Source organism: Anomaloglossus baeobatrachus, chromosome 4 (assembly GCF_048569485.1).
Source record: "Anomaloglossus baeobatrachus isolate aAnoBae1 chromosome 4, aAnoBae1.hap1, whole genome shotgun sequence".
In the NCBI taxonomy this organism is placed as follows: domain Eukaryota; kingdom Metazoa; phylum Chordata; class Amphibia; order Anura; family Aromobatidae; genus Anomaloglossus; species Anomaloglossus baeobatrachus.
In genome coordinates, this window is record NC_134356.1 from 668,266,403 (window position 1) to 668,338,491 (window position 72,089).

At 47.4% G+C, this 72,089-nt stretch overlaps 1 protein-coding gene across 1 annotated transcript; it reads right to left on the bottom strand.

Annotated features, from left to right (window-relative positions):
* Positions 1-16,153: 16,153 nt before the first annotated feature.
* On the bottom strand, positions 16,154-37,332 carry LOC142304355 (phospholipid phosphatase 3-like). Its single transcript, XM_075346659.1, has 7 exons — positions 37,119-37,332; positions 34,466-34,623; positions 31,991-32,265; positions 27,355-27,412; positions 23,462-23,638; positions 17,499-19,689; positions 16,154-17,456 (listed from the first exon to the last, which is right to left on the bottom strand). Exons 1-6 carry the CDS (start codon positions 37,276-37,278, stop codon positions 19,594-19,596), a joined length of 924 nt encoding a protein of 307 aa, XP_075202774.1. The 5' UTR covers positions 37,279-37,332; the 3' UTR covers positions 16,154-17,456; positions 17,499-19,593.
* Between the last annotated feature and the right edge of the window lie 34,757 nt (positions 37,333-72,089).

The window sequence follows — 72,089 nt, forward strand, 5'->3', positions numbered from 1 at the left end:
GGCTCCTGAAGCCAGGAGAGCAGCCACCAGCAGCACCTGGAGAGGGGGTAAGATGAATTCTGCGACTGCCCCACCTGCCCCTAGACTGCAGGGGGTGTCCCCCTCAACTCCCCTCTCCAGGCCCGTGGCAGAACCAAGACGGTGCCACCAGTGCAACCTACCTGGACACTTCAAGGCCATGTGCCCTCAGCGTCCCAAGGCCCCGGCTCCGTCCCCGTCCCAAGGGCCGCCCAAGGTGTATTGTGTGGGTGGGGGTGGTGGTAGGTCCCTGGACAGCTTCCAACCTGTCACCGTCGGCCGGTCTGTGACCATAGGACTGCGAGACAGCGCCTCGGAGGTGACTCTGGTGCGGCCTGAGATGGTGTCCCCCCAAGACTTGATCCCTGGAAAAACCCTCGCTGTCTCCGGGATTGGAGGCATTGACCCGGCGCTGCCTGTTGCTGACATTTATGTGGACTGGGGCGCAGGGCGAGGGGTGAGGGAGGTGGGGGTAACTGATCGGATCCCCGCAAACGTGCTACTTGGGACAGATTTGGGGCAGATAACCTCCCAGTTTGGGCCCCAACCAAGGGCTGAACCTTCAGCCAGTACTGACATGCCTCCGGACAATGTTAATGTGTTATCTATGAATGATGTAAGGGAGGAGGGAGTGAACTCTGATATTTCTGCTTGCATAGACACCATAGACACACACACAGCTGCAGCTGTGACAGGGGAGGGGGTCAGAGAAAGGTGTGACAATGCCTCTACAAGTAATCAGCCTGTGAGCTGGGATCTGTTGCCCTCTGCAGGGATAAGCAGAGAGCAGGGTGCTGCAGGGGGAGGACCAGTGTGTGGGGTGGGGGCTACCACAGCAAATGTGGGGTCCCCAGAGATTTCACAGCGGGGTTCTGTTGCTGCAGGAGGGGAACAGGCAGGTGAGATTGGGGCCGGTCCAGGAGCGGAAGTGCTCCCAGGTAAGATCTCGGTGCATGGTTCCCCCACAACCGGGGTGTCAGGAAGCCAGGTAGGTCTGCCTGAACCGGCGACTGGGTCAGGGACGGAGGAGGAGCAGGCACGACCCACGGTCGCAGCGGCTGTGGCCGCTGTCACCCGCAGTGGGAGTGCTGGAAGCCAAGGGGCCTCCCAGAGGTCCGATAGCTCTTCCCCTTCTGACCCAGTGGCAGCCGAGTCAGGTGGAGGCCAGGACACAGGTCCCGGGGTACTGACCGAAGATGTGACAGTCTCGTCGATTCTGGCCACATCTAGTCAGGGGTTTCAGGCAGCGTTAGAAGCTGACGACAGCCTGAAAGCTCTTAAGGAGCAGGCGGCACAGCCTCCCTCGGACTCTGACCCGGAGCGAGTGGTCTGGGACCAAGGACGGCTGTACCGGGCCACGGTCCAGCAGGGTTCACCGGAGGCGTGGCCCAGGGACCGACAGTTGGTGGTACCCTATCCGTTCCGGACGGAGTTGTTGCGGATCGCACATGAGATTCCGATGGCCGGACACCTAGGGATCGCTAAGACCAAGGCCAGGTTAAACCAGCATTTCTACTGGCCAAAAATGGGGGCCGATGTGGCTGCCTACTGCCGTTCGTGTGAAACCTGTCAGAGAGTGGGGAAGGCGGGGCCACACCCCAAAGCCCCACTGGTATCTCTGCCAATCATCGATGAGCCTTTCAGGAGGGTGGCTGTGGATCTGGTCGGCCCGCTGGCCATCCCCAGCAGCTCCGGGAAACGCTTCATACTGACGGTAGTGGACTATGCCACCCGGTACCCAGAAGCAGTGGCCTTGTCGTCCATTCGGGCTGACAAGGTGGCCACCGCATTGCTGGAGATTTTCTCCCGAGTGGGTTTTCCCCAGGAAATGCTCACTGACCGGGGGACCCAATTCATGTCCCAGCTGATGGAGGCCCTCTGTAAGCAAGTCCAGGTGCGACATCTGGTGGCCAGCCCGTACCATCCACAGACTAATGGCCTGTGCGAGCGGTTTAATGGCACCTTAAAGCAGATGCTTAAGATGTTGGTCGACTCCCATGGGCGTGACTGGGAGCGGTATCTCCCACACCTGTTATTTGCTTACCGGGAGGTTCCACAGGCCTCAACAGGATTCTCACCGTTTGAGCTCCTGTACGGGCGACGTGTGCGGGGCCCCCTGGCTCTGGTGAAAGAGGCTTGGGAAGGGGATTTGGCCACCCCTGGAGTGTCGGTTATCGAGTATGTCATGCGCTTCCGGGACAAAATGCAGGCCTTGACGCAACTGGTACACGACAATATGGCTCAAGCCCAGGCCGATCAGAAGCGTTGGTACGACCAGAACGCTTGTGAGAGGACCTACCAAGTGGGTCAAAAGGTGTGGGTACTGGTCCCCGTACCACAGGACAAGCTTCAGGCAGCCTGGGAAGGCCCATACCTCGTGTACCAGCAGCTCAACCCTGTGACGTACCTGGTCACCCTGGACCCTGCCCGTGGAAGGCGGAAGCCCTTCCATGTGAACATGATGAAGGCACATCATGAGCGGGAGGCATGTGCGCTCCCCGTGTGCAACCTGCCCGAGGAGGGAGAAGCGGAAACCCTCTTGGATATGCTAGCCCAGGTTAGGGCAGGCGGATCCATTGAGGATGTGGAGGTTGGCCACCAGCTCTTGGAGGACCAACGGTCCCAGCTGTGGGCCACCCTACACCCCTTCCGGGGGTTGTTTACCAACCAGCCCGGAAGGACTGACTTGGCTGTCCATCACGTGGACACTGGGGATCATCCCCCGATCCGGCGTTCAGCATAACGGGTCTCCCTGGAGGTGCAGCAACACATGCGCCAGGAGATTGACGAGATGCTGAAGCTGGGGGTGATCCAGGCATCCAACAGCGCTTGGGCCTCGCCTGTAGTCCTCGTCCCTAAGAAGGACCGAACCACTCGGTTCTGCGTGGACTACAGGGGGCTCAATGCTGTCACGGTCGCCGATGCGTACCCAATGCCACGCATCGATGACCTGCTCGATCAGTTGGCCGGGGCTCAGTACCTGACCATCATGGACCTGAGCCGGGGATATTGGCAGATCCCCCTGACTCGCAAGGCCAGGGAACGCTCTGCCTTTATTACCCCATTTGGACTGTACGAGTCCACGGTGATGCCATTCGGGATGAGGAATGCCCCTGCCACTTTCCAGCGGATGGTCAACACCCTGCTCAAGGGACTTGAAGGGTACGCGGCCGCGTACCTGGATGACATTGCCGTCTTCAGTCCCACCTGGGAGGACCACCTAGAGCATCTAGCACAGGTGCTCAGGCGGATCCACCAGGCAGGTTTGACCATCAAGCCGGGAAAGTGTCAGCTGGCCATGAGCGAGGTCCAGTATCTCGGTCACCGGGTAGGCGGGAGAACACTGAAGCCCGAGCCTGAGAAAGTGGAGGCCATCGCATCCTGGCCCACCCCCAGGACCAAGAAGCAGGTGATGTCCTTCTTAGGGACCGCCGGGTACTATAGGAGGTTTGTTCCATGCTATAGTAGCCTGGCAAAGCCCTTGACGGACCTCACCAAGAAGAAGCTGCCCTCTGCAGTCGATTGGACAGTGGACTGCGAGACAGCCTTCCGGGCCCTAAAGGACGCCCTGTCCAGCCCGCCCGTGCTACAGGCAGCCGACTTCACGCGGCCGTTTGTAGTACAGACCGACGCCAGTGACTTCGGCCTCGGTGCGGTACTCAGCCAGGTGGACTCTGCGAGCCAAGAGCACCCAGTCTTGTACCTGAGCAGGAAGCTGTTACCAAGGGAAGTGGCCTATTCCACGATGGAGAAGGAGTGCCTGGCCATAGTGTGGGCCCTGCAGCGTCTGCAACCCTATCTATACGGGCGCCACTTCATCGTGGAGACGGACCACAATCCCCTCAGCTGGTTGCACACCGTCTCTGGGACGAATGGGCGATTGTTGCGATGGAGCCTTGCGCTCCAGCAATACAACTTCACCATTCGCCACAAAAGGGGCCGTGACCACGGTAACGCAGACGGGCTGTCCCGACAAGGAGAGGTCGCGGACGGGCGCACGGGGGAACACCGGAGTGTGCTGCCCCCTAGCGCCCTCAAAAGGGGGGAGGTGTGAGGCAAATCCCGGGATATGAAGATGAATTATGACTTCCAGTCATAATCGCTCATCACTCCCTGGCAGTGCCCCCCTCCCTTCTTGTCCTCAATGTCCAGCATCTGTGAAGGTGTCACATCCCATGGCCATCTCCTATGATATGGAAATTAGGTGATGTGGGAACAATGGACACAGGATGACTCCCTGCCGTGACCCTGTGTTAGGAGCTGCTATCTAATTAGCAAGCTTGGAAGTATCCAGACAGAACGGCTCCAGTAAAAAATGGTTCATATCTCGCAAGCCATATTTCCGATAAATATGGCAACCATAAAAATGGTGTCTCCGCATGCGGACGATGCTGGCACACCCTTTTTATGGGAGCGGGAGCTTGGGAAATACCCCAGGCGTGATATCAGCCAATGTGGAACTAGTAGACGAGTCATGAGTCCTCTCATTCTGTAGCTAAATTCATAACTGTCACAATGAGAGCATTGGCGTCCGCCTACGACGCTCCCAGGCAAAGTTATGGCCCATATTCCATGTTGTGGATTGTCCATAACTCCAGCCAGGGGTGGAGCAGTGCTCCCTCTGAGGTCACTAAGGTAGGAGGGGACCTGGATTTGCCCAGGTTGATAACCCTACTTCGGCCATTTTCCAGCGTTCTTTCGCTGGGGGTCACGTGTAGGAAACATCTGTGGGAGTTCCTGGAAACCTGGCCTACAGCGCCCCCCTGTGGCCAGACGCACAAGGTAACTGATTGAATTGCATACCTGTTTGTAAACCATGCTTTATCTGTAACTGTACTCTGACCTATGTATATTCTGTAGATTCCCTATTGTATATATTGTAGTTTCTAGTGTGGCTTTAGGCTGATTAAATTATATAATTAATCTTGGGCTGTTCTGTTATCTCGATCTTGAATCCCACGTCTGTGTGTTCGGCTAATAGTTACCGTGAAGCGGTTGGTGGCAGCGAGTTGTGCCAAGGATTATTGTGGGGAGGCCAGTGAGATCCGGGGAGGTTTTATATATTCCGCCCGCGGAGGTCGGGGGAATATATACCCTACTCTCACTGGGGACCCTTCAATAATCGGCATAAGTAGTATAGCGGCCTCCTTGCTTATTGTCGGGCAATTCCATAATTGGCCTGACTATAAGAGGGGCGCTAGAGAGCGCGTCACGTGCTCTGTCTGTCGGTCGGGAGGTATAAAGGAGGGGTGACCCCCACTTGTTACCCCCCGATTGTGACGTACTGGTAGCCAGCGCGGGGGATTTCTGAGTGACCCCCCCGGTGGTTTGTGACAAGGTCTACTTCAGAATTGATGTTCGTATGATTCCAAAGGTGATTTGAAGTCTGGACTGCATGAAGCCTCTTTAGTTCCTCCATGAAAAGCCCATTACATCATGCCTTTATGGAGGGTTTTTGTGTCTCGCTGAAACAGCAAAGGGTGTTCTCCAAGCTGAAGTAAGAGATGATCAAATAATAAAGAAAAGTGTTTCCAACCCCTCAAATCTCCCACCACTAAAGCAAATCCACACTAGTGGTCCCAGTGGTCCAGTGATTAAATGGATGGAGCTTCATCACTGTCAGTCTCAGGCTGTCACAGGCTACAGACAGTCCTGTGGTGTCCGGCTGTAGAAGGTCACAGCATTTGGCTGTGCAAACTGCTTCCTAACCTTCTATTATATCTGCTTGTTTTTTATCACTTTCAGTTCAAGACCCAGTGGAGTTTCTCAGCCTGTTCATCAGTACTTCCCTTGTCTTTATATACCTTCACTTACTATTACTCGGTGCTGGTGATACTTCATATGCCTTTATCAAATCTTCAGTGCAAGCAGGCGGCTTGCATACATCAGAAGAATCTTGGTGGTTGTTGCAATTTCTCTCCCTGAATCATCTGGAGACAAGTTGTTTGTTGGTTTCCCTCTGTTTCTTATCCCTGTGTGTCCTTTAGCGCCTAGTGGGGTTGACAGATAGCTCATCCCATCCGCTCCCTACCTTGGCCCAGATTAGGATCAGCCAGAGTCAGGTATCCGACTCGACGCATACTGTAAGTGCAGAACCTATTTAGGGTGGTAAGGGAACCTAGGGCCCAGCAGTAGTGATGAGCGAGTACTAAAAAGCTCGGGTGCTCGAAGCTCGGGCCGAGCCTCCCAAGATACTCGTGTACTCGGCCCGAGCAACGAGCCCAATGTTATCCTATGGGAGACCCGAGTATTTTTGTGAAATGACCTCCCGGCAGCATGGAGAAACCCTAAAAATGTCACAAAAGTCTCAGAAGAGTGCTCAAATGACATGGCAACAGCATGGTGAAGACCCCTTGAAGCATTTATCACTCAAAAGTCACAGCTGTGAACAATTTTGTCCGCGTTTTACGCCATTTTTACGGACTCACCAGAAAACCTTCCAAAATGACCCCAAAATGATTTTTCATGGCGGAAATGTTAAGGGCACATACCCAATAGTGAGATAGAGCTGGTGTATGTTACTTTTTGAGATCAATACATGAAAGATTTTACGTGAAAACATTGTGTGGCACTCCGATGTCCCTGAGAAGAGACGTACATGAAGGCCTCTTGAGTCTAATGTGCCCATTTTGAGGAAGTGAGTCTTTGTAGTATTTTCCTTTGCCAGGGCAGTCCTAAATTGTGAGGTTCACCAATGCCCCTGCATACAGACGTGCATGAGGGCCTCAAAACATTAAGTGTCCATTGTCAGGAAGTGGGTGTATTATAGTATAGCCCTTAGGCAGGGCAGCCAAAAATTGGGAGGCTCCACATTGTCCCTGGGTAGAGACGTGCATGAGGGCCTCAAAACATTAAGTGTCCATTTTAAGGAAGTGGGTGTATTTCAGTATAGCCCTTAGGCAGGGCAGCCAAAAATTGGGAGGCTCCACATTGTCCCTGGGTAGAGACGTGCATGATGGCCTTTAAACCTGAAGTGCCCATTGTAAGGAAGTGGGTCTATTTCAGTATAGCCCTTTGCCAGGGCAGCCAAAAATTGGGAGGCTCCACATTGTCCCTGGGTAGAGACGTGCATGAGGGCCTCAAAACATTAAGTGTCCATTGTCAGGAAGTGGGTGTATTATAGTATAGCCCTTAGGCAGGGCAGCCAAAAATTGGGAGGCTCCACATTGTCCCTGGGTAGAGACGTGCATGATGGCCTTTAAACCTGAAGTGCCCATTGTAAGGAAGTGGGTCTATTTCAGTATAGCCCTTTGCCAGGGCAGCCAAAAATTGGGAGGCTCCACATTGTCCCTGGGTAGAGACGTGCATGATGGCCTTTAAACCTGAAGTGCCCATTGTAAGGAAGTGGGTCTATTTCAGTATAGCCCTTAGGCAGGGCAGCCAAAAATTGGGAGGCTCCACATTGTCCCTGGGTAGAGACGTGCATGAGGGCCTCAAAACATTAAGTGTCCATTTTAAGGAAGTGGGTGTATTTCAGTATAGCCCTTAGGCAGGGCAGCCAAAAATTGGGAGGCTACACATTGTCCCTGGGTAGAGACGTGCATGATGGCCTTTAAACCTGAAGTGCCCATTGTAAGGAAGTGGGTCTATTTCAGTATAGCCCTTTGCCAGGGCAGCCAAAAATTGGGAGGCTCCACATTGTCCCTGGGTAGAGACGTGCATGAGGGCCTCAAAACATTAAGTGTCCATTTTAAGGAAGTGGGTGTATTTCAGTATAGCCCTTAGGCAGGGCAGCCAAAAATTGGGAGGCTACACGTTGTCCCTGGGTAGAGACGTGCATGAGGGCCTCAAAACATTGTTCCCATTGCAAAGGAGCGGGTCTCCTGTCGTTGTAATGTCCATTCTGCAAAGAATGGGCGAAAAAATTTACCACTGGGGGTATACCTGAAACAAAGACCTAACTATTGTAACGGTCATCATGATGGCGCATGAGGAGAAGGAGGAGCAGTCCAGCGATTATCCAAAGTCGAGAAGTGTACCCATGGGTGAGTGGAGGTACATGGCAAACTTTAAATTCCGCTCTCATTTGCTGGTGGTGTGGTGAAGTCTGGCCCAATCCAACCCTTGTTCATCTTTATCAGAGTCAGCCTGTCAGCATTTTCAGTTGACAGGCGGGTGCGTTTATCTGTAATGATTCCACCTGCGGCACTAAAAACACGCTCTGACAAAACGCTAGCAGCAGGGCAGGCCAGGACTTCCAAGGCGTAGAGAGCCAATTCATGCCACGTGTCCAGCTTGGATACCCAATAATTGTAAGGCACAGAGGAATGTCGGAGTACAGTTGTTCGATCTGCAAGGTACTCCTTCAGCATCTGGGCAAACTTAGGATTTCTTGTGGCACTACCCCGCACCTCAGGGGCTGTGGTACGTGAGGGGCTGAGAAAACTGTCCCACATCTTAAAGACTGTTCCCCTACCTCTGGCGGATTGGACTTGTGCCTCTCTCGGCTGTACGCCTCGGTTGTCCACTGATTCCTGACCTATGCCGCTAGCGTTTTGTGAGGGGAATGCTTTGCCTACTTCCGTGAGTATGGCCTTCCGAAACTGCTGCATTTTGGTTGACCTCTCATCCACGGGAATAAGAGACAAAAAGTTCTCCTTGTAGCGTGGGTCTAACAGTGTTACCAACCAGTAATGATTGTCGGCCAAGATGTTCTTAACGCGAGGGTCACGAGACAGGCAGCTTACCATAAAGTCAGCCATGTGCGCCAGACTCTTAACAGCCAGGACTTCAGTAGCCTGACCAACAAGATGACTGAACATGCTGTCCTCCTCCTCCTCCTCCTCCTCCTCCTCCTCATCTACCCTGTCCTCTGGCCAGCCACGCTGAATCGAGGATATGACTGGTGTGCATGTCATATCCTCAATTTGGCCGGAGAGTTGCTCCATGTCTTCATCCTCCTCCTCGTCATAGTCCTCCACTGCACGTTGTGATGAGACGAGGCTGGGCTGTGTGTTATCACCCACACCCACTACTGTTTCTTGCTGCAACTCATCGCGCTCCGCCTGCAATGCATCATGTTTGTTTTTCAAAAGGGACCGTTTTAGAAGGCAGAGTAGCGGTATGGTGACGCTAATAATGGCGTCATCACCACTCACCATCTTGGTGGAGTCCTCAAAGTTTTGGAGGATGGTACATAGGTCTGACATCCATCTCCACTCCTCAGGTGTTATGTGTGGAGTTTGACCCATTTCCCGACGGCTTAGGTGATGCAGGTACTCAACAACTGCCCTCTTCTGCTCACATATCCTGACCAACATGTGCAGAGTTGAATTCCAACGCGTGGGGACATCACACACCAGTCTGTGAGCCGGAAGATGCAAACGGCGCTGAAAGCCGGCAAGGCCGGCTGAAGCAGTAGGTGACTTTCGAAAATGTGCAGACAGGCGGCGAACTTTTACCAGCAGATCAGACAGCTCTGGGTATGACTTTATAAACCGCTGAACCACGAGGTTGAGCACATGGGCCACGCATGGAACATGTGTCAGCTGGCCTCGCCTCAAAGCCGCCACCAGGTTCCGGCCATTGTCACAAACGACCTTTCCTGGCTTTAGGTTCAGAGGTGTGAGCCAGTGATCTGCCTGCTGTTTCAGAGCTGTCCACAGCTCTTCTGCATTGTGGGGTTTGTCACCTATGCAGATTAGCTTCAGCACAGCCTGTTGCCGCTTCGCCGAGGCAGTGCTGCAGTGCTTCCAGCTTGTGACTGGTGTGGAGGGCACAGTGGATGAGGATGCGCAGGAGGAGGAGGAGGCTGAAGAGCATGACATTCCGGAGCTGTAGAGTGTGGGTGAAACACTGACTGAGGTAGGGCCTGCAAACCTTGGTGTGGGAAGGACGTGTTCCGTCCCTCGCTCAGACTGGGTCCCAGCTTCCACAATATTAACCCAGTGTGCCGTCAACGAGATGTAGCGGCCTTGCCCACAAGCACTTGTCCACGTGTCTGTGGTTAGGTGGACTTTGGGTGAAACAGCGTTGTTCAGGGCACGTGTGATGTTTTGTGACACGTGGTTATGCAACGCGGGGACGGCACACCGGGAGAAATAGTGGCGGCTGGGGACCGAGTAACGTGGGACAGCTGCCGCCATCAGGTCACGGAATGCTTCTGTCTCCACCAGCCTAAAAGGCAACATTTCCAGCGCAAGCAGTCGCGAAATGTTAGCATTTAGAACTGTGGCATGTGGGGTGTTGGCAGTGTATTTGCGCCTGCGTTCAAAGGTTTGCTGAATGGATAACTGAACGCTGCGCTGGGACAAGGACGTGCTTGATGATGGTGTTCTTTCTGCGTAGGCAACTGCAGGTGCAGGAGTGGAGGAGGCTTGTTCGCAGGCAGCATGGACAGAGGATTGGCTCGCATGCACAACCAGCGAAGACGTAGCAGTGACATCAGCAAGCACTGCTCCTCGACTCTGTTGTACTTCCCACAAAGTCGGGTGCTTGGCTGACATGTGCCTGATCATGCTGGTGGTGGTCAGGCTGCTAGTTTTGGTACCCCTGCTGATGCTGGCACGGCAGGTGTTGCAAATGGCCTTTTTTGAATCATCTGGATCCAACTTAAAAAACTGCCAGACTCGTGAAGACCTAACATTTGTACAGGCACCTTGTGTCGTCGTGTTGTTACGGGGAACGGTTGCCTGACTTCTGCCTGGGACCACCACCCTGCTTCTTACTGCCTGTTGTGATGCTACGCCTCCCTCCCCCTGTGCACTGCTGTCCTCGCTCTGCATATCCTCCTGCCAGGTTGGGTCAGTTACTGGATCATCCACCACGTCGTCTTCCTCTTCCGCACCCTGCTCCTCCTCCTGACTTGCTGACAATTGTGTCTCATCATCGTCCACCACTTGTTGAGACACGTTGCCAACTTCGTGAGAACGTGGCTGCTCAAATATTTGGCTATCTGTACAGACGATCTCCTCATGACCCACTTCAATATGAGCTGGCGAGAGGCCAGAATGTGTGAATGGAAACGTGAACAGCTCTTCCGAGTGTCCAAGTGTGGGATCATTAATGTCCGAGGAGGACGTGTACTCAGCCTGGTGGTAGGAAGGAGGATCAGGTTCAGAAATGTGCGGTGCAGTATCACGGCTACTGACACTTGACCGTGTGGAAGACAGAGTGTTTGTGGTGGTGCCAATCTGACTGGAAGCATTATCCGCTATCCAACTAACAACCTGTTGACACTGGTCTTGGTTCAAGAGCGGTGTACTGCTGCGGTCCCCAAGAATTTGGGACAGGACGTGCGAGCGACTAGATGTGGCCCTTTGTTGTGGCGAAATTAGAGCTTGCCCACGACCTCGGCCTCTGCCTGCACCACCATCACGTCCACTTCCTTGTTCCTTGCCAATGCCCTTGCGCATTTTGCAATGCTGTGCACTGCTGACGTGTATATTCACTACTTGTGCGTTATATCAAAGTTTCTGGAAATTGCACACCAGTGCACCTGTACGCTGCCACCAACAGGCACACACGTGCGGTTTTAAAAACCAAGCACGGACGCAATAATAACCTAACACAGGTTTTAGGAGCAAAAATTAAGAACTCTGACACTATCAGCCACTGCTGACTGACGTGTATTATACACTACACTTGTGCGTTATATAATAGTTTGGTAAACGCACACCAGTGCACCTGTACGCTGCCACCAACAGGCACACACGTGCGGTTTTAAAAACCAAGCACGGACGCAATAATAACCTAACACAGGTTTTAGGAGCAAAAATTAAGAACTCTGACACTATCAGCCACTGCTGACTGACGTGTATATTCACTACTTGTGCGTTATATCAAAGTTTCTGGAAATTGCACACCAGTGCACCTGTACGCTGCCACCAACAGGCACACACGTGCGGTTTTAAAAACCAAGCACGGACGCAATAATAACCTACTAACAGGTTTTTTTGGGGAGCGACAATTACAGTACAGACAAGTCAGACACTATCTGGACTGTTTTACACTGTGTACACCAGCCCCAGATATGAAGGCTGGTATACGGTCACCACTACCCTGCCTGCCTGCCTGCCTGTATACTGCTACAATAGTCCTGACAAGGACTCTTTTGGTCACTAGCCTGTATTCAGACCTGGCTATACCCTGCCTGTATATAGCAACAATAGTCCTGAGAAGGACTCTGCTACTGTACTCCGACCTGGCTATACCCTGCCTGCCTGTATACAACTAGAATAGTCCTGAGAAGGACTTTTGGTCACACTGTTTGCAGCCCTGCAACTGAAAAAGCTATAAAGGGCCGCAAAGCTTTCCCTGAATCAGCGACACTCTCCCTACACTCACTGTCAGAATAGCTGTGAGCAGAGCACAGCGCGCCGGCCGATATAAAGGCTCGGTGACGCTGTGCAGGCCGGCCAATCACTGCAATTCCACAACTAACAGGGCTGTGGCATTGCAGTGGTCTGCCAGCCAATCCCTGCATGAGGGCTGGCTCTCAAAAGAGCGCCAACATGCAGAAATGAAGACCACGAGTAAAGCACGAGTATCGCGAGATTACTCGGTCCCCGCCGAGCAGCCCGAGTACAGTGATACTCGTGCGAGTACCGAGTAGTGACAAGCATGCTCGCTCATCACTACCCAGCAGTAGACTTGATCAGGTGTCACCATCTCCCTCTTCCTTAAACACATGGTTTCCCTTCCCTTTCGCCATTCGCTTGGTACTTCTGCGTACCTAGCGTTACATTGGTAGAGACAACAAGACCACCACCTCTTTCTCCATATATTCGAATTTACTCCCCTCAAACAAGATTTGGTGAAGCAGTGAATCTCCCTTAAAGAGTACCCTTCAATGAAAATAATGGATGATAATGTGCCCCATACCTGGTTCCCCTTTTGAGCGCTCATATGTTCTCAATGAGAGAGCCGCTGCCTCCCGAATAAGGAGAGAAGGATCAGTCATTGAAAGTCATCAGTCCAGATCCTTCTTCCCCCCAACATCATCTGCCGGTGGAGAGTCAGGATGCCATCTACACATTAGACATTAGATGGTCAATAAATTCTGCCAAAATTGATGGGTTCAGCCAATTTTTGTCTCCGGAGTATGATGGCCTTTACAGCTATACAGTTTTGAAAAATTAGGTAGCTAAGTAAGTAGGTGAAATGCAGTAGAAAAAAAAGGAAGAAAAGTCTCAGCGAGGTACAACGAGCCATGCCGCTTACAAATGGCTTTGGATATCCCTGGTTTTATCACATGGAATAAAGCTAATTTTTTGTTCGCAGAAGGGCTGATCCTTCATATACGTATGTTTTTCTTATGTAACCAGGTGACTTGCCTCAATGTAATATTCTTGCTTGTCCACAGACGTTTTAATCTGCCCTACCTTTTTTTTCTAATATTGGCCCCCACCTTTTTTTTATTTTGACCATTAACCCTTTAACCTTTCCATGCCCTGTCACAGAATAGCTTGTGCCTACTTGCTTAGTAACAGGTTTCAGAAGGGTCTTACTGTGCAGAACCTCATAAATTGTGGAGGTTTATAAATACACATAGGCGCACATCCCGCACCTGTCTACGGACGGCTGCACGGACAGCTGATGGTCTCCTCTCAGGAAGGAGGGAGTGGAGTGGGCTCATATTCCTTATCCGTACTTACCCTGTAATGAACAGTAGAAGCTCACTTGGCCGATGGAGTATTATAATAAAGGAATATCGATATTGGTGCCATAAAATGTAACAGGGACTGTCCAGGAAAATATGTTGATGGATGGTCCATCGATGAATGATAAGAGGAAACAAACTCCAGAATTTCCATTAATCATCAGAACTCTCGATCTCTAGTACCAGGCACATTTTGGAGAAAGGTTTTAGAAAGGTTTTGTCAGCTCACTAATTGGTACTTTACACACTGCGACATCGCTAGCATCGATAGTACCCGCCCCCATCGCACATGCGATATGTGGTGATTGCTGCCGTAGCGAACATTATCGCTACGGCAGCTTCACATGCACATACCTGCTCGGCAACGTCGCTGTGACTGCCAAACTATCCCTCCTTCAAGGGGGAAGTGCGTTCGGCGTCACAGCGACGTCACCGCGACGTCACTAATCGGTCGGCCAATAGAAGCGGAGGTGCGGAGATGAGTGGGACATAACATCCCGCCCACCTTCTCCCTTCTGCATTGCCGTCGGGACGCAGGTAAGGAGATGTTTGTCGCTCCTGCGGGTTTACACACAGTGATATGTGACGCCGCAGGAGCGACAAACAACATCATACCTGCGGTCGACCCGACATTATGAAAATGACCGACGCTATACAGATCACCGATTTTCGACGCTTTTGCGATCATTTATCGATGCATCTAGGATTTTCACGTTGCGATGTCGTTACCGGCGCCGGATGTGCGTCACTATATTTCGGAAGCGATGTCGCAATGTGTAAAGCCCCCCTAACACCAATCTCATTTTCCAGTATGCATGGAACCACGTCCTGATCAAACGAGAGGCAATCCAGAAGACGAACATCTTGGAGAACCATTGGAAGGGTTCTGGTCAGAGATGAGAGGCAATCTAGAAGAAGAACACCTTGGAGAAAAATTGGAAGGATTCTGGTCAAAGATGAGAGGCAATCCAGAAGAAAAACATCTTGGAGAACCATTGGAAGGGTTCTGTTCAGAGATGAGAGGCCATCTAGAAGAAGAACACCTTGGAGAAAAATTGGAAGGGTTCTGGTCAGAGATGTGAGGCAAATTTTGAGACTTTCAATTCGTGGAGAAGTTGTTCTCCACAAATTTAATGTCGCTTCTTATGCTCTGAGGTCTTTCCAGATATGAGTGTAATAAACTATGTAAAAAATAAAAAAAATTCTTACATTCAGATCAGGTCACTGCTTAACATTCTGACCCCTCCGCTCCTCAGCATCACCTGTCTGGTCCCCATCACATTTCTGAACTCAATTGGCCTCTCACAGTGAGCAGGAGCTTTGGGATTCAAGTATCAGAAGATCCCAGTGTCATGACATCACAATGTGCACCATGATCTTCTGCTCATGCACAGAACTGTTCCAGGCCTCACCAGAACTAGAAGTCCAAGCTCAGCGTGATAGGCCCGGGGACAGAACTGTCCCAGTCCTCACCAGAAGAACTAGAAGTCCAAGCTCAGTGTGATAGGCCCAGGGACAGAACTGTCCCAGGTCTCACCAGAACCAGAAGACCAAGCTCAGTGTGATAGGCCTGGGGACAGAACTGTCCCGGGTCTCATCAGAACTAGAAGCCCAAGCACAGTGTGATAGGCCTGGGGACAGAACTGTCCCAGGCCTCACCAGAACTAGAAGACCAAGCTCAGAATGATAGGCCTGGGGATTTCAGGACAAGCAGTGCCACTCTGAAGTTGTGGACAGGGGGCCATGAGGAGTGTAGAGACCTAAGAGGTGAGTGATGAGGTGAGTATAAGGACATTTTTATTTTTTTTAACATTTTGATGGCTCTTTATAGGTCAGAAAAATGCGACCAGTGGCCAACATTTTTCTCAATCTATCCAAAGCATGTTCTAAAAAATAAAATCTGAATTTTACTGAATGCAAATTTTTGTAAAATTCGAGTAGACATCACTTCCATGCAAATTCATCTCTAATTCTGATACATCGTTCTTCAGATCCAGAAGAATTCGAGAAGCCTAATCCATACTAATACTAGATATAGGTGCAGAACTCTCTATACTTAAGAGTTACGGATGCCCACAGCTTCTATTAATGCAAGAGCCTAAATTCAAAACACGGGTCCTGACGATTCTAGGTCCACCCTTGTGTAAGGTCCCTGATACCTCTTGATGTCTAACATTTGGAATGGCACAAAGTTTAGAAACATTGGTCAAAAATAGTTTCTTCCCTGCCGTCAGCATCATGGATAGCTGGAGCGATCACGCTGACGACTGTGGCCTTAAATTGAGCAAAAAGGAAAAGTCTCAAAACAAAGAAACATTGAAAGTGATTGAAGCGTGAAAACCAAAGTCACAGTGAAGTCCCCGATACCTTCCTACGTGTTCACACCTGTTCTGCACTGATGTGAGTGGGAAGCTATGCACATACAGAATGAGCCACAGGCAAATATGAAAGCCCCAAAAATGACCCCCTCCCACGATCCCATGCATTTGCAACCCCTCCAGGCATTTACACAAGGCTGAGTCATGACAGCAGTGATTAATAATGATACTTTAATACAGGAACAGAAAATCTCTCAATATAAAAATGTAATCAAGTGTTTTTCAATCATCCCAATCGGCCAGCGGTTGGAGATAAGTTCATAGCAGTACGTAACACAGCGGAATTCGAGGGGTGGGCTGTAAACACCAAGTCTATGTTATTCACTTAGTTCTCTCATTCCAGTAGCTTGAATTTTTGGAAAATTCTGACAGTGGTCATTGACTTTTCATATATAGTCCATTTGATGAGACGAGTCGCTTGCTCCTGATCTTTTGCCTTTGGATGTTTTGTAACACAATATGTAAGGTATTATGTCTACAGTTTAGCTTAGCATATACAATACATTCTTTTAAAAAAGTTCTGCCCTGTAGTACAAATTTCTCTTAATGTGAAAATATTTTCCATTACACGAGCCACTTGCTCCAGATCTTTTGGCTTTGAGTCTTTAGTTTAGCCTACAATGTACGATAAATTCTTTTCCAAAGGGTCTGCTCTGCAAGATTAACTTCTCATGTCTTCTATTACATGAGTCACTTACTCCTGATCTTTTGCCTTTGAATGTATTGGAACACAACATGTAAGATAGTCTTCTACTACATGAGTCACTTGCTCCTGATCTTTTGCCTTTGAATGTATTGGAACACAACATGTAAGATATTACATCTTCAGTTTAGCTTACAATATAGCATACATTCTTATCTGCCCTGCAAGACTAATTTCTCTCAATGTGAAAATGTTTTCCATTACATAAGTCACTTGCTCCCGATCCTATGGTTTTTGGTATTGAGTCTTTAGTTTAACCTACAATATACAATAAAATTTTTTTACATAGGCTCGGATCTGCAAAATTAACTTTTCTTCATGTAAAAATGTCTTATATGTCTTATATTACATGAGTCCCTTGCTCCTGATCTTTTGCCTTTGGATGCTTTGGAACACAATATGTAAGGTACAGCGGCTTAAGTTCAGCTTATAATATACAATACATTCTTTTACAAAGGCTCTGCCCTGCAAGATTAATTTCTCTTAATGTGAAAATGTTTTCCATTACACGAGTCACTTGCTCCCGATCTCTTGCCTTTTGGTATGGAGTCTTCAGTTTACCTTAAAATTCACAATACATTTTTTTACAAAGGGTCTGCTCTGCAAGATTACCTTTTCTTCTTGTAAAATTTCTTCCATTACATGAGTCCCTTGCTCCTGATCTTTTGCCTTTGGATTTTTTCAAAACTATATGTAGGGTATTATGTCTTCAGTTAAGCTTAGCATATACAATACATTCTTTTACAAAGGCTCTGCCCTGCAAGACTAATTTGCAGGGCAGAGCCTTTGTGGCACTAACTACAGATCTAAAGTCACTAGCTACTGATCTTTTGGTCTAGTATTAGGTTACAGTTGTAAGATGGCTTCAATTTGACAAAATATCTAATGAAATTCCTTTATAGTTAGAGATTAACTCTCCTTTTTCATAAGTTTCTGTCCTGGGGCACTAATACAGATCTAAAGTCACTAGCTACTGATCTTTTGGTCTGGTATTAGATTACATTTGTAAGATGGCTTCAATTTGTTAAAATTTCTTATTAAATTCCTTTGCACTTAGAGACTGACTTTCTTTTTTTCAGATGTTTCTATCATGGGGCACTAACTACAGATCTAAAGTCACTAGCTACTGATCTTTTAGTCTAGTATTAGGTTACATTCGTAAAATGGCTTCAATTTAACAACATTTATAATGAAATTTCTTTGTACACAGAGACTAACTTTCCTTTTTCAGAAGTTTGTGTCGTGGAGCACTAACTACAGATCTAAAGTCACTAGCTACTGATCTTTTTGTCTAGTATTAGGTTACATTTGTAAGATGACTTCAATTTGACAAAATATCTAATGAAATTCCTTTATAGTTAGAGATTAACTCTCCTTTTTCATAAGTTTCTGTCCTGGGGCACTAATACAGATTTAAAGTCACTAGCTACTGATCTTTTGGTCTGGTATTAGGTTACGTTTGTAAGATGGCTTCAATTTGTTAAAATTTCTTATTAAATTCCTTTGTACTTAGAGACTGACTTTTTTTTTCAGACATTTCTGTCATGGGGCACTAACTACAGATCTATAGTCACTAGCTACTGATCTTTTGGGCTAGTATTAGGTTACATTTGTAAGATAGCTTCAATTTGACAACATTTATAATGAAATTTCTTTGTAGATAGAGACTAACTTTCTTTTTTCAGAAGTTTCTGTTATGGTGCACTAACTACAGATCTAAAGTCACTTGCTACTGATCTTTTGATCTAGTATTAGGTTACAGTTGTAAGATGGCTTCAATTTGACAAAATATCTAATGAAATTCCTTTATAGTTATAGATTAACTCTCCCTTTTCATAAGTTTCTGTCCTGGGACACTAAAACAGATCTAAAGTCACTAGCTACTGATCTTTTGGTCTGGTATTAGGTTACATTTGTAAGATGGCTTCAATTTGACAAAATTTCTAATGAAATTTCTTTGTACATAGAGACTAACTTTCCTTTTTCAGAAATTTCTGTCGTGAGGCACTAACTACAGATCTAAAGTCACTAGCTACTGATCTTTTGGTCTAGTATAAGGTTACATTTGTAAGATGGCTTCAATTTGACAACATTTATAATGAAATTTCTTTGTATATAGAGACTAACTTTCCTTTTTCAGAAGTTTCTGTTGTGAGGCACTAACTACAGATCTAAAGTCACTAGCTACTGATCTTTAGAAGTAATTATGTGAAAAAGTCAACCTAACATATATAACTAATACATTATGTTGTAAGGTAAAGGACGGCAGCTTCTAATATTTTTTCTCCCTTAACTAGGGGCACTGGCTTCTGACTTTTAGCTCATAAACTTTTGTGTTTTACTTGATATGCCTAAAGGAAACCTATGAAGTGACTCCTATAGGAATTTGACCGTTCAGTTGTCTACTGGACCATCAGCCCTACTAGTCATCAGCCCTGCTAGAAACAGGAAAATAGAATCGTAGATTAAGAGAAAGTGATTTTTCATAGTAAATTCACTGATAATTCGACATTTCTAATAGTCCAGCAAATAAGTGCAAAAATACAGATTCTGGTCTGGAATCGCTGTGTGCTTCAGAAATGTCCTCGCAATAAGTAGGGCAAATAGTCTGTGGTTCAGAAGTAGGTAGCATGGTTGTTTTCTAGAATTTTCTGTCATTCCATTAATCCAGAATATTTCATAATCCAGCATAATCCAATATCTCGTAATCCATTCCCTTCTTTATCTGGATATCTGACGTTTCTTGGTCTCCTTCCTACTGACCCTTAACTCCACAGTCCCCGCAGTGTTATAGGATTGCGGGCACAGTCCAGTCCTGTGGAGCGTTCTCCTTTACACATCCCACGGGGATGTTACGGGCATCGTCTCTTTGTATCTGGCAACGATGGTGGCACCTAGCAATTGGTGAATGTCTCCGGGCTCTCTGGTCTTGGAGGGATGGAGACCGGCTTTATGCTTTTCGTTCGAAACATGTCAGAAATGTAGAAGGCCTGGCGAGATACAGAAAATAAAAGAAAGGTACTTCATTATTACACAGCGGATTAATGGCGCAGGACCTAATGGGGCGGAGCATGAGCTGAAGGGGCGGGGCACAACCTAAAGGGGCGGAGCACGAGCTGAAGGGGCGGAGCAGGACTCTTATCTGTGGAGTCCATGTGTCATGCTCCTCCCATTCACCACTAGGTACAATAGGGCAAAGGTTTTATCATGTAGGGCTGCTTTCCATTAGGCATCAACAAGTCAAAAAGAAAATGTATATATATATATATATATATATATATATATATATATATATATATATAGTGCCCTGTAGAATCTGCTTGTGCTGCTGGAGCAGCGGCCGGGGCCTGACAGTGAGTGTCCTTTGTGTAAAGTGAGGCAGGATATACAGATGTTTCCTGCCCTCTCCGCACCCCTCCCCCTCCTCACATTGCCAGCGGCCGAAGCACAATCCACAACACCAGGAATATTCACCTATTCTTCATTTAGACAAGACTTCCGATTCCCACTGCAGAAAAACACTCAGGACAAAAGGAGCGGGCGGAGGGCGCAGTGTTATCAAGTGTTTATATATTATCCAGACTAAATTTAGATCTGTTCTTTATGTTGTGGTTTTATCATGTGTCTATCTATCTATCTATGTATCCACATCTATCTATCCCTCTATCTATCTATCTATCTATCCCTCTATCTATCTATCTATCTATCTATCCCTCTATCTATCTATCTATCTATCTATCTATATATCCCTCTATCTATCCCTCTATGTATCCACATCTATCTATCCCTCTATCTATCTATCTATCTATCTATCTATCTATGTATCCACATCTATCTATCCCTCTATCTATCCATCTATCTATCCATCTATCCATCCATCCATTCATCTATCTATCCCTCTATCTATCTATCTATCTATCCCTCTATCTATCTATCTATCTATCTATCCTTTATCTATCTATCTATCTCTCTATCTATCTATCTATCTATCTATCTATCTATCCCTCTATCTATCTATCTATCTATCCCTCTATCTATCCCTCTATCTATCTATCCCTCTATCTATCTATCCCTCTATCTATCTATCTATCTATCTATCTATCCCTCTATCTATCCCTCTATCTATCTATCTATCTATCTATCTATCCCTCTATCTATCTATCTATCCCTCTATCTATCTATCTATCTATCTATCTATCTATCATCTATCCCTATCTATCTATCTATCTATCTATCTATCCCTCTATCTATCCCTCTATCTATCTATCTATCTATCTATCTATCTATCCCTCTATCTATCCCTCTATCTATCTATCTATCTATCTATCCCTCTATCTATCCCTCTATCTATCTATCTATCCCTCTATCTATCTATCTATCTATCTATCTATCTATCTATCTATCTATCCCTCTATCTATCCCTCTATCTATCTATCTATCTATCTATCTATCTATCCCTCTATCTATCTATCTATCCCTCTATCTATCTATCTATCTATCTATCTATCTATCTATCTATCTATCTATCATCTATCCCTATCTATCTATCTATCTATCTATCTATCCCTCTATCTATCCCTCTATCTATCTATCTATCTATCTATCTATCTATCCCTCCAGCTATCTATCCCTCTATCTATCCCTCTATCTATCTATCTATCCATCCCTCTATCTATCTATCTATCTATCCCTCTATCTATTATCTATCCCTCTATCTATCCCTCTATCTATCTATCTATCTATCTATCTATCTATCTATCCCTCTATCTATCTATCTATCTATCTATCTATCTATCTATCCCTCTATCTATCTATCCCTCTATCCCTCTATCTATCTATCTATCTATCCCTCTATCCCTCTATCTATCTATCTATCTATCTATCCCTCTATCTATTTATCTATCCCTCTATCCCTCTATCTATCTGTGACGCCCTGGGCAAGCCAGGGGTCACAGGTCATCGCACCACCACACCCTACATCCCAGTTAGGAACACCAAAGCTACTAAAATCCTTGTTGCCTTCCTCCAGGGGCTGATGTTCACACCAGGGGGTGGGCCAGGCGGTTGGCTCCGCCCACCGAGGAGTTCACAGCCCTGGAGGCGAGAGGAACCAGGGAGTCAAGTGAGGGAAGTGAAAGTGAGAGGAGGCAAGATAGAGTTTGGAGGTAGAAGTGGAAAGAACAGAGTCAGCTCAGGGAAGAGCTAGAGTGAGGAAGGAGTAAACAGTGAAGTGAAAGTGAAGTGGTAGTGGAGCAAGGAAGAAAAGAGTAAAAGTGAGGGTAGAAAGGCCTGAAGTTGGTCCGGCTAAGTGCAGGACAGGTTCAGCAAGGTCAGCAACAGCGGTGATCGTCTGCAGGGGAGACTGCTCGGAAGTTGCTGGAAGGACCGCGGACGGGTAGTGGCCCGGCGGTCTGGAGCAGTATACGAAGGACAGTCAGCACCAGGGCAGGGGCCTCTCGGACCCCTTGCAAGACTATGAGTCGCGATAATTTGCCAAATCCGTCAGTGAAGGGGACGTCTGTCTCCAAACAACCAAGTCCCGACTGAAGGCAAAAGTCCAACCATTAAGGAGGAACACCGCCACCGCCAGGGCACCAGTTCCTCGGGGCCAGCGTCTGCGAGCAAAGTAGGGCTCCTCCGGCCCATATCCAAGCCGGGGAGCGGGTTACCGGTGGGAACCCATCGCTACCAACACAGAAACACTAGGTGCAGGTCAAAGGGACATCACCGTTACCTACTGGGAGAGCAAGTGCAGCCGTCCGTGGGAACCGTCTTTCCAGCCATGTGTTTACCGAGAATTGTGTCACCGTCTCAGGCTGAGTGAGTACCACAGTGCCGGAAGGCACAGCGCTGCCCCCGCGTCCCTGCGCCCACCAGGCCCTGCATCTCCCACCTCATCACTGGGCCCCGGGATCACCAACCCCTACCCACGGAGGGGCAACACAACAACTGGCTGCTCCACATCACCACTCCCGGGTTCCCCATATCGAGCAGCGGTGGTGCTAACAAGTCACCACAACCGTGGGTGGCGTCACGGACAATAGACTATATCCCAAAACCAATCCCCTTTCACTCACGGGCGAGATGCGCCGCTCGAGAACCCCCGGGATCCGGCCCACCGCTCGAGCCACCACTGAGCAGCAGCAGCCGGACCCGAGCAGAGGGGTGAGCGCAGTGCTGACACCCTCCTCCCCGCCCGCGACATATCTATCATCTATCTGTCTATCTTTCTATCTATCCCTCTATCCCTCTATCTATCTATCTATCCCTCTATCTATCTATCTATCCCTCTATCTATCTATCTATCTATCTATCTATCCCTCTATCTATCTATCTATCTATCTATCTGTCTATCTATCCCTCTATCTATCTATCTATCTATCTATCTATCCATTTATTTGTCTATACCATTACTACATTCTTTACCTGAATACATTTGTTTAGGAAACTATCATATTTGTACTAGAAGTGACGTGTTCTTCACCCTTCTCTGCCCTCGCTGTAGTTATGGTTTGGCCTTGGGTTGGGTAATTTGATCTGGCAGGGAGGACTGTGCGGCTGTATATGTAGACCGGCTCTGGATGGAGCGCTCAGCTGGCAGCAGACTGGCATTGTGCTGACCTTGCTGGAGGAGGGGGCTGAGCGGCGGTAGTCACCAGGCCAATTAGATTTCCCTAATTTGTAAAACTCCCTAAATCCTCACATAAACAAATTAAACTAATGGCCATTGACCACACTGTTAATTAATCATTGTGTACTTACCACCCAGTAAGCGACCAGCGCCCCCTGTAGGAACCCAACAGCTACATCAGAAGGGTGGTGTCTGTAGTCCGATATCCGAGTGAGTCCTGTATACAAAGCCACAAGAATCAAGACAAACTGAACGAGAGGACGCAGGAGCCGGGCCCCTCGCCAGGTGAACCGCACCTGCAAGTAAAACTGGGGAGAGACACAGAGCGTCAGGGGCTGTTCACATTACAAAACTTAAATTCACATACTAATACAGAGCGGAAACCGGCTACAAAGAGCATATCTGTCTCTGGACTGGCCATGCCTTACACACAACACACTGATTTTAATGAGAACAGTGCAATACTTAATTTCACCAGTGGGGGGGGCACTGCAGAAAAAATGAAAATTTATTGCCATGGTAAATCTGATGTCTGAAGATCCCAACAGTTGGACAACCTCTTTAAAAGTCATGCAGGGGTTAGCTGGTGACTAGGGATGAACCAATAGATAGACATCAAGTGAAGCCTATTCATCAAGTGAGGCTTAGACATCGAGTGAGGATTAGACATTGAGTGAGGCCTACTCATCAAGTGAGGCCTAGACATCAGGTGAGGCCTAGAAATCGAGCGAGACCTAGACATCGAGCAAGACCTAGACATCGAGCAAGACTTAGACATTGAGTGAGGCCTGATCATTAAGTGAGACCTAAATATTGAGTGAGGCCTAAACATTGAGTGAGGCCTAAACATCGAGTGAAACCTAGACATCGAGTGAGGCCTAGTCACCAAGTGAGGCCTTGTAATCATGATGTGGGTTATTGACTAGGCCTCAAACAATATCATGACATGCACCACACCATGTGGCCTAGTGTGTGATCCACGGCCTAGATAGTACAGGAAGCGCCAAAAAGTAAAAGTAAAGATGAAAGATCAGAGTGATATCTGTGCAGAGAATCTGGTGGCGAGCTGCATGGGGGAACAGGTGAGAGCGACATTATGACAATGCGTGATACCGAGTTAGCAGAGGAGCTGCCAAAGAATATTGTGAAGGTAAAAGACAGGAACAGAAGATGCTAGCTGAGTGAAGGATTGGGTGGGGAGCTGGGTGATATCAAGACAATTGATGAGGCCTAGTGAACAGCGGAGCTGCTGAACAATATTGTGAAGATGGAAGACCGGACCAGAGGGAGCCAGTTGAGTTGAGGATTGGATGAGGAGTTGCATGGAAAGGCAGCTGAGAGAGACATCTTGATGACATGTGAAGCCTAGTGAACACCAGAGCCACCAAGGGACACTGTGAAGGCGGATAATTGGACCAGAGGGACAAGGTGGGTAGCTGCGCGGAGGAGCAGGAGAGGTTGATATCAGGACAGCTTGTGAAAGCTCGAGTTGCCGAAGAACACCATGATGAAAGAAGACTGGACCAGAATAAGCTAGCTGTGCAGAAGGACAGGTAAGGCCGGTATCATGGCAACGAGTGAGGCCTAGTGACAGATGACAGACAAGAGGTAGCAAGCTGTATGGTGGATTGGGTGGATGGCAGACCAGGCTGAATGGAGGATTGGGTGGATGGAGCAAGAGGGAGCAAGCTATAGGGTGGATTGGGTTGATGACAGACCAGAGGGAGCAAGCTGCATGGTGGATTGGGTGAATGACAGACAAGACGGAGCAAGCTGCATGGAGGATTGGGTGGATGACAGACAAGAGGGAGGAAGCTGCATGGAGGATTGGGTGGATGGAGCAAGAGGGAGCAAGCTGTATGGTGGATTGGGTGGATGAAAGACCAGAGGGAGCAAGCTGCATGGAGAATTGGGTGGATGGAGCAAGAGGGAGCAAGCTGCATGGAGGATTGGGTGGATGACAGACCAGAGGGAGCAAGCTGTATGGTGGATTGGGTGGATGACAGACAAGAGGGAGGAAGCTGTATACAGGATTGGGTGGATGACAGACAAGAGGGAGGAAGCTGCATGCAGGATTGGGTGGATGACAGACCAGAGGGAGCAAGCTGTATGGTGGATTGGGTGGATGACAGACAAGAGGGAGGAAGCTGCATACAGGATTGGGTGGATGACAGACAAGAGGGAGGAAACTGCATGGTGGATTGGGGGATGACAGACAAGAGGGAGCAAGCTGCATGGAGGATTGGGTGGATGGAGCAAGAGGGAGCAAGCTGCATGGAGAATTGGGTGGATGGAGCAAGAGGGAGCAAGCTGCATGGAGAATTGGGTGGATGGAGCAAGAGGGAGCAAGCTGCATGGAGAATTGGGTGGATGGAGCAAGAGGGAGCAAGCTGCATGGAGAATTGGGTGGATGGAGCAAGAGGGAGCAAGCTGCATGGAGAATTGGGTGGATGGAGCAAGAGGGAGCAAGCTGCATGGAGAATTGGGTGGTGAGCTGCGTGAAGGGACAAGTTAGAGCCAGGGCTTGGTAAGTATATATATATATTCATTCATATTTCTCTGAGGTGTGGAGAGTCTCATAACACACATTTGATTTGCGTCAAATAAATGTTATCCTACTTAAATATGCTGGCAAATTGGAGAAGCTATGCCGATTTCTAATCTCAACCAGATTACTGGTGACCTCTATAAGAACGGACATGATATATGGTATATGCAGCACTGATTATGTCAGCATGACTCCTGGATATTATAGGCTACATATACAGAACACGCGCCACCATGAGGAACGTCTCTTGCACAATCTGCCTGAGTCACCCTCACTGCTCGGTCACTCGCTGACTAGTCACCGGGCCGCACTCTGTGCCCCTACAGCCGGCGTCACACTTCTTACACTACAATATTTATTGCTAAGTCATGTCAGAGGCGGCCTAAGAAGATTGTGAGGAGGAAGTCACATTATTAATTTTTGTTTTAATTTTTTCTGTATTTTTTTTATTTTTGGAGCCGTCCAGTCTACAGAGGGGGAAGTATCACATCATCATTACATACTGGAAATTAGGAGAATTACCCTAATGTAATACTGAGGAGACAACAGGGTGTCTGAGAACTTATGGAAAAAGAAAGAAAGAAAGAAAGAAAGAAAGAAAGAAAGAAAGAAAGAAAGAAAGAAAGAAAGAAAGAAAGAAAGAAAGAAAGAAAGAAAGAAAGAAAGAAAAAATAAATGAAAAGAAGGTAAGAGAAAGTGAAAAAGAAAGAAAAACAAAGAGAGAGGAAGAAAGAGAAAGAAAGAAAGAAAGAAAGAAAGAAAGAAAGAAAGAAGGAAAGAAATAAAGAAAAAGAAAATAAGGGAAGAGAAAGAGAGAAAGTATGAAAGAAAGAAAAACAAAGAAAGAAAGAAAGAGAAAGAAAGAGGAAAAAATAATAAGAAAAAGAAACAAGTACAGAGAAAGAAAGAAAGAGAAGGAAAGAAAAATAGAAAGAAAGAAGGAAAAAAGAAGGAAACTAGGAAACAAAGGAAGAATGAAAGTAAGAAAGGAAAGAAAGGAGGAAAGCAAGGAAGGCATCAAAGGAAAGAAGGAAGGAAAGATGTAAATAAGGAAGGAAGGTAAGAAAATAGAAAGAAAGCAAAGGAAGGAAGGAAAGAAAGAAAGGAACTAAAGAAGGAAGGAATGAAATGAAGGAAATGAAGGAAGGAAGAAAAAAAGATAAGAAAGAAAGATGTAAATACCGAAAGAAAGAAAGAAAGAAAGAAAGAAAGAGAAGCAGGGGCATTGAGCTCTGCTACATCTGTACGCTATAGTCTCCTCACTGTGGCATTATTGGGATTATTTATGAGTTTTCTATCATTACTAGTGCAGATAATTGCTACTTAGAAATAAAACCCACAAAACCACCGTCCTCTTCTAGACGGGAGCTGAGTAATTTGCTTAATATCTCGCTTCCTCCTCCATCTAACCACCATCAGAGCAGACGCGACCTATATACCCTACATACATATATCTATACACACACATATACTCACCGAGAGGTATAACATGGAGTACATCGCAAAGGACGCGTGACCCGAATAGAACGATTTCCTGAAAGATAAGATATGTGGCCTGTTAATAATCTCACCTGTGTAATGTACAACGCAAAACACCTCACCAGTGTCCTGTACAGAAGCAATGAGAGGAGACGAGTCTGAGCGCCAGACTGCACTTATATCTATGCATCTACATAACACACACATCTACAGAAAGAAGCTAAAAAGTGGGGGCAAATCCCAGGATCTTCTTGATAAGAAACAGATCCCAGTGCAAAGGGTGGATAATCATCCTTCTGTATCAAGTGATTTCTCAGTTCCACATTAAAAACTGAAAAGTTTCCAGGTAGAAGTGAAATGTTACTTGTAGTTTTATTTTGTTTCAGGAAAATAGTCTGCTGTTTTACCTTTGCACTGAGGCATTGACAGCTGAAAATGTTGTAAAGGTAAAGCAGACAGCTGGGGGCTGGTATTATTGGGGTGGGAAGGGCCATACCTATTTGGCCCCTCCCAGCTTAAAAATAGCAGCCCGCAGTCACCACAGAAGTGGCTCATCCATTAGCTGGGCCACTTCTGGCGCTACTCCTGGTTCTTGTCAATTGCCCTAGTGCAGTAGAAATTGGGGAAATATTTTGGAGGGGTTGATTTCAGCTGTGTAATGTCAGTTGCCATCAAGCCCAGGGGTTAGTAATGGAGAGGCATCTATCAGACACCCCCATTACTAAACCAGTAAGTGTAAAGTTAAAAAACACGCACACACTGAAAATAAATAGTTTATTTGACTAAAGACTCCCCTACACTATCCCTCATTCACCAATTCAATAAAACAAATGAAGATCCAACCTAATCCATGGTGCAGTGGTCCCACAACGTTCCCCCCCCCTCCCGAAACTGTAACTGTATTCCAATCTATGGAGCCTTGTTCTCAGAACAAAGCTTATATATTATTATTATTATTATTATTGATTTTATTGTTGTTATTATTATTATTTTACTACTATTATTATTGTGATTGTTATTGTTATAATTATTACCATTATTAATACTACTATTATTATTATTATTAATAATAAAAATAATAATATACTTATTACTATTATAGATATTATTACTTCAATTATTATTATTACTACTATTAATAGTTTTATTACTAATTATTATATTACTGTTATTATTACTATTATTATGTGTATTGTTACTATTATTGGTACTAGTATTGCTTTTAATATTATTATTATTATTAATAATGTTATTCATTAATACTGTTATTTCTAATATTATTATTAGTGTTTTAAATTATTACTATATGATTATTAGTATTATTATTGTTGTTGTTATTATTATTATTATTAGCAGCATTAAATATTATTATTATATTAGTATTATTATTGTTGTTATTAATTATTATTATTACTGGTATTATTATTATTATTATTATTATTATTATTATTACTGGTATTAGTATTATTAGATCATTAATTATTATTATTGCTATTGAGGATATTAATAATAATAATAATTACTATTATTATTGCTGCTACTATTATTCTTAATGTTATTATTTACTATTATTATTGCTATTATTACTATTATTATGACTATTACTATTATTATTATTATTAATGATATATTGTTGCTATTATTATTATTATTATTATTATTATTATTGCTGCTATTATTATTATTATTATTATTATTATTATTATACTTCAGGAACATAAATGAACTTAACCCCTAGTAGAGAACCTCTGAGGTTACTGTCTCTGGGTCCACCTTGGTTGTCAGATTCTCTATGCTGAGATTTTCTATTTAACCCTATGGTTTCCTGTTCTCTCAGCCTCAATGTTTTATGGTTCTCTGGTAAAAACGTCTGGTGTACTCACAAAAAAACAAAACTAACTCAAACAGTTCATAGGCAGTGATCTAGCTAGAAAGTTTAATCATCAACCGTGGATTAACCCTTACTAATCCAGAGGGAAGGGAGAATGGTGACCCTGCACGCTCCAATCAGCCCTATTAGCCCCTGATAATGGCTTCCTCATTTCCCGCACATCTCTGCGGAGCGGCCATTGCTTCTGGTGATGTATTTTTGGGCTACATAGAAGTTTTTTTTTCCAGGAGTACAATCAGTCACTATACATTTTCTAGAATCCCCCTTCCCCTTTTCTTAGGCTTCCTTCAGTTTGATGACTGTCTTATACAAAGACGTGTTTGTCTTTAAGAACAGGATGATTATTACAGTGGCAATTACTGCATGTAATGAGCACCATGCGGGAAGGTCAACAAACCCCCCAGACAGAGGCCTCCTTTATGCTGAAATATTTACAAATGTTTGCAAATAGAACTGATTAAAACATTATTGATCATATCTGCCTCATTTTCATGTTTAGGCAAGATATTAGATTATTTTACTGCTTTTAGTGTAAAGAATCCTAACATAGACAGGACAGAATTAATTTACATTATAGCAAAGATGACGAGTGCTTTTGTTGTTACATATTATACACGCGGTAACATCTTTCTGTAGATGTCAAGGTGTGTTACCACTTTGTAAACTGTATTTACTGCTTTTAGTGCAAAGAACCCTAACATAGACAGGACAGAATTAATTTATGTTGTAGAAAAGATGACAAATTATTTTATTATTACATTTTATATACTCAGTAACATCTTCTGTAGATGTCAAGGCTTGTTACCACTTTGTAAAATGTATTTACTACTTTTAGTGCAAAGAGCCCTTAAATAGACAGGTCAGAATTCATTTACATTATAGCAAAGATGACGAGTGCTTTTGTTGTTACATTTTATACACTCGGTAACATTTTTCTATAGATATCAAGGCTTGTTACCACTTTGCAAAATGTATTTACTGCTTTTAGTGCAAAGAACCCTAACATAGACAGTACAGAATTAATTTATGTTGTAGAAAAGATGACAAATTATTTTATTATTACATTTTATATGCTCAGTAACATCTTCTGTAGATGTCAAGGCTTGTTACCACTTTGTAAAATGTATTTACTACTTTTAGTGCAAAGAACCCTTAAATAGACAGGTCAGAATTCATTTACACTATAGCAAAGATGTCAAATGCTTCTATTGTTACATTTTATACACTCAGTAACATCTTTCTGTAGACGTCAAGGTGTGTTACCACTTTGTCAAATGTATTTACTGCTTTTAGTGCAAAAAACTCTTTCTATCGATAGCAAGCAACCAATAACTAGAGCAGATTTCTTTTGTTTAACGCAGTAAATTGAATATATCAATTCAAAGATCTTAATATTATAATATAGCTTATATTTAAAGCTTTTACTGTAAAGAACTCTTTCAGCTTTTAATAACAAACCCATCACAATGACAACTTCTCATTAGATATAAGCATAGTTGCAATTTTAAGTTTTATAAGTTGTAAGTAAAATTTTGTTTTAAATTACGTTTTATCGATGCCATGATGTTTCCACAATTATATAACCTCTATTCACTGCTTTTATGTAAAGAACCTTCTACTTACAAACAATTAACTACAATGACAGATTTCCTTCCTTTTAATAAGATTCATTATGTAATGATTCTGTTGTGACAGGTTTCTATATATACTCAGCTGTTTTCCTTTTAAAATAATTTATATTTACTACTTTTCATCATCGTCCCCCGACGAAGCATTGTGACGAAACACGTGTTGGGACGTCGGTCCCCACGTGCCCTCCAGGATTCTCGGACGCTTTAACTGTTTGTGGTAAGCCTGTATGCCTCATTAATGATTGACTTACATGATACTGCTTGGGCACTTTTTACCCCTTTTTTTCTGGGAAATTGGTATTGAGTGACAACAGTGCCTTAGTGGGTTTTTCCGTCCATTGTGCAGCTTTATATATAGGCCCTTTGAGTTATGACCTGATTTAAGGCCATAGGCCCAGGCCATGGGTTCTGGTACTAGCTGCCCAGTGGATGTTTTTGTCCCTACATAGGATTATCCTTATGGTTATCAGGTTGCCACATTAAGTGTTGTAATCATCTGGTTTAGCAGGTCCGACACAACTTTGATATAATTCCTGGGTCACGTGGGGGTCTCCCCTCTTCCTTCACCTACTCAATCTGGTTTTTCATGATTGTTAAATTATATGTACTGTAATACCCTGTGCACTATAAAATAAAATGTTTTATACATTTGTATCACGGTGTCTATGGGGTATTTCTATACTTTGGTAAATTTAAAGACTCTTGCGCCTTGTGTTTAATATTTACTACTTTTAGCGTAAAGAACCCATTACCAGAACTATTTATCTTTGGATGACAATATTGATGCAATATGTGGTGCTAATATTATGTATATATGTGGAAAGAAAAAGTTCTGTAAAAGCAGTAAACATTAAACTTTTACATCTTTTACTGTAAAGAACCCTTTCCGGAATTTAAAGGGAAATTATTGTACCATTGGAAATGCTTGTTTTCAGCTTCTAATAGTATGACTCAATATTTTTTTTTACTTTAAAGGGAATTTTTTTTAGATATGCCCTCTGAAAATCCCCCACCATATTCCCCCTGAGCTCTTTTTTTCACAGTGATAAACACTTTACGAGAGGGGAAGCTCAGGGCCTCTGGGCTTTCAGCCAAATTCCTTGAGTCTCACCTGGCCTCCGTCACGGCACTCAGCATCCCCGTACATGTGTAGTCCTCCACATACTCGCCGGTGGTACAGTTCAGACCTCTTGGCTTACACACAGAGAGGAAGTTTGGCCTTAGTCGACCTGCGCTCAGTTTGGCTGCATTAGTCAGTGACTGTCCGAGAGCCGAGCCAAATAGGAAAGGAAGCACCTGGCGGTAAATGCTGGACAGGTAGCCGTCCCTGGGACAGGAATCCGATCTGCGCTGTCGGCTGACCCGGTGACATTCTCCAAGTACAATCTAAAGGAGAAGAAAAACATCATGAGGGTCAATGCCGACAGCTGTGACAAACAAGCGCCATGGGCAGATGTAGCAGATATGAAGTTGTCAAGAAACTACCTGGGGGGGGTCTATATATTGTGGTTTACTCTAGTTATATACAATTCAAAGGGGAGCTCTAACCTTAGTCAATCAATATCAAAACCATCACAGGTCCCCAAGATTTGTCCCCAAGAATACCTAGTGTCACCATAAGAAAAAGAAGGTAGATGGGCGATTCAGGAAACATGTTTTGAAATGTGTGATGAAGACTTCATGATGTGAGGACTATGATGAGGACTTTATGGCTTGAGGATGATAGTAAGGGCTTCCTGGTGTGGGGACTACGGGATTCATAGTGTGAAGACTATGATGAGGGCTTCATGGTGTGAGGACTATTAAGAGGTAGGTCTTCATGGTGTGAGGACAATGATGAGGGTTTCATGGTGTGAAGACTATCATGTGGACTTAATGGTGTGAGGACTATGATGAGGACTTCATAGTGTGAGGATGACAGTAAGGGCTTTGAGGTATTGGGACTATGGGTTTCATGATGTGAGGACTATGATGAGGGCTTCATAGCGTGAGGACTATGTTGAGGGCTTCTTGATGTGAGCACTATATGAGGGCTTCATGATGTGAGGACCATGATGATGGCTTCATGGTGTGAGGACTATGTGAAGACTTTATGGAGTGAGGACTATAATGACTCTCTATGGAATGAGAACTTCATGGTGTGAGGACTATGATGAGGGCTCCATAGTGGGAGGACTATGATGAGGGCTTAATGATGTAAGTACTATCATGAAGGCTTCATGATGTGAGGACTATGATGAGGGCTTCATGATATTAAGACTATGATGAGAGCTTCATGATGTACCATGATGTGAGGACTATGATGAGGGATTCATGGTGTGAGGACTATGATGAGAGATTCATGGCATGATGACTATCATGAGAGCCTCATAAAGTGATGACTATGATGAGGGCTTCATGAAGGGAGGACTATGATGAGGGTTTCATGATGTGAGGACTATGATGAGGGTTTCATGGAGCGACAGCTATGATGAGGGCTCCATGGTCTTGGGCAATGATGAGGGCTTCATGGAGTGAGGACTATCATGTGGACTTAATGGAGTGAGGATAATGGAGAAGACTTCTTGGTCTGAGGACTATTATGAGGACTTCAAGGTGTAAGACTATGGTGAAGACTTTGTGGAGTGGAGTGAGGACTATGATGACACTTTATGAAGTGAGGACTTCATGGTGTGTTGACTATGATGACGGATTCATGGTGTGACGACTAAAGTGAGGGCTTCATGGGGTGATGGTTATGGTGATGGCTTCATGATGTTAGGATTATAGCTATTGAGGAATTCATGATGTGAGGAGTATGATGAGGACTTTGTAGTGTGAAGTCTATAGTCAGGAAATCATGGTGTGAGCACTATGGTAAGGGGTTCATGTTGTGTGGCTCATAGTGAGGACTTCATTGTTGGAGGATAATAGTGAGGACATCATGGTATCAGGGCTATGATGAGGACTTCATAGTATGAGGACTATGGTCAGGATTTTATATTGTGAGGACTATGATGAAGACTTTATGGAGTCAAGATTATGGTAAGCTCTTTATCATATGAGAACTATAGTGAGGACTTCATGATGTGAGGTATATGGTCAGAACTTTATGGAGTGAGAACTATAATGAGCTCTTCATCATGTGAGGATTATGGTGAGGACTTCATGGTGTGAGGAATATGTTCCGAACTTTATGGAGTGAGGACTATGATGAGCTCTTCTTCGTATGAGGACTATGGTGAGGAGGACTTCATGGTGTGAGGTATATGTTCCGAACTTTATGGAGTGAGGACTATGATGAGCTCTTCTTCGTATGACGATTATGGTGAGGAGGACTTCATGATGTGAGGAATATGGTCAGAACTTTATGGAATTTGGACTATAGTAAAGTATGGTATGAAAACCATGTTGGGACTATATTGAGAATTTAATCGTGTGAGTTGTAGTGTGAAATTAATGACAAACATAAAGGCATCATAGACAGTAAAGATGTCTATTAGTATCCCACCTCACACTAATTAGATTGATTTATAATTTAGTAAACCCTACTTTATAATAACTGCTTCAAATATAACTGATGACCCCCATATAGGATCAGACGTACCGTGACTCCAGTGATGAGAATACCCAGGCTGATCAGCATGGTGTCGCTTACAGTTTCCTCCCGGATAGATGGAAAGTCTATGCTGTGATCATCACAGAAAAACCCACGATTCACGGGAGGAACCAAACCCAGCTCACAGATCAAGAAGGGGATGGAGACTGTAATAAGAAAGTCACAGTGTGAATTACTACTAATAAACCCAAGACAGACAGACTTCAGACTACAATATGAGACTACTTGTAGACACCAGCCAAGTAACCTTTTACCCATTTGTCAGACTCCAATAAATCTCATGTAACCGTCTTGGTTATTTGACATTCACCGTTGGCTTCTATTCTTTATTCCGGCCTGACACTTGTAAAACTACAGAAGGGTCAAAGTCTGAGTGAGTCCTAAACTATAAAACCAAGATGTGAAATGCTGATGTTCCACTCCCTCTAGTAATACGATATATGTCTCTGTGTGTAATCGTGACACCAATCTTTTAGGCTGAACCTAAAGCATGTGGTAAAGAATGCCGGACACTGTGGGATCATTTGTGGTTGAGATTACTGGTGACCACTGTGTCAGCTTATCGGCAGCTACTTTCTAATTTTAGGCAACTTCTGTTCTCACGGAAGTGATTAATGGGTCAAATACTCCACTACTCTGCAACATTCAAAAATAGGACATCCATACACCAATATAGAATAAATTATTGAGATAAAGCTTATATAAAAGTGAGGAGGTCATCTCAAGCTCCATCCTGGTGGCACTATCTCAATGTTGTACCACCAGCCTTCTCCTCCAAAGGATGAAGAAGACAAACAAGTGGCATGATCACCTCATCTAAAATGGGGCATGATTTAACAGCATCAATGGAGAGGATAATCTTTCGCCCCATCCATTCTGGCAGCACAATTTTAATGTTGTATCACCGGTCAAAAAGTAACACCAACCTTCTTCTCCTCCAAAGGATGAAGAAGACGTATGCGCACTTCTTCTAGAATGGGGCTCAATCTAACCACACCAATGGAGATGATACCCTTTCGTCACCTCCATCCTGGCAGCACAATATCAATGTTGTACCACCAGCCAGAAAATAGCACCAACCTTCTTCTTCTCCAAAGTATGAAGAAGACAAACAAGTGGCATGGTCACCTCTTCTTGAATGGGGCACAATCTAACAACACCAATGGAGAGAATACCCTTTTGCCTCGTCCATCCTGGTGGCACAATCTCAATGTTGTACCACCAGCCAAAAAATAGCACCAACCTTCTTCTTCTCCAAAGGATGAAGAAGACGAACAAGTGGCATGCTCACCTCTTCTAGAATGTCGCACAATTTAACAACACCAATGGAGAGAATACCCTTTTGCCTCCTCCATCCTGGTGGCACTATCTCAATGTTGTACCACCGGTCAAAAAGTAACACCACCAACCATCTTCTGCTCAAAAGGATGAAGAAGATGAACAAGTGGCATGCTCACCTCCTCTAGAATGGGGTACGATTTAACAGCACCAATGAAGAAAATACACTTTTGCCTCCTCCATCCTGGTGACACTATCTCAATGTTGTACCACCGGTCAAAAAGAAACACCAACCTTCTTGTCCTCCAAAGGATGAAAAAGACGCATGCTCACCTCTTCTAGAATCGGGCACAATCTAACAACACCAATGGAGAGGATACCCTTTTGCCTCCTCCATCCTGATGGCACTATCTCAATGTTGTACCACCAGTCAAAAAGTTACACCATCCTTCTTCTGCTCCAAAGGATGAAGAAGATGAACAAGTGGTATGCTCACCTCTTCAAGAATGGGGTACGACTTAACAACACCAATGAAGAGAACACCCTATCATTTTTATACCCTGAAATCTAGAAAATGATTATTAGTCTTGAAGATCAACCTACACTTCAATCTTGTCTTAATGGACAAACATGTGATTGGCCAACAGGGCATAAGTATGCTCCACGGCCAAGGATCTACTTAAAGGATCTGGTCAATGATCGATCTTTAAGGAACCTAAGGAACCTTCATTCATATATAAGGTGTAAAGTAGATAAAAATGCAATAATAATAATAATAATAATAATAATAATAACAATAATACAAAAGATAAACCAGGAGGAGCTGTGGGAACTGATTGGACTCTGCAATGGATCCTAACCTATATATGACTATTCGCCTTCCTCATACGTTACCAATAGCATCAATCAACACATAAAATATGAATAAAAAGTGGTAAAAATTCAGTAAATACAGTTTAAAGTAAAGTAAAATTAATTATAAAAGTCTAGCAAATGGAAGATAAATATGAGGAAATAAAAAAATGTGCATGAAATAGAAAATTAATTTAAAAAGTCAGGAAAATTCCTGATGAAGTCCAGGAATTAAATTGAAAAGTTCAGAAATTCCTAAAAAACTTTTAGGAAATATAGGAAATATAATTTAAAAATCATAAATTCTTGAAATATAGTTTAAAGTTTAGAAACTTAGTAAAAGAAATGTAGTAAATATAATTTAAAGTCCAGAATTTTGTAAAAAAAATTCTAAGAAGTAGAAATAAAAGTTAAGTAATTCACGAAAAACAAAAAATTGGCAATACAGTTTCCAAATATTTCCTGCGCTGCAAAAGACAAGTGTATGGCACAATGACGGGCACGTACGTACCCACACATAGGCACAGCAAGTCCAGGAAGACCAGCGACCTTCTGGATCCTTTGCTGACTTTGGTTTTGGGCTCCCGGTGGGCACAGTGGCCCCCAACCGTGACCTTGAGGACTCTGGGGTCTGGACACCAGTCCGGTGCTCCTCCGGGTGTGAGATGCATTGTGCCGGCTCGGTAATAGAAGTGGGACAGCCTTGGCCTCTTGTGTGTGTGTTCCTCTGATCACAGAGGCTTCTGAGTTTGTCAGCAGAGAACAGAGACAGTTAAGAGAGCGAGAGGAAGGGAAGGAGGAGCTGGGAGGGTTGTATGAGGGGGTGAGACAGACATTGGAAGGAAAGAGAGGAAGAGAGATAACTGTTTAGGAAAAGAGAATAATGTAGCTAAAATCTGAGCCCGGAGAGGTCCACACCCTAAAGTCATCTCTACGGGACCCTGCAATCTAGGAGCGTCCATATGTTCTTGAGATTGGATTTGAACTTAAGAAACGCTGGAGGGGGAAGAAGCGTAGACAAGCGGGTACACGAGCGAGCAAGTGAATGTATAGTCATATAGCCTAATCACATCATTGGAAAAATTACTCATTGAAGGCTTCCCTAATTCCCAAAATTTAGATTACATAATAGTCCCATACACAGACAGAAAATGCCCCATTTGCAAGAACAATATATGGGCCCTTTGCAGCCCATGAGCAATTTTCTACTTTAGAGGTAGAAATGGGCCCCCCAACCTCTCGGGACCCTGTGGTTGTGTAGCGCCCCATGGGGCAAGGGGTTAACCTACTCGTTGCTGAGCCGTTTCGGGTCGGGTCAGGTGATGTTATGGGTGGCCTTTCCCGGTTCCGTTGCCCCGAGGCGTACAGTAAATGGTGAGGAAAGTGGGATGTTGGGGAAAGTTTGTCATGAAGACACCTGTGGTATGCGGCCAAGGAGTAGCCGCTGCTGCAGAATTCCTCTCCGAGGCAGGTGTTATGGCAGCCGGGATGGTGTCGCTCCCCACCAGCGGAGCTGGCCACGGGTAGATAACGGCGGGATGGCAGTCCCTTCGGAGCGCCGGTGCATGGGGTGACGGCGTCGCTAATCAGAGTCTGAGTCTGCAACTCCAGTTCCAGGTTCTTTTACTCACTGATTCCAAGCTGCACCCAGGTGCTGGTCTCCACTGTCATGGGCTCCAGTCAATCCCAGGCAAGTAAGAGGGCCACCACCGGTGTTTGAAGAGAGAAGGAGAGAGAGAATGTCTTATTTCTAGGATGTCCCCCTCAGCCGTTAGGTACCCTGGCTGAACTCCTGCTCCAAGCCCCAGGCCTAGTAAAGTCCAAGTTTTTCAGAGATGTCTTGTCAGAACTATGGTCCCGATGGATCTGCCTGTATGTGAGTGTGTTGCGCCTACTTCTACCCCAAGTGGAACTCACTCCCCAGTGCGATTGTACGATTGTTTCGGGGGTATTTTATTCATATTTGGTAAAACTGATGTGTCGATGTGATGCCTCAGGCCGGTACAAGTTCATAGACACCAAACATGTATAGGTTTACTTTTATCTAAGGGGTTAAAAAAAATCAGAATTTTTTCCAAAAAAAGTTGCACATAGGGTTCTCATTTTTCAGGATCTATGGCTCAGTGATGGCTTATTTTTTGCGTCTCGAGCTGATGTTTTTGACGGTACAATTTTTGCACACATGCTACGGTTTGATCGCCTGTTATTGCCTTTTGTGCAAAATTTGTGAGAACAAAAAAAACGTAATTTTGAGGTTTGGAATTTTTTTGCCGCTACGCCGTTTACCGATCTGATTAATTGATTTTGATAGATCAGCCATTTCTGAATGCGGTGATACCAAATATGTGTATATGTGATGCCCCTGGACTATTCAGGTCATCACAGGGTACTGCACAAACTATCCTACCTATGCAGTATTCAACCCCCCATGGTTCTGGGTCTCTATTCTGCAGTGTTGCCTCCATCAGCATTTACAAATCCTAGTGACACCTTGCACCACACCTGTCAGGCACACCAGTGGGCTGCTTGAAGTGGAATAGGGCAGTTCACTTAGGGGTCAGACAGAGTGGTGGGAGGGGGGAAGTGCAGAGCAGAGCTGACAGGCAGAACAGAAGTCGCTCTCAGTGAGAGAGGAGCTGGGAGAAGGAGCTCCCCAGTGAGGAGTTGGCTCCAGGGGAGCGAAAAGAGAGAAAGCTGGGAGATGGAGCTCCCAGAGAAGAAGAATCCTAGGTCACAAGAGGTGGTTTGGACCTAAAGGAGTCGGACCCCCGGTCACAGGGGATTGAGGCTAGGTGCCAGGACCAGTCTAGTGGACGGTCAGCAGTCTGGGCCTAATCGCCGGTCTGGGGCCGAAGGCACGGCGGGGGGCATGGACCCTAGGTCGGGGAGAAGCTGTATGCAACCCGGCAATTAACTTGAGGAGAATGGAGCCTTTATGGACTGTTCCCACCAGCTCCAGAATCGGGGCACTAGCACAACGAAGGGGATAGGGCTTTCCAAACAAGCGGCCCACTGAAATCCCAAGCATGAGCCCTGAGAGCAGGCTCCTCCACTTAGCCACAGTGGGGAGCGGGGCCCGGATAGCTCCAAGCTACCCGACCACAACGGACACTCTAAAATTTAGTGCCAGGAGGCAGGTCACAGACCACCAGCAACATTGCAGGGGACGGGACCCGGACGAGCTCCCCTAGAGAGGCAGCGGTATCCAGAGACTTGGTTTACACAGTTGTCAGCGTCTGCTTCATTGCCGAGTGAGTACACGACTGACCCCTGAACTGTGTCCCCGCATAGCCATTCAGAGTCCCGGGGCCTACCCCTACCCGTGGAGGGCAACGTCGCCTAGCTGTCCCACTCCATCACCCCGGGTACTCCCAACGGCTGCGGCGGTACTCCCAATTACCGCACAGCACGGGTGGCATCACAAACTAACATTCCCCTGTAAATATCCCCTTTCACTTTAGAGTATGGCCACTAAGCCCCCGGGTCCAGAGACCCTCGAGCCACGAACGGACACTGCCCACGGATCTGAGTGGTTAGATCCGCTGCTGGGGCGGCACACCCTCTAAAAACTTGGCGTCATGAACAGGATTCGGACAGGACCCACTAACCTGGCTGATGTGCGCCTTAAAATCCGAAAACTGTGTGTCAAAAGTCCCGCTCCCACCATTTCCCTTCATTGTCCGCCATCTTTGGCGCCAAAACGCTGTCTTCTCAACCAAAAGCGCGCAAAACCGAAGCCCCGCCCCTCGTCCTGAGAGTCTGCCTGGAACCGGAAGTTCCCAGAGGGCCCCAGCGCAGAAGTGAGTGGCTCGCGAAAACCGAGGGGGCGTAACGGCATGTAACAGCAGAAGTGGAGCAGGGACACCAGGACTCTGCCATAACGTTCCTGGGCACCGCAGAGGCAAGATGGCAGCTGCACGAGACTGGTCACCGGAGCGTGCTGCTCCTGGGACCACGACCTGGATCTAGCAGGAGACGGAACAACTCTGCAGGAGGATGCGGACGCAGTTCCTCTTTATCCTGGACCATTGGAGGGAAGAGATGAGGAGCCTGGCAATTGAAGTTCCACGCGAGGAGCGGGTAAGCAGCAACCCAGTCCTGGTTCACTTGGCCTATACGGCTGCGGGGTCCAGTCTGCCCCCGTCCACTTGAAGCACTCCGCCACCATCACCCTTGTCCTTGGCGGACGCCGAGCTGCCAATTCCAACGCCAGCAGCAGAACCTCCAGTCCCCGCAGCAGAACCTCCAGTCCCCATTTGCAAAGAACAAGCTGCAGAGCCCCAGATCCCATCTGACCAGGCCACTATAGCGGTTACCCCAACACCGGCTTGACCAGACCCGGCCGCATCACCGGGCCCTGTTCCCCGATACGGAGCATCTAGACTCTGCATCCCCGACCGCAGGAGTTCAGCTACAACCAGCACCAGTGGTAGAGGCGCTGGAACCTGTAAGTTTATAAAAAGTTTTGTGAGGACTTGTCACCCTTGTTGAACCTTCCCGTGTTAATTGGTGAAGACCATCTGGACCCCAGGTGGGGGTTGACAAGAAAGTTTATGCTGCAATTAGACTGTGTCATCCTTGTTGAACCTTTTTCCACCATTTGCAGAAAATAAGGATTTTCAGCTCACCCCTCTTCACAACCAGATCTCACCCCCGACGCACGGAAACACCCTGGCCCGGGTGTGTGATCACAGAAGCAAATAGAAAAAAATTCCAGCGTCTTCCAGAAGATAAAATGACAATTCTTTATTCATATAAAAATCTTCTTACCATCAAATAAAATAGTACATGGAGACATGAGGACAGAGGAGCTCTTTCCTACGCGTTTCACCCTGTAGAGGGCTTAATCATGGAATTCCACCATTTGTTACAGGAAAAGGACCATCAGGGCCTTGGACGGTGCGGTGCTGGTAGACGGCACCAGGGGGCCTTGGTGGGAGTTGGCACAACAGGGTAACGGCTACCAGGTTACTCAGGACTGTAATCAGAGTCGTTTTCTACACCACCCACTGTCACCAGGAGCTGCTAAGGTGCCTGGGAAGAAAGGTGTCCACTAGGATTAGAGGTGGCTCCAAGGATCAAGGTTGTTTGGAAGGCGGATAAACATCCCGCCCACCTCCTTCCTTCCGCATATCCTACGGAAGCCGCGATGACGCCAGTAGGAGATGTTCCTCACTCCTGCGACTTCACACACAGCGATGTGTGCTGCCGCAGGAGCGAGGAACAACATTGGACTGTCGCGTCAGCGTAATTATGGATTACGCCGACGCTGCACCGATTATACGATTACGACGCTTTTGCGCTCGTTAATCGTATCATCGAGCCTTTACACACTACGATGTCGCATGCGATGCCGGAAGTGCGTCATTTTCAATTTGACCCCACCGACATCGCACGATGTCGTAGTGTGCAAAGCCCGCCTAAGAGTTTAAATGCAATGTTTAAGTAATGTGCCTCCCCTGTAAGGGATGAGGAATCTAATATATAAAGCTGAATGTGTGTGTGTGTGTGTGTGTGTGTGTGTGTGTATGTCCGGGATTGGCATCTGCACCGTCGCAGCTACAGCCACAAAATTTTGCACACTCACACGTCTGGACCCCGAGAGCGTCATAGGCTATGTTTTGAGGGGAATTTTGAACCCCGTGCTTTACAGTTATTCGCCAAAAAACCTTCCTCGATTAAAGCGAACGGAGCTGGGAGCCACAGTGCAGTCAGAACTTCAGAAGAATGCGCAGCCACGCCCTTATATGGAATGTTGGCTTGTCACAATGCAGCCAGGGAAAGAGGCAGACACAGACAGGGTAAGAAACAGACAGACAGGGTAAGAGACAGACACAAAGAGACAGACAAAGAGACAGACTGACAGGGAAAGAGACAGACAGGGAAAGAGAGGGAAAGAGAGAGACAGGTTAAGAGACAGACACAGACAGGTAAAGAGACAGACACAGACAAAGAGACAGAGACAGACATAGGGAAACAGACAGGGAAAGAGAAGGAAAGAGACAGACAGGGTAAGAGACAGACAAAGACAGGTAAAGAGACAGACAAAGACAGACACGGAAAGAGACAGAGGGAAAGAGGGAAAGAGACAGACAGGGAAAGAGAGGGGAAGAGACAGATTGGGAAAGAGAGGGACAGAGACAGACAGGGAAAGAAACAGACAGCGAAAGTGACAGAAATAGATAGACAGACAGGGAAAGAGATAGATAGACAGACAGGGAAAGAGATTGAGACAGACGGAGAAAGAGACAGACAGGGAAAGAGATAGAGAGAGAGACAGAGAGATATATACAGAGGGGGAGACAGACAGAGAATGGGAGAGAAACAGAGACAGTTACTATCCCGGGCAGCGGATATTGTGTGCCGAATACATTTTTGTTAATATATTTTATTTTGTTAACAACAGTTATTAACCTGGGCGAAGCTGGATAGTACAGCTAGTTGTTAATAAAAATTTTACTCTTTTTCTTTACAGTTATAAAAATAAACCTCTGGATGTCCTGTAGCTCGAGGATGAGCTACGTTTAACCAAGGGGGTATGTGATGCCCCTGGATTATTCGGGTCATCACAGGGTACTACACAAACTGCCTGTCAGGTTTCCAGGTTTTCCAGTTCTCTTTTGAATGAGCTTGCCCTCAGTTAACATGGAGTTTTAAGGTTCTGTTGCCCTACTTCCTGTCCAGCTGCTTAAAAGGCCACCTCTCAGCCCAGTCCAGTGCCTGAGTATACTGCTTGCTGTGTGCTCCTGCTTTGCTGCTGCTAATCCTGATTGCTTTTGGATCCTCCTAAAGACTACCGACCGACCGACTCTGGACCTTACCCGGTTTCTCAAGCTGTGCCCGGATTCCGTCTGCCATCTTCGGTCAGCACTCTGCCCGGTTCTCTCTGGTTCGTAACCACTCTGGACAATCATCCCGTACGGACACTCCTGGACTTTTACCGCTTGCCCCTTGTGTCCCGGCTGCTGCGCATTTAGGCCTTCCGGGGTGATTGCCGGACAGTCCCTGTATAGGGGTTCGCTCTGGTGGTCTCCCTGGGGGAGTCCGGTGCGTGGCCCCGGGAATTCCCTCCGCTCCGTTTCGGGAAGGTATTGTGTGTATTTGTATTGCTGTGTTTGTTCCGTTGTTATCTACCGTGGTTACAGATTATAAAACATCTTGTATCAAAAACTCGTCTCTGCTGATCATTGCCCTACGCTATCGAAATCCTCAGAACATATAATAAGTATTACATTATACTCAGGCCCAAAAAAGAGGATTTCGCTGGGGCAATGACTGAGACACGAGGAGTAGATCAGCTCTTTTCTATGATTAACTCCTTGCAGCAGGAGATGGAGGTGGTGCAGACTAAACTTAGAGATGTGGAGGCACAGCTGGGTCATGATCACCAGGTACTGGGTCCGGCTATACAGGATTTGCAAGTCAGAGTGGAGGCTCAGGAAGCCGTCCCCACTACGTCCGTATGAGCTGCCGGTATGCCTAGGTTACCCCCATTCCGTTTCAATGGTGACCGTGGTCAGTTTCGTGGATTTGTGAACCAATGTATACTGTTTTTTGATGTACATGCTGATTTTTACCGTTCTGACCGGTCCAAAGTGTTATGTATAATTATGTTATTAACCTCACGAGCACTGGCTTGGGCTAATCCTATGATAGAGAACCGAGACATCCGTTTAAATCACCTAGATGATTTTCTGACCGCAATGGCGCAAATGTTTGATGATCCGAATCGCCGTGCTACCGCTGAATCGGCTCTCCTTTCCTTACGTCAGGGAAAGCGTTCTGTCGTTGAATACGCCACTGAATTTAAGAGGTTAGTGGTAGACACCGACTGGGGAAACAATGCATTATTGTCTGTTTTCAGAAAGGGGTTGTCCGGTACCATCAAGGACGAGTTAGCTCGTTCCGAATCTCCAGGGGATTTTGAACTGTTTCTCCAGCACTGTGTGCGTATTGATACCCGCTTGACGGAACGTAGACAGGAAAAATGGGCGGCTGTAAACCGTGTAAACAACTTTACATTTCCTTCCAGAGAACCCGCTCTCAGGACGCCACGGGAGGCCTAGGACGTTCCTATGCAAGTAGACTCTCTGCAAAAGCGAGAGACCAATGAACGTCGCGAACACCGGCTCCGTGAGCGTTTGTGTTTCTATTGCGGTCAATCGGACCATTTCTTGATCGACTGCCCGAAACGTCCGAATCGCCCAAATAAGGTATTGGCAGCCATGGCAGAGTGTGACAACACGGACGCAGAGTCCGATATCTCTGAGGCAAGTGGACACTTGGATGCGGTATTTCCCTTGACTGTAATGTCAACCTCACCGAAGGACTCGGAAGGGAAATATACCCATTGCTCGCTCCCCATTCAGATCCGGTGGGAGGGACAGCTAATACCTACCTCTGCAATGATAGACTCTGGGGCAGGGGGAAATTTCATGGACTCTTCTTTTGCCAGGAAACACGGTATCCGGACTCAGCAAAGATCCTCACCGGTTACCATGGAGACGGTAGACGGATCTCCGTTAATCTCTGGACCAGTCGATCGGGAAACCGTACCGCTAGAATGCGTCATGAAGCCAGGTCAGCAGGAGACCCTTGTTTTCATGCTAATTTCATCTCCTCATTTTCCGATTATTTTAGGTATTCCGTGGCTACGGTCTACAAATCCGGTCATCGATTGGGAAACTAAGGAAATATCCTTCCCACCGCAGAATATTCCGACCATTAGTCCAGCTGTTCCGGTTCCAGTACCACCAAATACGGAGAGCACTGTACAGGTACCTGTTTTACCCCCGGTTTACCGTGACTTCGCTGATATATGCGACAAAAGAAAAGCCGACCGACTTCCCCCGCATAGACCGTATGATTGCCCCATAGACTTACTCCCAGGGGCGGAGATTCCGTTTGGTCATGTCTACCCGTTGGCGGCACCTGAGCTAGCAGCACTAAAAGAGTATATTGATGAAAGCCTAGCCAAGGGATTTATTCGTCCGTCTACCTCCCCCGCAGGGGCACCCATCTTTTTCGTGAAAAAGAAGGAGGGGACTCTGAGACCCTGTATTGACTACCGGGAACTGAATAAAATAACCATCCGGAACCGGTATCCGTTACCGTTGATTCCTGAGCTATTGGAGAGGGTCCAACAGGCAAAAATATTCACCAAATTGGACCTCCGTGGGGCATATAATCTGCTTCGTATACGTCCCGGAGACGAGTGGAAGACCGCGTTCCGATGTCGGTACGGACATTTTGAGTACCTAGTGATGCCTTTTGGACTTTGTAACGCTCCCGCGGCATTTCAACATCTAGTTAACGATATTTTTAGGGATATCATGGACCAATTCATGGTGATCTATCTGGACGATATCCTAATCTTTTCTGATTCTCTACAGGAACACCAGGAGCACGTCAAGACCGTACTTACCCGTCTGAGGGAAAACCACCTGTACATTAAGCTGGAGAAATGCGAGTTCCACTGCTCACAAATACAATTCTTAGGTTATGTCATCTCTCCTCAGGGACTAAACATGGAATCTAGCAAGATACAAGCCATTCTGGACTGGCCTACACCGGGAAACATCAAGGAGGTACAACGCTTTGTCGGTTTTGCCAACTTTTACCGACGCTTTATCCGTAACTTTTCAGAGATTGTCCGTCCCATCACTCTGTTAACCAAGAAAGGACAGAAGTTTGTGTGGTCCGCCCAGGCCCAGGAAGCATTCCAGCGTCTCAAGGTATGTTTTACATCAGCGCCAATATTAGTCCATCCGAATCCCGCACTTCCCTTTATCGTGGAGGTCGACGCTTCCGACTATGCATTAGGGGCCATTCTTTCTCAAAGGACCGGGGACAAGAGTCTCTTGCATCCGTGTGCCTTCTTTTCCCGCCGGTTGTCCCCTGCAGAAAGGAACTACGACATTGCGGACAAGGAATTATTGGCGATTATTTCTGCTTTCAAGGAATGGAGACACCACTTACAGGGAGCCGCGCAGCAAGTGATAGTACTCACGGATCATCGTAATCTGGAATTTCTTAAGTCTGCCAGGTGCCTGTCTCCACGGCAAGCCCGTTGGAGCCTATTTCTTAACCAATTCAATTTTATCGTTACATACCGTCCAGGTTCACGTAATGGGAAAGCCGATGCCTTGTCCCGAATCCACGCCGTGGACTCCGTGCCTGGAACCCCGTCTCAGACCGTGTTATCGGATGCCAATTTCGTTGGAGTACTCCAGGACCGGGACTTGTGGAAGGACATCAAGCTGGCCTATGATGGTGACGTATTTCTTGCTGCCCCCCCGAATGATGTAACTCTTGTTCTTCGGAATGGTGTGTGGTTGAGAGAGCGACGCATTTATGTCCCGGAGGCCGTAAGACTTCGGGTTCTCAAGTTGGTCCATGACTCCGTGTTGGCTGGTCATAGGGGGGTACAGAAGACGCAAGAATTTCTGAGCCGTTTTTTCTGGTGGCCTACCTGTTTAAAGGATGTGAAGGACTATGTCCACTCATGTGTGGTTTGTGCCCGGTGCAAGGTCCCTCGTGTGGCTCCTACGGGACTCCTCCAACCGTTACCCGTGCCATCTCGCCCTTGGGGGTCTATCTCCATGGATTTTATTGTGGAGTTGCCAGTCTCATGCGGACACAATACCATTTTAGTGGTGGTAGATCGATTGACTAAAGCTGCTCACTTCATTCCGTGTACCGGTCTTCCCTCAGCCGCAGAGACAGTGGATTTGGTTATCCAGAATGTATTCCGATTGCATGGGGTACCAGACGAGATCATCTCTGACCGGGGCGTGCAGTTCACGTCTAGATTCTGGAAGGGGTTTTGTACGGCACTCCAGATTGATGTCTGTTTGTCTTCTGCATACCATCCTCAGACAAATGGGCAAACCGAACGGACGAATCAAACCCTGGAACAATACCTTCGATGTTATGTCAGCCATCTCCAAGACGATTGGTTGAAGATGCTTCCGTTGGCGGAGTTCTCATATAACAACACTCAGAGCAGCTCCACTAAGGTAACGCCCTTTTTCGCTAACTTGGGTTACCATCCGAATGTTTTGCCTAGGTCACCGGTTGCGGTTTCGGTGCCAGCGGTGGAGGACAGATTGACAGAGCTACGACAAAATCTGGAGGTTCTGAAGGACACTGTGGCTACGGCCCAGGAGCGTTACAAGAGGTCGGCCGACACTCACCGGAAACCGGCACCCATGTACAAGGTAGGGGACTCTGTATGGTTGTCCACCAAAAACCTGAGATTGGGTGTTCCTTCGCAGAAGCTGGGACAAAAATTCATCGGTCCATTTAAGATCACCGGGATCGTGAGCCCTGTGGCCTGTCGGCTACGGTTGCCGCACCATCTAAAGGTACACCCGGTCTTTCATGTGTCTCTCCTCAAACCTGTCTCCCCTAATACGTTTCGTGGTCGTGTTGTGCCTCCTCCTCCGCCTGTGATGGTCGACGGCGAGGAGCAGTTCGTGGTTGAGGACATTATTGACTCCCGGCTCCATCGTCGTCGGCTTCAATATCTGGTACGTTGGCAGGGGTACGCCCCCGAGGACGATTCCTGGGAACCGGTGGGTAACATTCGGGCACCCCGGAAGATCGCTCAGTTTCATCGACGGTTCCCGGACAAGCCGGGCCCTGATCCGTCCTGAGGCCGTCTCTGGGGGGGGAGTAATGTCAGGTTTCCAGGTTTTCCAGTTCTCTTTTGAATGAGCTTGCCCTCAGTTAACATGGAGTTTTAAGGTTCTGTTGCCCTACTTCCTGTCCAGCTGCTTAAAAGGCCGCCTCTCAGCCCAGTCCAGTGCCTGAGTATACTGCTTGCTGTGTGCTCCTGCTTTGCTGCTGCTAATCCTGATTGCTTTTGGATCCTCCTAAAGACTACCGACCGACCGACTCTGGACCTTACCCGGTTTCTCAAGCTGTGCCCGGATTCCGTCTGCCATCTTCGGTCAGCACTCTGCCCGGTTCTCTCTGGTTCGTAACCACTCTGGACAATCATCCCGTACGGACACTCCTGGACTTTTACCGCTTGCCCCTTGTGTCCCGGCTGCTGCGCATTTAGGCCTTCCGGGGTGATTGCCGGACAGTCCCTGTATAGGGGTTCGCTCTGGTGGTCTCCCTGGGGGAGTCCGGTGCGTGGCCCCGGGAATTCCCTCCGCTCCGTTTCGGGAAGGTATTGTGTGTATTTGTATTGCTGTGTTTGTTCCGTTGTTATCTACCGTGGTTACAGATTATAAAACATCTTGTATCAAAAACTCGTCTCTGCTGATCATTGCCCTACGCTATCGAAATCCTCAGAACATATAATAAGTATTACACTGCCCTCCCCATGCAGTATTCAACCCCCCAGGGTTCTAGGTATCTATCCTGCAGTGTTGCCTCCATCAGCAGTCACAAATCCTAGTGACACCTTGCACCACACCAGTCAGGCACACCAGTGGGCTGCTTGAAGTGGAATAGGGCAGTTCACCTAGGGGTCAGACAAAGTGATGGGAGGGGGGAAGTCAGCGAATATCCCCTTTCACTTTAGAGTGTGGCCCCTAAGCCCCCGGGCCCGGAGACCCTCGACCAATGAACGGACATTGCCCACAGATCCGAGTAGTTCGATCCGCTGCTGGGGCGACATATTTTTTTTAACCGTTTAATTGTCAATTTGGTGAATGGGGGGTTATTTGAACATTTAAGTGTTTTTATTTTTATAACAATTTTTAAACTTTTCTTTTACTTTTATTTTATTTTACTAGTCCCCTTAGGGGACTATAAGGATCAGCAGTTTGAAGGGAGGTGGAGTCAAAGGAGGTGGCATGTTGGAGGTGGAGACAAAAGAGGTGATACTGGGGATGTGGAGACAAAAGAGGAGATGCCAGGGAGGTAGAGACAAACGAGGTGGCACCAGGGAGGTGGAGACAAAAGGGGTGATACCGGGGAAGTGGAGACAAAAGGGGTGATACCTGGGAGGTGGAAACAAAAAGGGTGATACCTGGTAGGTGGAAAAAAAAGAGGTGGCACCTGGGTGGTGGAGACAAATGAGGTGGCACCTGGGAGATGGAGACAAAAGGGGTGATACCGAAGAGGTGAAGACAAAAGAGGTGATACCTGAGTGGTAGAGACAAAAGGGGTGATACCTGGGAGGTGGAAACAAAAAAGGTAGCACCTGGGAGGTGGAGACAAGAGAGGTCATGCCTTGGAGATGGAGACAAAAGAGGTGGCACCTGGGAGGTGGAGGCAAAAGAGGTGTCACCTGGGAGGTGGAGACAAAACAGGTGATACCTGAAAAATGGAGATAAAAGAGGTAATACCTGTGAGGTTAAGAAAAAAGAGGGGATACCTGGGGGGGGAGATGAAAGAAGTGATACTTATTTTAGTTATAACACCTGATACGAGCAGACAAGCTTGGTGAGCTGCTGGAGAGTACAAGGGAGCATGAACCAAAGAAATGGGAAAAGGTGATACAAGGAGAAAGGGGAAGAGGTAATACTGGAAGGAAAGGGAAAAGGTGGTAACAAGAGGGAGGGACCGAGGTGATACAAAGAGGGAGAGGTCATATTGGGAGGAAGGGGATGAGGACAGTAGAGAGATGGTAATATGAGGAAGAGAAAAGGGTGAATCCTGGGAAGAATGTGGTGTGGAAAGAATAATTCCTGGGAGTAGGATGGGACAATACCTGGACAGTGGAAAGAGGAAGTAGGATACTTTAGAGATGAAAAAACAAAAGGTGATATCCTGGTGGGCAGGGGTAATATCTAAAAGGTATATGGGGTGAAGGTGGGTCATGGTCCCCTGGTCCCCAAGTCCTAGTTTAAAAGAGGTTTAAAAAAAACAACAAATCCTAAGGAGCAAGAAGGATAAGATGATCTCGGGAGCACAGGGTGGTGAGGTGATAGCAAAGAATAAGATAAGAGTCACTTATTAAAATGAGTGCTGCTTATACAGCTGTGATTTTGTTACAACGTGCAAGTGTAAAATATCTGCACTGCTAAAGTGGTAGACATTTGTTTAATATACTGGAGTAAAAGCTCGTACCCACACTGACACACTGTAACAAACCCATCAGCTATGAGAGCAGAACTAAAATAGTATTTCCATTCCTAGAAAGTGATGGTATCCTTTTTGGATCCAACAGTGATCGAACATTGATGACCAATTCCAAAAGGAATGTCTTGGTATATAAATGTACACGGGTTTTCTATATTTCAGTGTGAGAATACTTTTATCCACTGACAACAGGAAAACATAGTGAAAATAATGGAAAATTGAAACACAATGCTAAGTAACGTGGCCTTACTGGTCTTCTATTTATGTGAAATGGGGGGGGGGGCATGGTGAGAAGGAAGATCATGGAATTGTGTTAGTTGGACGCCTTGAGCTGGAAAGTTGGAAGTGTTGTAGACTGGAAGAATTCCCTCAGGTGTCTGTAAATAAATATAGAAATACTGGACAAAAATACATTGGACCATCCCCGCCCATGTGCATGGGAAATAGTGCACAGACCGCGGCTGAGGAACGATGGAGGAAGTGAAGGCAAGGTGAATAGAAATACGGGAATGTCTCCTCCTTCCTGGTCGAACGTGCTGAGACCTGAAATTGTAGATAGACCTCACACATCTTATCTTAGTTTGTCTACGATTACGGACGTGATAAATCTATCTCTCACTTGCTATCAATCCTACATCTAAGTTCCTAGAGCTATTCCTCAAATTGATCTTCAACTTACTAGTTTTGAGAAGTTGATAATCCTGGCCATTTCTTCTTCCATTGATGCCCATGGCACGGGGAGAATAGGGAAAATCCATCCCATACATGAGGGTGGTAGATCGGGCAAATCATTGCTTCTCTGTGATCTTTAGGGGCTTATCAAGGACACTACCCATTCCATTGTTGACCCTGAGCAGAAACATGTGATTAACCCCCCCAAATATTGTTAGCTTGAGTCAATCATATCTCTATCGATCTTGAGGTGTTTAAGATATTTTTCCTTCCATTAATCCCTATAAGCACAGGGAACATAGGACAAATTAATCTATTCCATGAGGATGGTATATTGGAACAATCATTGCTTCTCTGTCGATCTTTGGGAATTTATGTAGGACACTTCTATTGGTTCTCGAGTGTAAGAAGTAACTTGTCTTGTAGGACACTCACATGTAGCTCAGCATTGAGTCCACAATTGATCCTGGTCAAGTATCTAATGGCTTCGAGTGAAACATCCTCATATCATCAGGCTTTCTCCAACCAACTTAACAGTTTCTTCAATTACTCAATCCTTTAGCCCCTTTTTCTTTTTGTTTCTTCAAGACCCATTTGCCCTCATAAGAGCCTACTTTATTACCTTTCATCTCACCACCCGTTTCCAATCTTCTTCTTTCCACTTTTTGTATTTTTTGGCAAACTCGAGCAGGCGCTTCTTATGACAATTTTGAAGTTGAGGCTTTTTCACCTTTTTTCGGGCCACCATTCCTGTGTCACACAGTTCTTCCATGGACGTCTGTGATCTCACTATTATGAAGCAGACGAGCCACCTCCAATGTCGGGCTTATCACACCAGAACTGATAGACCTTGTTGACTCCGATATTTTGTCTCGACGTCACCTCTTGGCTTTTGAATGAATTTATGGACTTCATTTCGTACTTTTCCTACTGTCATGGCCTCACATGATGCCGTTTTCTTGGCCAAGAGACCTCTATCGATGAGCTGGATGATGTTGTTTCTTTTTTCTTTGGAAATTTTCTTCATGGCTGCTCCTCGACTTGAAACAATGACCTTTCATTTGAAAATCAACCTAATAACACACTGAGCTATTAGGGAAAGTGAGAACAGGTTGTAATATGCAGTATACAGGAAGAAAAAGATTTTTGCACTACCAGGAGCAAAACAGTAACAATACAGTGACATGACAAGAATCTGCATAACTAATCATATGCTAAATAGCTGCAAGTCAAATTTATATATGACATAGCCAAGATGAATGTCTATAAAATGAAAGTCATCTCACGCTCAAAATTGTAGTGGATGGAGAGATATGGAGCCTGAAAGGCAAAGGTTCGAGATATTGTTACCTCTTTGCATGTCAGTATAGATTTATTTTATTGGGATATTTAGTGATAAATCAACTGAAAGTAGCAAGTATTTGTGTAAAGAAAATGATACATGGTTTTCTAAATGTAAATCTGTCAATTGTGATGTGCATTTGTTTTCAGCCCCCTGTACTCTGATACCACTAAATAAAATCCTGAATGGCCAATTGTATCCAGAATTAACAGTAGAACTTTTTGGGCTAAAAACATAATGCTATATGTGGCGGAAAACTAACACTGCACATCACCCTGAAAACAGAATCCCTACCATCAAACATGGTGGAGGCAGCATCCTGCTATGGGGAGGCTTTTCTTCAGCAGGGGCATGGAAGCTGATCAGAGGTGATAGGAAGCTGAATGGCACTAAATACAAGAGAATCCTGAAAGAAAAACTGTTAGAGGCTGTAAAACACTTTAGTCTGGGGCGTAGATTCACCTTCCAGCAGGAAAATGAGCCTACATATCCTGCCAGAGCTAAGATGGAGGGTTTAGATCAGAGCACATCCATGTGTGTGAGCGGTTCAGTCACAGCCCAGACCAAAATCTAAGTGAGAATCTGTGAGAAGACGTGAAAATTGCTCAGTGGACTGAATGCTGAGCTATATGTGAGTATCCTACAATACAAGTTACTTTGTAGACTCGAGTACTATGGGTATGAAAAGGACGACATAGCGTTCCAGCCTGACAACGACCCGAAGTATACGGCGAGACTGGAGAAGAAATGGTGCAATGACAATGAAGTAGAGGAGCTGGATTGTAACCACAGTCCCCAGACCTCAACCCAATCCAACACTTGTGGATAGAGAAGAAATGGCTGTATACATCCCCAAGTGAGCTGACCAGTATACACCAACACTGGGAACAGATAGAAGAGACGGAGGATCAGATTTTGGTGGAGACATGCTGGAATCTGATGGTGAGCCCAGAAGGAATCAGTAGGGGTGAAAGCCAAAGGTCGACATACAAAATACTAACAATAAAATTGTAGATTTTAGGAGCAAAACAGTAACAATGCAGTGACATGATAAGAATCTGCATAACTAATTATATGCTAAATAGCTGCAAGTCACATTTCTGTATGAGATAGCCAAGATGATTGTCTAGAAAATTAAGATTGCCTCATGCTCAGAGCTGTAGTGGATGGAGAGATATGGAGCCTGAAAGTCAAAAGTGCAAAACATTGTTACCCTTTTGCTTGTTAGTGTACATTATATATGAGACATAGACTGTAATATATACATTACATTGGAGGCACTGAGATACTACTGTATATAGAGTATATCCCAAAAGTGAGTACAGCCCTCACATTTCTGTAAATAATTTATTATACCTTTTCATGGGACAACACTGAAGATCTGACCCTGTCATACAATGTACAGTGTCAGTGTGCAGCTTGTATAACAGGGTAAATAACTCAACACACAGCCATTAATGTCTAAACTGTGGTGTGTTAAATTTGGTGTTATCGCTTAATATTCTCTCATACCAAAGAAGTTGAGTGCACATGCTCAGTGTCGTATACATAATTCAGAATAGACGTATGAGTGCTGCCAGCATTGCTGCAGAGGTTACAGGGGTGAGGGTCTAGCCTGTCAGTGTTCAGGCCAATCACCGCACACCACAGAGTTTGGAGGGGTGGGGGTCCACCTGTTAGTGCTCATGCCATACACCGCACACTGCAGAGGTTACAGGGGTGGAGGGTCCACCTGTCAATACTCAGACCATATGTGCCACCCTGTGCCAGCAGCCGGCACTGCTCAAGTCCGGACCTTCAGGGGTGGTGGCTCGAGGGTCTCCGGACCTGGGGGCCTCGCGGACACGCCGAGTGAAAAAGGGGGATGGACATATATGTATGTTGTAATTTCGTGACGCCACCCACGGTGTGTGGTGAAGTGGGACACCACCGCTGCTGTTGCGGGACACCCGGGGAAGATGTTGTACAGCAAGCTGTTAACCCCTCCGTGGGCAGGGATGGTGGCCCCGGGACCCGATGGCTCCAATGCAGGGGGAATGACGGCCGCAGTGGGGATGTTGGTGTACTCACTGTTGGAAATGAACACACGAGTCTCTGGTAAACCAAGATGGTAATGGCCGGTGCCATGGACGGTTGTACTCAGGGTCCCCCACCCGGCTGGTGGTCTCTATCCTTTTCCTGCACTGTATACTTAGAGAAAGACTTCCCAGTATATAACGTAGGAGTCCACTCCCAGCTGGATGTGGCCTAAGGAGCCGTGTCCACAGACGCTGGCCAGTGGGATCTATGGGCCTTGGCGGTGACCTCTTATCCCGAAGCGGTGGGCTGTTGTCTTCTATGAGGGACTTTGGGTGGGACAGGACCTCTAGTCCTGGCCTCAATCGGTTAATTAACCAGCTCCAGTCGATTCTGGTTTCTGGCTTCAGGGTCTGAGTACCCCCCTTTGTGCTACTGTTTCCGGGTCGGTTCTCCATGTCGGTATCGGAGGGCTATAACCCTGGCCCGGTCCACCTCGGTTCCACCAAGCTGTCTTCCCGTCTTCTGCTGACGGAGACCACCGTCTGCCTCCTAGCCAGTGGCACCAGGGCTCCAACCCTGGCACCGTTCAATTTGAACTCTCTCTCTCCTGCTGGGACTACACCTAGCCCCAGCATCTCTCAACTTGAACTTCAAAGCTTATCTACTGATCTGCCTGTTTTTCCCACCCTGGGCTGTCTAAACCCCTGTTTAAATCCGGGTGTTGCCCAAACGGGCCGGGTAAAAAGTTCCTTACCCGGCAGTCCTTACAGGAGCCCCCCCGTCCAGGGGACCCCTGACCCGGAGGATAGTCACCGGTCCCAATGGTGACTGGGCCTCGGCCTATTCTACCGCAGGCTCATCCTCCAATCAGCCTCTCCGGAGACTGCTGCAAAGGTGAAGAAGGGGGGTCCAGGATTATTTACAAGGCCCAATAGTTTATGGGTTGGCCTGCAAGTTCTCAGCCATTGTCTTTGGTTTTTAACTTTAAAACTTTATAACTGCAACGGGAACATTGTTGTACACTTTCCCAACAGGGAACTGAACTGTGGGTAGCCGGGAACCGCTACCTAATACTTCTCATCTTTATCTTCGGAGCTTGATGGCGGTGGAGAGGGATGGGCGCACCTCTGGGTGTTTCTGCTCACCCTCCTCTTGACGTCGAGGGCAAACCACCCCCTCTCCCCGCAGTGTCGGGTGTAAGTCACCAATTCCCCGGGTTCCAGGTCCCAGTCCGGATGGCCAATGGGCAGGCGAGGGGCCACGTCTCTCCGGCACACGAAGATCTCTGCGTCCAGGCCCAGCTCGAAGATGAACCCCCATCCCCTTTGGGGGTTGAAGTGCCGGACCTGGCTTTCATACGTCGAGCCCCTCACCCAGAAAGTGGCGTTCCGGAGGTTATCCTTCTCCGAGTAGGTCCGGGGACCCTTTCTCTTCTCGCGGGCGGCGATCTCTCGGCTCAGCTGGCGCTGCTGCCGCTCCCAATATGGAGCGTCTGCGGCCTGCTCCAGTTCATGCTGCGCGGGAGTCGGGCCCAGCCGGAGTCCCTCCGTGCCGGCTACGACCGGCACCTTTGGCAACGGGGGACCCCGCTGTGTCGTGGCCTGCTCGGCTGCTTGGCAGCTGCAACCCCGAGGCGCCTCAGCCGAGGCGTGAAACCTCGGAGCGGCCAGCATTACTTGCTGGGTTGGCTTCCGGACGGGAACCACCTCCGCCTTGGCCGAGCGGACTGCCGGGGCCATTGTCATCTGGGGCGCGACCTCTTCCGGGATCGGTGGTGGGTCCAAGATGGGACGGGGTACCTTCCGAACGCTGATCTTGCACGGAGGCGGCATTAGTGCCGGGGTGGTGACGGTCTGACTGCTGGCGGCTTTTTTGGGTTGGTCCTCGCGTGCCGACGGCACGGGCACCACTGCCGGTGTTGGTGGCAGCAAACCGAGCGGGGAGACAATCACGGGTGCGGGCGGCGAGGGAGGCAGCACGGCGGGCAGGGGCAGACCGGGCCTTTCAGCCTGAACGGCCGGTCCCTGAGGGACGCAAGGGTGTGGGTTGCTTACCCGCTCCTCCGACGCTGCCTCCACTTCACGAATCCTCACAGCCGCGGCTATCTCCACCATCTCGGCTTCCCACCGCTTTAGCAGACAGATCGCCTGGGCCTGGATGCGGCAGCGCATCTGCTCCATCCATGCTTCCACCCAGGCCGCTGTTCCAGACGCGGGCTCCTCCACCGCGGGCTTGACAGATGGTACTGTTCTGCTGGTATCCAGGAATGGGAAAGGTGGCAGGGTCCTGGAGTCCCTGCCTTTTATCTCCTCGGTCACATGCTGCAGAATCTTCACCCACCCCCCCTTTTGGTCTTTTGCTGGCACTCCTCTCTCGGGCCTGTTAGTTTCGTTTTGTGACTTCCAGCCTTGCTTTGCGGCCGTGTTCCCAGGGGGCGGGGCTTAGTCTTTAGCGCTCTTTTCATGAGGAAGAAGACGCTAGGCTGACGTTTTTCGCACAAAAAATGGCGACCAAAATGGCGACTTCTGAAAAATTTGCAACAGATCACCGCTGACTGTCCAATACAAGGCGCACTTCCACAAGGTAAGTGAATGGGTAAGTATCCTGTTCGTGACGCCAAGTTTTCGGGGTGTGCCAGCAGCCAGCGCTGCTCGAGTCCGGACCTTCAGGGGTGGTGGCTCGAGGGTCTCCGGACCAGGGGGCCTCGCGGACACGCTGAGTGAAAAAGGGGGAAGGACGTATATGTACGTTGTAAGTTCGTGACGCCACCCATGGTGTGTGGTGAAGTCGGACACCACCGCTGCTGTTGCGGGACACCCGGGGAAGATGTTGTGCAGCAAGCTGTTAACCCCTCCGTGGGCAGGGATGGTGGCCCCGGGACCCGATGGCTCCAATGCAGGGGGGAATGACGGCCGCAGGGGGGGTGTTGGTGTACTCACTGTGTACTCACTGTTGGAAATGAACACACAAGTCTCTGGTAAATCAAGATGGCCCGTGGGATCTATGGGCCTTGGCGGTGACCTCTTATCCCAAATCGGTGGGCTGTTGTCTTCTATGAGGGACTTTGGGTGGAACAGAACCTCTAATCCTGGCCTCAATCGGTTAATTAACCAGCTCCAGTCGATTCTGGTTTCTGGCTTCAGGGTCCGAGTACCCCCTTTGTGCTACGGTTTCCGGGTCAGTTCCCCGTGTCGGTACCGGCGGGCTACAACCCTGGCCCAGTCCACCTCGGTCCCACCGAGCCGTCTTCCCGTCTTCTGCTGACGGAGACCACCATCTGCCTCCTAGCCAGTGGCACCAGGGCTCCAACCCTGGCGCCGTTCAATTTGAACTCTCTCTCTCTTGCTGGGATTACACCTAGCCCCAGCTCCTCTCAACTTGAACTTCAAAGCTTATCTACTGATCTGCCTGTTTTTCCCGCCCTGGGCTGTCTAAACCCCTAGGTGGGTGTGCACCAACCACCTGGCCAAGCCCACTGGTGTGTCTATCTGTCCCTAGGGTTTAATGATTTGCTGAATGTTTCCTAAGTGTGGGAAAATGTTATGCAGGGGCCTAATTGTGACTACCCGGATTCTCCAGGGCGTCACACATACACCACACACTGCAGAGGTTATAGGGGTGGGGCGTCCACCCGTCAGTGCTCAGATCATACACCGCACAATGCAGAGGTTACAGGGGGGTCCGCCTGCAAGTTCTCAGACCATACGCTACACACTGTAGAGGTTACAGGGGTGGTGTGTCTGCCTGTCAGTGCTCAAACCATATGCTGCACACTGCATTACATTGCTCTGCATGGCTGTCATACCAGAAGGAAGCCTCTTCTAAAGATGATGCACAAGAAAGGTGCAAACAGTTTGCTGAAGACAAGCAGACAAAGGACATGGATTACTGGAACCATAGTGTGGTATGATGAGGCCCATTGAAACTTTTTCGTTTCAGATAGTGTCAAGCATGTGTGGCGGCAACCAGGTGAGGAGGACAAAGACAAGTGTGTGCTGCCTACAGTTAGGCATGGTGGTGGAGTGTCATGGTTTGGGGCTGAATGAGTGCTGCCGGCTGTAGGGAGCTACCATTCATTGAGAAAATCACGAATGCCAACATATCCTGTGACATATTGAAGGAGAGCATGATTCCCTTCCTTCGGAAACTGGGCTGCAGGGCAGTATTCCAATATAAGGGTGCCCTCACACGAGCGTATAACTCGCATGAGTATCGGAACGCATCACCCGGCGCGGCTAGCTTCTCTGCTGACAGGAGCAGCTCAGCTGCATGTATTTCTATGCGGCTGACATGCTCCTGTCCGGAGAGTGTGCGGCCGCACCGAGTGATGCGTTCCGATACTCATGCGAGTTATACGCTCGTGTGAGGGCACCCTAATGACCGCACACACACCGCCAAAACAACCACTAAATTGCAGACAGGTGGATCAAATGTACTAATTAAGGAACTTCTGGGGGCAATTGGTCACTCAGGATATTATTTAGGGGTATCAGACTTGAGGGGGCTGAATACAAAGGCACACCAAAATTTTCCTAATAAAATCCATTTAAGTTCGAGGATGTAAGGTAAAAAAAGTGGAAAAGTTCACAGGGTATGAATACTTTTTCAAGGCACTGTAGTTTACATGATATACATCATTTCAATGGTCCTGGTCGGTAGATTTATGGGACAAGAAATTCGGAAAGTTTGATGTTGTAATTGGGTAAGATCCTTCACAGTTCTCTGGTCCATTGTCCATAACCAAACGTGAAGACCAAAATATGTCTACGGCTCAGTTGGACCTCTCAGGCCCCATGAATCTCATGGTTCCACAAATATTAATGTATATCATATACGTCTCAACCACAGAAGGTTTTCAGGTCTCGCTTGACGTCAAAGTAAGGCAAGAGATTGACAGATGGAGGCGAGGCAGAAGGACATGTATCCGGCCGGAGGGGCAGCGGAGAGGTGTGTGCTGACACTGGGGCATCCTTCCTGCTTCTCCTATGAACTAGGCAACAGGATATGGCCTCCGGGAAAAGACTGTGAGGCCCGCCTGTTTCCCACAGCCCGTCTATAGGAAAAGGAGCTGCAGAAATACAAGGAGGCGACTTACAAGAAAGAAAAACATGGAAAGACCTTAGAGACCAAAATAGATCTAAGCTGAGGGAAGAAGGAGCCGTGGATCATGATATTATTAGCATTCTGATATTGAATTTACATTAACTTCTCTATAAACTTCTCCATTACCATAAACCATGCTCGGAAATCCTGATTTAATGGAGGTGGTTTCCCTACGATTACAAAGAGCGTGGGCTTTACCAGTGAACATTACTTGTATATTGTTACCACACAAAGATCATTGTTTCCCCACTAGACTCCGATAATACAACCACACCATGACCACCACTATTACCGCTACGTAGTGAATAAACATTACTACTAACATTTAGGCAGATTTGTTCGCATTCAGCCGGAAAATGTAGCTTGCGTTGAATGTATTCAATACAAATGAAAAGGAGTCTCAATGGCAATTGCTCTTCGCCGGCAGTGGCTGGACCTCGCTCTGTCAGTCTCCTTCAGGATTCCTATGGCACCTGCCCTCGCTCGTGGCTCTGGTCTCTCAATCACCCTTCACCTGCGCCGGCTGGACCTTGCTCGGTCAGTCCCTCCCTGGATTCCTATGGCACCTGCTTTCACTTGTGGCTCCAGTCTCTTCATCGCTCTTCACCGGCGCTGGCTGGACCTCGCTCTGTCAGACCCCCTTTGGCTGCTCTTGCTCGTGGCTCCAGTCTCTCCATTGTTCTTCATCGGCGCCAGCTGGACCCCACTCTGTCAGTTCCCTGCTGGATTCCCATGGCACCTGCTCTCGTTCATGGCTCCAGTCTCTCCATCACTCTTCACCGGTGCCAGCTGGACCTCGCTCTGTCAGTCACCATCTGGCTTCCTATGGCACCTGCTCTCGCTTGTGGCTCCGGTGTCTCCATTGCCCTTCACCAGCGCCAGCTGGACCTCGAACCGTCAGTCCCCCTCTGGATTCCTATGGTACCTGCTCTCACTCGTGACTCCGGTCTCTCTATCACTCTTCACAGGTGCCAGCTGGATCTTGCTTTGTCAGTCCCCCTCTGGATCCCTATGGCACCTACTCTCAGTCGTGTCTCCGTTCTCTCCATCTCTCTTCATTGGCGCTGGCTGGACCTTGATGCACATCACGAGTTCAGAGTGTATATTGAGGCTTAGAGTGAAAAGGTGGCAGAGGCCGGAGCGACTGCCCTAAGGAGCCAGAGGTGAAGATGATGCTTTACTGTTTTAACCCTTTCCCAGATCTGCAGATTTCAGAAAATTCTAAATTAATCTGTTTCATATAGACTCATCCTTACCTAGTGCCATACTGGTGTGCCGCCACAGCAGCGGATCGAACCACTCGGATCCGGGGGTGGTGTTCGTTCGTGGCTCAAGGGTCTCCAGACCTGGGGGCTTAGGGGCCACATTCAAATGTAAAAGGGGGTATTTACAGGGGATTTGGTATAGTTTGTGACGCCACCCGTGGTGTACAGTAATTGTGAGTACCGCCACTGCCATTGGGGGTACCCGGGATGATGGAGTGGGGCAGCTAGTGTGACGCCCCGAACTAGTCGGGTCGTCCCAGGTAGTCATACACAACACCACACCCCCTCCCGTGTAGGTGACATCAGCAAACTAAAAACCTTGTCACCACCCTCCAGGTTTGATGTCCACACCAGGGGGGCAGAGCCAGGTGGTTGGCTCTGCCCACCGAGGAGTTCACAGGCCTGGAGGAGGGAAAACAGTTAGTCTAATCAAGTTCAGAGTCTAATTCGAGTGCAAGTGAAGAGCAGTCAAGGTCACGGGCAGTCCTGTGTCCGTGCCCTGATAAGAGACTACCAGGTGGCTGGGTCGGAGCCCAGTCACCATTGGCAAGGAGGCAGATGGTGGTGGCCGCCTGCAGGAGACCAGGAATACAACCGGTGGAACCGTAAGGGACCGGGACAGGGTAGTGGCCCGTTGGAACAAAACCGGGGAGCCAACTGGATACCGGAGCTCCAGGCAGGGTACTCAGACCCAGTACAAAGCCCTGAACCGACAGAGCTGAGTCGAATCAACTGATTGCGGACTGGACCTTAGGACCTACCCCCACACAAGTCCCATTAGAAGACAACAGCCCAACCATACCGGGTAAAGCCACCGCCAAGGCATAGAGACCCAAAAGGCCAGCGTCTGCGGGCAAACGGGCTCCTAAGGCATATACAAGTCGGGGAGCGGACTACCGATGTCTAGGCATAGGAGTCAAACATTTACATACAGAGGCGCAGGAGAAAGGCAGAAACCACCAACCTATTCTGGGAGAAGCTGCAGCCGGCTGCGGGCCCCATTCATCACTCTGGTTTACCAGACACTCCAGTGTCTTGTGTCAAAGTGAGTACACCAGTGCCATCAGGCACCGCACCGCACTGCACCGCAACACTTCACCCTGCACCCCGGCCCTCGCCAACCGGGCCCCGGGACCAACACCCCCTACCCTCGGAGGGGTCAACACCTAGCTGCGCCATTACACCGCTCCCGGGAGCCCCCCATACCTTCACCGCAGCGGTGGTGTCTACAATCACCACAACCCGTGGGTGGCATCACGAACTAACAACCAGAACCAAACCACCGCGGCCCCGGTCGTGGAACTCACCACCCAAATCCCCGCGTGTAGCGCCAACTCCCTTGTAGAGCGATGTGACCCCCGGGTCCGTGAGAGGCTCGAGCCACCACCTGGTGTGGACATCAGCCCCTGGAGGGAGGCAACAAGGATTTGTGTGTGACTGATGTGCCTATCTCGGGGTGTGGGGTGTGTTGTTGCAGTACCTGTGACGACCTGGCTAGGCCAGGGCGCCGCCTTCCCCCTTGGTTAAATGCAGACCATCCGTGGGCTGCCCATCCACCACCGGTTTTATTTTGTAAAACTGTAAAAAGATAGAAAAAGCATATAAAACATTAAACACAAGCATTTACTTTTATGAATCTTCCCCTAACGGGAGGCGCGGTACTTAAACGTTACAACACACTTTTATTAACGGTCAGCTTCCGCTCTCTCCCGCCCAAACAACCTGGCCCTGATGCTGCCCCTAAGAAGTGGGCAGCACCCCTTGACCCCAGTCCATATCCAGGCTGCCCGAGCGGGTACGGGTACGGTAGTTCGCACCCTACGGTCACTTCAGGGGACCCCACGTCCATGGGGGACCCCTGATCCCCGGGGGATCACCACCGGTTGCGGTAGTGGCGGGCCTGGGCCATCCCTTCCCTCCAGGCCCATCCTCCAAAACAGCCTCTACGGAGGTGGTAACGGAATCATGCCAATATTTACATTCCACAAGTTTGTGGTTGCCCTGCGAGTTCTCGGGCATGTCCGTAAGTAGTTCCTTACGCACGGTGCAAAGGGTCCCTACGGGGACAACTTGCCGGCAACGGCTGGTTCAATCACGGTTGATAATCTGGTAACATTTCGGTTGATTCGTTCATTCATTTACGGTACTGGGGGGTCCCAACGGGGCCAACGGTGCAACGGACGGACCGCTGATGTACTGCTCGCTTTCTTGCTCCTCATCCGGCCCTGGGTGGAAAAACACGGGTACCAATCCCTCCAGCGCATAACAGGCGCGACGGGGAAGGGCCCCCGATATCCATTGTTTCCGCTCCGTGGAATGTAGGTGGCCTCCATGTCGTGCAAGCCAGCGACTCCCTCTTCCTCCGAGACAGGTTCTGTGTCCGGCCCGGAGTCACTATCATCCGTCCCTGCGCCAGGCAGGTTGCCGCCAGCTGCCGCAGTCTCCGGGCTCGCCACTCTTTCGGCTGCCGCTGCGAGAGGGTGCAAGCCAGACGGACCAGCAGCGGCGGGGCACGCGGGCAGGGAAGACGGAGGCAGTATGGGGGCCAGGGGCAGACCTGGTCCCTCAGCCGCAGCGGCCTGTCCCTCCGTGACACAGGGGCGTGGGTCACTCACCAGCTCCTCCATCATGGCCTCCATCCCGTACACCCGGGCGACCGCAGCTAACTCCTCCACCTCCGCGGTCCACTGCTCCATCAGAAGACATATCTGATTCCGGTAGCGCCGGCAGATCCCCGCCGTTCGGGCCCTAAGCCATGCCGCTGTTCCGGGCACCGGCTCCGTAATCTCTGTGTGGCTGGACGGGGCGGACATGTTGGTAGCGGTACCTTCCAGGAAACAAATATGGCCGCAGGGTCCTGGCGTCCCTGCCTTTATAGCCGCGGTTTACATGCGGCTGGACGCCATCCGCCCCCCCTTGGTCTTTTCTCAGCACCTCCTCTTCAGGGGCGGAGCTTCGGCTTTCGCGCCTCCACTGCTCGAGAAGACACTCGAGCGGGAAAATCTTCGCGCCCAAGATGGCGGCTTCTGAAATTTTTCGGCCGGACACCGCCAGTGGGACACAAGGCGCACTTCTACCAGCCAGTAGAACGGTAAGATCCTGTTCGTGATGCCAAGTTGTCGCGGGCGGGGAGGGGGACGCTGCGCTCACCACACTCGGGTCCGGCGCTGCTGCTTGCTGCTGGCTGCTCGGTGGCTCGAGCGGTGGGCCGGATCCGGGGACTCGAGCGGCGCTCCTCGCCCGTGAGTGAAAGGCGTGGTTTTAGGTTTTGGGGAGTTGGTCCGTGACGCCACCCACGGTGTGTGGTGAGGTTGGGGCACCACCGCTGCTCTGGACGGGGATCCCAGGAGCGATGACAGGGAGCAGCCGAGATGTTTCTTTCCCCTCCGTGGGTAGGGGGATTTGGTGGTCCCGGGGCCCGGTGAGGTGTGACGGGGACGCAGGGTTGGTGAGATGCAGGGTCGCGGGGGCAGCGCGGTGCCGGACAGCACAGTGGTACTCACTCAGCCAAGAATGGATACAGAGTCTCCAGTAAAACAAACGGCTGGATGGACGGGTCCCACAGCCGGCTGCTGTGGTTTCTCCCGGACGGTTGGTGGTGGCTGCCTTTCCCTGCACCTGTTGTGTATCTTCGGTCCCGATGGCTTCCCACCGGTAACCCGCTCCCCAGCTTGGATATGTGCCGGAGGAGCCCCTTTTGCCCGCAGGCTCTGGCCCTGGGAATTCTAGCTGTGGCGGTAGCTGTATTTCCCTTTCTCGGTTTGGACGGTTGCCTTCAATCGGGTCTTTGCTGCTAGGAAACCCCGGAGGTTCCGGTGGCTAATGGATTTGACCGGTTTAACGGCGACTCCAAGCCTGGTCGGGGTCCGTAGGCCCTACCGGTTTCTGCTGGCTTCTCTTCGCTCCCCGGTTCGGTACCGGCGGGCAAACGCCCATCCCCGGTCCTACGATTCCGCGTCGATCGGCCTCTCCTGCAGACGACCACCACCGTCTGCCAACCTTGCTCTTGGTGCCCGGGCCACGTACCCGGACACGGTCAGATTGCTCCTCAACTGCCACTTCCCTCCTACTCCTTCACTCTCCCTCACTCATCTGACTTCCTTTCCCGCCTCCAGGACTGTGAACTCCTGAGTAGGTGGGGCCAACCACCTGGCCCCACCCCACCTGGTGTGGACATCAGCCCCTGGAGGGAGGCAACAAGGATTTGTGTGTGACTGATGTGCCTATCTCGGGGTGTGGGGTGTGTTGTTGCAGTACCTGTGACGACCTGGCTAGGCCAGGGCGCCACATCCCCGATCTCTGAGCTGGTGGGAACAGTCCATAAAGGCCCCATTCTCCTCAGGTTAATTGCCGGGTTGCCTGAAGCTTCTCCCCGACCTAGGGTCATTGTACCCCATTGTGCCTTCGATCCCGGTCCTGTGATAGGACCAGGCTGCCGGTCATCCTCCTTGACGGGTCCCAGGCACCTAGCCTCAATCCCCTCTAGGTCCAGACCACTGTCTGCGACCTAGTTTACTTCTCCCCTGGGAGCTCCAACTCCCAGCTTCCTCAGAGCTCCTCACAGTTCGAGGGTTACCACTCAACTCTCTGCACTTGACACCTCCTACCTACCTGCCTGACCCCTAAGTGGGTGGCCCTATTCCTGCTTAAGCAGTCCACTGGTGTGCCTGACAGGGTGTGGTGCAAAGTGTATCTAGGATTTGTGAATGCTGATGGAGGTGTACCATCCCGGGGCTCGGCTGGCTGCCGAGCCGCTCGGATCCGTGCTCGTCGGTGGGTGGCTCAAGGTCGCTCTGAAAGGGAGTTGGCACTACACGTAGGGACTTCAGTGGGGAGGTCCACGGCCGGAGCCGCGGTGGTTTGCAGGGGATTTAAGTTTGTGACGCCACCCACGGGTTGTGGTGAATGGACACCACCGCTGCCGTTGACTAGGCTCCTGGGGACGGTGTTGCGCAGCTTGGTGTTGACCCCCTCAGTGAGTAGGGGGATGATGGTCCCGGGGGCCCAAGGGAGGTGCTGAGGCGAGGGGATGGATGCGTGCTGGGGTGTCAGTGCGGTGCGGTGCGGCGCGCGGCCTGAAGGCACTGGTGTACTCACTATGATAAACACGCTGGAGTCTCTGGTAAACCAAACAAGATGGTGAACGGTGCCCGCAGCCGGCTGCTGTTTTTCCCCTTAACAGGTTGGTGGTTTCTGCCTTTCTCCTGCACCTCTCTTGTGTAAAAATCACGACTCCTATGCCTGAGCAACGGTAGTCCGCTCCCCGGCTTGCTATGTGTCGGGAGAGCACTCTTTGTCCGCAGACGCTGGCCCCTTGGGTCTCTATGCCTGGGTGGTGGCTTTACCCCTATGGTTGGGCTGTTGTCTTTAGTTGGCTCTTATGTGGGAAAGGTCCTAAAGTCCAGTCCTCAATCAGTTGATTTGACTCAGCCCGGTTGTTTCTGGGCCTCGTATTGGGTCTGAGTACCCCTCCTGATGCTCCGGTTTCCAATCAGTTCCCCGGTTCCTTACCGGCGGGCCACCGCCCGTCCCCGGTCCTTACGGTTCCACCGGCTGTAATCCCAGCTCCTGCAGGCGGCCACCACTGTCTGCCTCCTTGCCAGAGGTATCAGGCGAAACTGTGGAAGAAAAGTGCAAATAGGGTCTTATCTGATAGACAGGTGGATATAAATAGTGAGACTCCTTATGCTGTTCTTTCTTTGTCCTGATGAAGAAGGCGGAGATGCCTTTGAAACGCGTTGACCTGTGAAAAATAAAGAAAGGAATTCATCTTATCTCCTGAATTTGTGGTTTTCCAGCGCAGCATTAAGCCCGTTTCTTCTGTCCACTTTGTGTCTCCTTGCCAGAGGTGACTGGGCTCCAACCCAGACACTTGGTGTAGACTTTGGCAGGCCCGAGCACAGGTCTGCCCTTGAACTTGACTCCACTCCACTGTCAAAGCTCAACTCTAACTGTTTTCCCGCCTCCAGGCCTGTGAACTCCTCGGTGGGCGGAGCCAACCGCCTGGCTCCGCCCCCTGGTATGAACATCAAGCCCGGAGGGAGGTGACAATGGTTTTTGTAGTTTGGCTGCTGTCACCTTATTAAGGGGGGGGGTGGGGGGTGTGCGTGGGACTACCTGGGACGACCTGGCTAGTCCAGGGCATCACAGAGGCAGCACTGCAAGATAATGACCCAGAATTATGGGGGGTTGAATACTGCACGGGTAGGACAGTTTGTGCAGTACCCTGTGATGACCTGAATAGTCCAGCGGCGTCACATTTGCACTGAGCAAAATGCACACGCAACTCGCATGTAATACAGTTAAGAGTGGTGGTTACTCTGGGTGGTCCTCTCCCTCTGCCCTCTCGGTAATTACTGATTAGGTTACTTAGGTCTTCATCTGGCCCAGACGACTTCTTCCAGCCTTATCTTGTCTCTGCATAGTATACAATGCAGACACCTTTGAATTCAACGTTTCCAGCATTTTCCCAAACTCCCCATCTTGCCGCCACCCACAATCCTGCACCCATCCATTTCTCCTGCGATGTCCCATTTTCCAAATTGCAACATGCGCTGTGCGGCACAGTGACCACCATGATACAAAAACATGTGTAACTAGAATTAGCTTCCATAAAATGGCAAAACATAAGTGCCCAATACTGTGTGCCCCTAAAAAACAGTCAAGCTGACAGTTATAGTGATCTCCACAGTGCCTCCAAACAGTAACAGTGCCCCCTTTGCCCCCCATACAGTAATATCGTCCCTTTTGTGCTCTCTGGACAGTAATAGTAATAGCCCCTTTATGCCGGATAACAAGTAATAATGCTCCTAGTGTGCCCTACAGCTAGTCTCCTTTGTGCTATGATGTCCTGATTGCCCCCTTAAAGCACTACGCCAGCGTTTTTCTTATTTCCCCTCTGGAGTGATGCATTAAACCTAAGTCTCCTGCCCTTTGTCTTGTATTTCCGGCAGCTTCACCTTCATCACTGCCGCTCCAGTCGGTTTCAGCGATTTGTTACCTGCCGACTACTCCAGGTCACAACTGAATAAAAGTCTATGGGAGCCTCATTCTGGCTCTCATAGACTTGCATTGAAACCCTGTGGTGTAAGTTCTGATTTCTGGCCAGTCAGAAGTTACTGTCACAAGATGGTGCCACTGGACCAGAGTGATGTTGGTAAAAGGTGAAGGCACCGGAAGATGTTTATATGAAAGGGGGCTTAAATTTAAAGCTCCACTTCAGCATTTTTTGTTATTTCCCGTCTGGAGTGGTGCTTTAAACTTAAGTCCCCTGACCCCTGTCTTATACTCACCATCCGGCAGCTTCACCTTCTATCAACGCCTCTCAGGATATTCTCAGCAATTTGTAACCTGCCGGCAGCTCCAGTGTTTCATTGAGCACGCCAGAAGTCACAACTTAATAAAAATCTATTGGAGCTTCATTCTGCTCTCATAGACTTGCATTGAGACCTTATGGTGTAACTTCTGATTTCCGGCCAGTCAGAAGTTACTGTCACAAGATGGCGCCGCAGGACCAAAGCAGTGTTTATTTTTGGGTTTCTTTACCATTTTTTGAGAAACTTGTTTGCCAAAAAAGTACTCTAGTTCCAGTTCCAACGATTAGTTAAATGAACACCTGTAAGTTTTGGCGCAAAGATGCAACATATTCGGCTAAAAAGTTGCAAAAAAAATTTCAAGACAAAAAGTAATTACCTAAAATGGCCTAAACAATTACCTAAAATGACCTAAATAATGACCAAAATAATGACCTAATATGACCTTAATAATGACCTAAAATGACCTAAATAATGACCTAAAATGACCTAAATAACGACCTAAAATAATCTAAATAATGACCTAAAATGACCTAAATAATGGCCTAAATAATGACCTAAATAATGACCTAAAATGACCTATATAATGACCTAAAATGACCTAAATAATAACCTAAAATGACCTAAATAACGATCTAAAATAATCTAAATAATGACCTAAATAATGACCTAAAATGACCTAAATAATGACCTAAAAATGACCTAAAATGACCTAAATGATGACCTAAAATGACCTAAATAATGACCTAAAATAATCTAAATAATCACCTAAATAATGACCTAAAATGACCCAAATAATGACCTAAAATGACCTAAAATTACCTAAATAATGACCTAAAATGACCTAAATAACGATCTAAAATAATCTAAATAATGACCTAAAATGACCTAAATAATGGCCTAAATAATGACCTAAATAATGACCTAAAATGACCTAAATAATAACCTAAAATGACCTAAATAACAATCTAAAATAATCTAAATAATGACCTAAATAATGACCTAAAATGACCTAAATAATGACCTAAAAATGACCTAAATAATGACGTAAATAATGACCTAAAAATGACCTAAAATGACCTAAATGATGACCTAAAATGACCTAAATAATGACGTAAATAATTACATAAATAATGGCCTAAAATGAACTAAATAATGACTTAAAATGACCTAAATAATAACCTAAAAATGACCTAAATAATTACCTAAAATGACCTAAATAATGGCCTAAATAATTACATAAATAATGGCCTAAAATGAACTAAATAATGACCTAAAATGACCTAAATAATAACCTAAAAATTACCTAAATAATGACCTAAAATGACCTAAATAATGACCTAAAATGACCTAAATAATGACCTAAATAATGGCCTAAATAATTACCTAAATAATGACATAAAATGAACTAAATTATCTACTGTAAATAATGACTTAAAATGACCTAAAATGACCTAAATAATTACCTAAAATTACCTAAATAATGACCTAAAATGAAAATTTTAAGTTTCATAAAGTTTATGAACCGCATGCGCCATTTTGAAGAATTTGGCGCAAAAAAGACAACAAACACTAAAAAAAACCCAAAAAACGAAAAAAAAAAGGCTTAAAATAAAGCCGCAATTGATGAATCAGGGCTTATGTTTTACTGTCCCTATGACAACTCTTCCTGCCATATGGTATCACATGGGTATCACATGGTGCCACATGGGTGATCAGGATATAAATAAGTGATGTCCGCACCCGTCTAACATGGCCGCCTCAACGCCTCTGACCATTGTAAAATCCATATTATGCAGTGCTGCCACCTGGTGGTAGGCTGTGATATTGCAGATGGAGATTTCCACCAGCTGCTCTACACAATGGCCTCCTTGTCTGATTTATTCCTTCCTCTGCTTCTTGGCCATTGTTTAGACTTTTTTTTTCCCCATTCTGCGTCCTGAACTCTTTCTGCAGGTCACTGCTCTGCAACTGGCTCAGTATTCGCTTCCTGAAAGAAAAATAAAACCCCAATTAACTGCTAATTGACTGGATTGTCCTATATAAAATCATTAAAATGTTAATTAAACATTAATAAATATAAAAAATTAAATCCTGTAAATAGATTCTAAGCACATCACATGTTCTGCTGTCTGACAGTGGTCGGTCTCCAAGGCAACCAGCTGTAAACAAGAGAAAAAGTGTTTATATCTCAAAAACAACTGAAAATGTTAAAAAGCAGTAAATTGCAAAATAACTTGCCTTAATGAGCACTATCCGACAAATACCTATGCATGAAGATGGGAATAACCCTTTAAGGGTCAACTATATGAGAGCTGTGATAACAATGGACAAGTTAATGGCGGATCGAGCAGGTGAGAGGGTCGGTGAGCAGGATCACAATTTCCCTCTAAGGTGGTCACTGTTATTGCTTGCAACTGCCACCAGGGGGAGCTCCTCTTATACAGATTTATTGATTGAACCATTTGTCAACTGCTTTAAAAGGGTATATGTCACCAATTTCACCTTTTTAAACTGTTACTATGGGCATACAGGTAATATGATGCTGACAATAGTCTTACCTGTCTGACTCATAGCAGATGCCTTGTTGCAGAATTATCATCTTTTATCACTTATGCTAATTAGTTCTTCCAGGCTATGGGGAGTATGCTGCCCGGAAGATAGCCCCACCTTCGCACTTCATAAGCATTGTTTTCGCCACCTAGTATTGTCACAGTCTGCCTGTGACGTATAGTACCTCCTCTGAAATCTCGCGCCTGTGCAATAAAACTAACAGGAAGCAAAATAGAGATCAAAACAAGAGAGTTATACTTGCCTAGTCTCCTGTGCGGCTGTCACTCTACTTCCGGATCCGCTTATTAACCCTCATACATATTCATTGCTTTCCCCGCCCACCCTCTGTGACAGTGTCTGTGATTGCCTGAAACAGAAACCTCTGGGAGTTTTTCTGACCCATACATATACATAGAACAATTATCAAAAGTGCTCCAAGTGTTCTATGTATATGTATGGGTCAGAAAAACTCCCAGAGGTTTCTGTTTCAGGTTTTCAGTGGTTATTGGGGAGTGACCCGATGAATAAATAATGAGGTCCAGTTTTTCCCCTTCTTTTGTGACTAATAGTGTCTGTGATTGGTTGCAGTCAGAATGCCAGCGTGTCAACGTTTGTGATTGTTTGTGAAGTGAAAAAATCTATTGAAAAAAATGACATAGGGTCCCCCATATTTTGATACCCAGTTCAGATAAAGTAGATGGCTGCAGATTGCAGACCCCAGCTGTGCGCGTTATCTTGGCTGTGTATCAAAATATGATTGACCCCATCCAGCATTTTTAAAATTATTTAAGTAATTTTAAAAAACAGTGTGCGGTCCCCCCCAATTTTGATACCCAGGCAAGATAAAGCAGACAGCTGGGGGCTGGTATTCTCAGGCTGGAGAGGCCCATGGTTATTGGGCCCCCCAGTCTAAAAATGGCAGTTTGCAGCTGCCCTGAGATTGTTGCAGTCATTAGATGCGACAATTCCGACAACTTACCTGGCTCATCCCGATTGCCCTGGTGTGGTGGCAATTGGGGTAATATAATAATATTTGTATTTATTCACTTATATAACACCATTAACTCCACAGCGCTTTACATACATCAGCAACACTGTCCCCATTGGTGCTCACAATCCTAGTTCCCTATCGGTATGTCTTTGGAGTGTGGGAGGAAGCCGGAGGAAACCCATGC

Coding starts and splice junctions, on each gene's coding strand:
- LOC142304355 (XM_075346659.1), bottom strand. CDS start 37,278: ATGCATCTCACACCCGGAGGAGCACCGGACTGGTGTCCAGACCCCAGA. Junction 23,639..27,354: donor ACTCCATGTTATACCTCTCG/GTGAGTATATGT, acceptor GTCTCTCCCCAG/TTTTACTTGCAGGTGCGGTT. Junction 19,690..23,461: donor CGCTGGTCGCTTACTGGGTG/GTAAGTACACAA, acceptor GTATCTCGCCAG/GCCTTCTACATTTCTGACAT.